At 43.8% G+C, this 69,000-nt stretch overlaps 1 protein-coding gene and 2 non-coding genes across 3 annotated transcripts; 2 read left to right on the top strand and 1 right to left on the bottom strand.

Moving 5' to 3' along the window:
- The first annotated feature begins 11,808 nt into the window (after window positions 1–11,808).
- Window positions 11,809–11,881, top strand: trnav-cac (transfer RNA valine (anticodon CAC)). Its single transcript has one exon. It is a non-coding gene; the product is annotated as a tRNA-Val (tRNA).
- A 972-nt stretch (window positions 11,882–12,853) lies between these two features.
- Window positions 12,854–12,926, top strand: trnav-cac (transfer RNA valine (anticodon CAC)). The gene has a single exon. It is a non-coding gene; the product is annotated as a tRNA-Val (tRNA).
- Window positions 12,927–20,651: 7,725 nt separating this feature from the next.
- On the bottom strand, window positions 20,652–48,330 carry LOC133458839 (protein mono-ADP-ribosyltransferase PARP14-like). The gene is made up of 12 exons (XM_061739038.1): window positions 48,125–48,330; window positions 47,901–48,001; window positions 47,176–47,203; window positions 44,232–44,516; window positions 33,502–33,726; window positions 32,141–33,370; window positions 29,197–29,427; window positions 25,247–25,471; window positions 23,082–25,115; window positions 22,795–22,931; window positions 22,482–22,656; window positions 20,652–21,755 (listed from the first exon to the last, which is right to left on the bottom strand). Exons 1-12 carry the CDS (start codon window positions 48,297–48,299, stop codon window positions 21,472–21,474), a joined length of 5,130 nt encoding a protein of 1,709 aa, XP_061595022.1. The 5' UTR covers window positions 48,300–48,330; the 3' UTR covers window positions 20,652–21,471.
- Between the last annotated feature and the right edge of the window lie 20,670 nt (window positions 48,331–69,000).

Raw genomic sequence — 69,000 nt, 5'->3', positions numbered from 1 at the left:
TCGTGCCATCGTTCTGAAAATCCACAGGACTGTAGTTAAATTCAGGGCCTACAACTTTCTAAATCGGTTCATAATTTTTCGAGTAACGGTGTGCGAGTGGTGAGGCCCCAAAGTTCACGCAATGCGTTCCGGATGGGGCAAAAAGCGCACGTTTGTGCACGTTGCGCAAAAACGTGCACGCCAATCGCTAATAAAAGTCATACCCATCGATTCCCGATTAAGGCGCACGTTTCTACGTTTTTACTTTTCGCGTTTTCTCAAAGCTGCGGGACTAGTTACGCGCCGAAGTTTTTACGGAAGAATATGGAATAAATAAATAATAAGCCTGAGCAATAGTATGAGTGCCTCGTGCTGCGCACGAGGCACTCCTCCTCCATTGAGCTTGCGCATCTCAATGGAGGAGGAGTGCCACGTGGCGCAGCCGTGGCACTAATAAACCCGCAGAATAACAATAGTGCCTCTGGCCTCCGGCCAGAGGCCTACTCCTCCTTGCTATTGCATAGCTTTGGAGGAGTCGTGCCTCTGGCCGGGGGCCGTGGCACTAATAAATAAATAAGCCTGAGCAATAGTATGAGTGCCTCGTGCTGCGCACGAGGCACTCCTCCTCCATTGAGCTTGCGCATCTCAATGGAGGAGGAGTGCCACGTGGCGCAGCCGTGGCACTAATAATAATAAGCCTGAGCAATAGTATGAGTGCCTCGTGCTGCGCACGAGGCACTCCTCCTCCATTGAGCTTGCGCAACTCAATGGAGGAGGAGTGCCACGTGGCGCAGCCGTGGCACTAATAATAACTAGAAAATTTCTGGAAATTTTGATATGGGCATGCCCTACCGCCCATTCGCCCCCTCTCGCTGCTTTGGTTTGGGGCTGTAGTGGTTGTGTTCGGGGTGGTTCTATGTCAGCTTGAGGTGTTTTTACGCTTGTATTTCATTCATTCCTGTGCTCCCAATAGTTATTAATGGGGCGCGCTTTTTGGCATCTAGCATTGCCATGGTAACGCTTTTGACTGAGAATAGTAATGCCCATCGAGGCAAGATGGAGACGCATGTAACGATGTATGCCATGCATGAGTGCACGTTCTGGTTCAGGCTACGTTAACGGATAGGTTTTTTTTTTCACCATGGTACAAAACCCCATCCGAATGAATGGGGCCATTTGGCCTGGATTTTGACATAAAATTTCCTTAAATACCAGCTTCATGAGATTTGAGTATGTTGAAGTCCACAGCGTGCCGAGTCAGGGGACATTTGTACGATGTCTCTACGATAATCTGTTGCCTAGCAACAAGCGTCCAAAGTCAAATGGAAATAAAAAAGAAAAATTAAAGGTCAATATCGCAAAAATTTTAATAATTGGCACAATGAGCTTGTAGGGTCCGTTAGTGCCAATCGGGCCGAGTGTTTGAAAGTTTGAACGATGTCTCTACGATAAAGTTCGACCGAGCAATAAGCGTCTGAATTTTCGCCTTTTTTTTTTTCTTTTTGGCGTCTAGCGTTGCCACGGTAACACTTTTGACTGAGAAAAGTAATGCTCATCGAGGCACGATGGAGACGCATCCAACGATGTATGCCATGCATGGGTGCACGTTCCGGTTCGGACAGCATTAACAGATTGTTTATTCACATGGTCCCCCATACAAATGCATTGGTTTTTTTTGCCATAGTAACAAGCCCCATAGGATAGAATGGGACAATTTGGCTTCAATATCTCAAAAGCTGTAAACGACAGCGTAATGAGACCTCAGTATGTTGTAGTCCACATCAAGCTGAGTATTTTAACGTTGAATCAAAGTCTCTACATTATCGCGTTGCCGCGCAACAAGCGTCCAAAATTCCGTTAGCGTCAAAATGAGCAACGTGGAATATCTCAAAAACTGTAATAGCTAGCTTGACGAGACTAAAATATGTTGCAGTACAAAGCGTCCCGGGTTTGTCAATGTTGTAATGATGTCTGTACGATAAACCGTTGCCTAGCAACAAACGTCCAAAATAAAAGAGATTTTTTTTTTAAATTGAAAGTTAAATATCGCAAAAACCGTAATAACTAGAATGATGTAGTTGTATGGTCCTTTAAAGACTATCGGGCCGAGTGTTTCAAAGTTTTAACGATGTCTCTACGATAAAGTTCGGCCGAGCAATAAGCGCGGGAATTTTCGCCTTTTTTTTTGCTTTTTGGCAACTAGCGTTGCCACGGTAACCCCTATTACTGAGAAAAGTAATACCCATCGAATCACGATGGACACGCATCCAACGATGTATGCCATGCATGGGTGCACGTTGCGGTTCGGGCCGTATTAACGGACGAAAAAAAGTGCGGAATAATAAGAATAATAAGAAAAGGGAAACTTTTCTGTATACCAATATATCGCCTTCATTTTCATGTTTTTCCTCATTTTTTCGGACGTGTTTTAGTTTTTGGGGATTTTTTTTTTCCACATCAGTGCGGGGTCATGCTGTACACCCGCTGGTGTGACGTGGGACTTTTGCGACTTTAGCTTGTTAGCAAAATGCTAGCAACATTGCCCTTTGGGCCATTCTGGACGATTGCAATATGGTCATGCCATTACTTGGCATGCCCATAATAATAATAATAATAATAATAATAATAATAATAATAATAATACGGACCAAAAAAGTTATCCCACAATGTTAGCCAAAGTTACCTACCATTCAAATCGGTCCACAGATCCACCATCTTTTTCTTCAGCTTCATTTTGTGATGGCACCGGTTGCACTTGACTTTCCATCTCAGTATTTTTTTCTTTTGGAGCCATTCAATTAGTTTGAGGTGTTTGTGTTTTTTTTTTTGCCTTCTGTCAGCTCACTCAACTTGTTTGCTAACTTTAACCCACGCATGCCGTGTGCTCCTAAAATGAAACGTGCAGCTTGGTAAATGGCTATCCTGTTAAAATTACTGTCCGTCCTGCCAGAAAATTCTACTCCTCCTACAAGGCAGTTCCACCCAGGTTACACCGCGATAACTCCTGCGTTCTGGTGCGCGCTAATGCTGCGTTCATGACACCTCAGAACTCTGGGTTTCCCCATTGAAAACTCCCATTTCTGTCTTCAAAGCGTTCCAGACATTGACATTAGACATTGTTGTGTGATGTCAGAAAACTGATTCTCCAAGAATACTCTGAATTTCCCGATTAGGAGCACCAATATTAGGCCTTAGTTAAAAGCCTTAGTTCCGAATTGGCCTGAACGCCGCACGCCGCACTTTTTTCTTTGCGCGCACTGACCGCGGCCCCATCTACAGAAGCGTCTCAGGATGGATGAGCTCGGAGTCTCACCTCACAGGACCAGGATAACCACGCACAAGGAAAGAGCGGAAAACGGAAATTCATCTGGAAAACATGGTAAGATTAATCTAACTACGTTAAACTGTTAGCTCTTAATGTTAACTTTATGACACTTTTTTTTGAAAAGTTCACAATTCGAGTTGTCATAACAAATACATAATTCTGACAAAATGTAAACTTTTCAAAAAGATGCTGCATATTTGACTCAGTAACACTTGAATAATGGAGAAGAAGAAGTTTACGTCGGTAAATTTGAAAGACTGACTTCTCAGTCATGTAACTGAAAGGGTGTGTGTAGAAGCTAATACACCTCGTGAAGGCTGACACTTTTTTAAACGAAAGACCCCAACTAAACACGGGAGCGGGATGGATGAGACGTCACTGAAACTTGATGTGATGAAGCTCTGCTGCCCCTGCTAGTTTTGGGGGGGTCACCAGACATAAAACCTGTTTTCTCTGTATTTTGAAGGTAGAGGCTTAGATTTATTAGGAATTCGTCTGAAAAAAATTATAATAGGTAAGAATTACAGTACATAAAAAATATGTGGTTATAATGGGAGTCAATGGGGCAAATTTGGACATGAAGGTAAAGAGTGTAAGTTTTTTTAAATGAACTCTCATTGTTCCAAAAATAATAATGCATCAAAATAAATTTTATCAATTATTGACATAGTCAATGCTGTAATATATTTCACTTTGAACCTAATTTTTGAAAATATTGCATATTTTGTGATTTTTCTATTGAAAAAATCAGGAGTTGTAAAAATAATGTTTAAAGATTATAATTAACTTTATATCTATGGCTAGGTCTGAAGTTGTTGAAAAGATTTTATGTGGTGAAAGTGAAAATAAATATGTATTACATTTTTACTGCACTTTTATGAGATGGTAGTCAATGAGGCAAATTTGGACTATGGGTAAAAAGTGTATATTAATTTTAAGGGATGCTCGAGGGTTAAAGAATGATGGGTGTGTACGCTGTGGGTGCGAAAGTTGTGTCATAGCTGTGTTTGTTGTTGTAGGTGTTTGTATACAATAAGCAATCAAACTGGTGTAATCAACTATCAATCCTTGCATCCATAGCTTTGACATGTCTCAAGGAGGCTCAACAGTCCAGAAGAGAAGACAGTGATGATGAAGCGATGAGGGGATCTGAGATGCAGCATGACAGTGAAGACGACAGTGAGGATGACTCTGAATCCAGCTCTGAATCCAGCTCTGAATCCAGCTCTGACAGGATAAGGAGAAAAAGGCGAAGAAAAGCAAACATCGCTCTCGCCTGCGGGGTATGTGAAACTTATTTCTTGGCTGGCTTGAGCTGTATGTGTCTGTTGTCCCTACAAGTAGATCAATTTCTCATGACAAGCTGACAGGGCTTGAAATTAACTTTTTGACTTACTAGCCAAGTGGCTAGTAGATGAAAAAAGTTATTAGCCAACCAGATTTTTTACTAGCCAAAACCAAAACGTTGCTTTACTTTTGTATTTGGACATCACTTGTATATAGCAGTCATCGTAGTACCATATTACATCAATCCTGTTTTTCTATACGCTACAATTATCATTCAGTAGTGTACTACTATACTATTGGTGGAAAATGAGATTGCATGATGTGTTCTTGTATAATTTAATTTCAGTAGTTGCCTACTTAATTGTAAATCTAACATTTATGGAGGAATATATAGCATTACACCTTCAAAGTAACACTTTGATCCTGTCCTGTCTGTATATTCTATAATGCAGCAGGTGTATTGTATAAATAATGTGTTTATTCTGGGCTGGATAAAAATGTCCAAATGAGAACGAACAAGTGAATTTAAAAACAAGCAGCCTTTTTATTATTAGCTCGAAAGTGTCTTATTAAGACTACAACAACCAACCTAGCCTGTCTTAAGACAACCACAAGACACCAGCTAAACCATTTAAGGAACTATACAGTGTGCTCCCTGCTGGTCAAGCAGAGACATTGCATTGGTCCATTTTCTCCAGTTGTTCTTCAGAGTGTTTACTATTCATTCTTCAGAGTCAGACTCAGACGGTTCACCCGGAGTTGACATCAAGAATAAAAAATAAAAAGGTGCAATGGTGCGCACAGTATTGGGAATCTCAATTTGATTTATAAATGGCACAAAAGTTGGGAATCTCGATTTTTCTAACTAGCCAAGTGGCAAGAAAATCTGTCTCGCCACTTGAGGAATTTGGGTCACAAATGGCAAGTGGCGAGTGCTAAATTCAAGCCCTGCACGCTGATAGAGGGATGTACCAGAAGGACCAGTACGGTCCAAATGAATGTTCATTTCCAAAAATGATTCACCCCAAATGTGTCCATTTTTATTTAGCATTTTCCCCTCTTTTTCTCCCAATTTAGCCTTGATAATTCCCTGTGTGTGTCATGGTGTTTCCATGTACCTTGGTGAAGTTGTGCCAGAAAATCCTTCTACACTGTGTTGAGGTGTCACATATGGGATTAGTGTGTCTCGTGGCACATTGAACATTAACAGTAAAATACAATGATTTGTTTTTTTCTTCTCATCAATCTCATGATTCAAATGATACATTCCTTCTTGTTGTTGTGTGTTTATATTAGTTGGAGGACCAGGTGATGTGGTGAAGCGGTACCAGGAAGTCCTTGCCATTTTCCAGACGGGGAAGAATATGGCCAAATCCTTCAAGAAGTATGGAGTAGACAGACTTACTATTGTGAGGACTGCAGCGATTGCCGAGCTCGCAATAGTGGCAGACTTTGCTAAAAGATGCAAGGAGGTTATAAAGGCCACTAGAGTCATTTCTGCTACAATACATAAAATGAAGGATGATGAAATTATGCCAGCCTATCATACTGTGTTATTGTATTATGTTACTAAATAACATGTTGTTCAAAGCTCTCCTCTGTGTGAATTGTTGTTACGTATCTGTTATCACATATGTGTATATATATATATATATATATATATATATATATATATATATATATATATATATATATATATATATATATATATATACATATATATATGTATATATATATATATATATATATATATATATATATATATATATATATATATATATATATATATATGTATATATATATATATATATATATATATATATATATATAATATGTATACATATAACAAATGTTATCTGTTATCTGTTTTATTTTGTTTTAAATAAAAAGTGTAAACTTCTTTATATGTGATTGCTTAATTTACTAATGGTTAACTATGGTCAAGTAATGCTTATGAGGCAGTTAAGCATTAATAATGTGTTACCTAAGGGATAAATGTGTTACACTTTACAATAAGGGTCCAGAAAAGTATTTACTAATGGTTAATTATGGTTAAGTAATGCTTATGAGGCAGCCATTTTCCAGACGGGGAAGAATATGGCCAAATCCTTCAAGAAGTATGGAGTAGACAGACTTACTATTGTGAGGACTGCAGCGATTGCCGAGCTCGCAATAGTGGCAGACTTTGCTAAAAGATGCAAGGAGGTTATAAAGGCCACTAGAGTCATTTCTGCTACAATACATAAAATGAAGGATGATGAAATTATGCCAGCCTATCATACTGTGTTATTGTATTATGTTACTAAATAACATGTTGTTCAAAGCTCTCCTCTGTGTGAATTGTTGTTACGTATCTGTTATCACATATGTGTATATATATATATATATATATATATATATATATATATATATATATATATATATATATATATATATATATATATATATATACATATATATATGTATATATATATATATATATATATATATATATATATATATATATATATATATATATATGTATATATATATATATATATATATATATATATATATATAATATGTATACATATAACAAATGTTATCTGTTATCTGTTTTATTTTGTTTTAAATAAAAAGTGTAAACTTCTTTATATGTGATTGCTTAATTTACTAATGGTTAACTATGGTCAAGTAATGCTTATGAGGCAGTTAAGCATTAATAATGTGTTACCTAAGGGATAAATGTGTTACACTTTACAATAAGGGTCCAGAAAAGTATTTACTAATGGTTAATTATGGTTAAGTAATGCTTATGAGGCAGTTAAGCATTAATAATGTGTTACCTAAGGGATAAATGTGTTACACTTTACAATAAGGGTCCAGAATAGTATTTACTAATGGTTAATTATGGTTAAGTAATGCTTATGAGGCAGTTAAGCATTAATAATGTGTTACCTAAGGGATAAATGTGTTACACTTTACAATAAGGGTCCAGCAAGCCTTTACTAATGGTTAAGTAATGGTTATGAGCCACTCCTATACATTTATTAAGGTTTATATCAGGTTACCGTTCATAAGGTCAGGTAAGCTACCTGATAACATACACAGCACCATTAGGAAATGATTACACTTAAGACTCTAAATAGTTGTTTAATAATGCCCATCCAGTAAACATGTACACCATTAGTGAATGATTAGTAGATGTATTAGGTAGCTGTTACTTAATGCATATTCACTCCAAATAAACACCATTAGTAAATGATTACTAGGGACATTATTAACGTTTTACTTATGTATTAACTAATGTATTACTTTATACTAAGTAATGCATACATAAGGATACATAATTACATCATTTAACGTTTATTAATGCTTACTAATGTATTAATTAACTCTGAGCAGTAGGCATTAATTAACTGTTTATTAATGCATTAACTAATATGCTAATTAATGTTAAGTAATACATAATAATGGTTATTTAACTATTATTAAACTGTTAATTAATGCTTAATAATGCATTAACTAACGTCAATTAAGGGACCCTTATTGTAAAGTGTTACCAATACGGTAGTAATGCATACATAAGGATAAATAATTACATCATGTAACGTTTATTAATGCTTACTAATGTATTCATTAACTCTGAGCAGTAGGCATTAATTAACTGTTTATTAATGCATTAACTAATATGCTAATTAATGTTAAGTAATACATAATAATGGCTATTTAACTATTATTACACTGTTAATTAATGCTTAATAATGCATTAACTAACTGTTTATTAATGCATTAACTAATATGCTAATTAATGTTAAGTAATACATAATAATGGTTATTTAACTATTATTAAACTGTTAATTAATGCTTAATAATGCATTAACTAACGTTAATTAAGGGACCCTTATTGTAAAGTGTTACCAAAGCTTGTTTTTAAGACATTCAAGGCCTGTTTAAAATAGGTATTAGATGCCATAATAGGTACCCTTTAAGTAAAAAGTTCACATGTACAAACAAACGAATCTCAAAACTTTGAAAATACGACACATTTAAATATTATTGTAAAACATTCAGCATATTTGTTCAGCGTTGAATAAGATACCAAAATGTAAAGGTTTATAAATCTATGATTCATTTTATCCAAGTTTGTATTCATGTTATAAATGTGCCGGAATCACTGGGATGAGATTTTATGTTTTACTTTCAAACTTTACTGTTTAAATAAATGTTGTAACCAGTTAAAAATATGACATAAAAATCCACCATGTTCCTAAATCTGGGAGCTATTTTTAATCGACCTGCTAATTTTATAACATTCGAAGAGTAAAAGTCAAATAAAATGGGTATTAAAGAACATATTTCTTTGTAAATGTAAGTGTTCAAAAGTCAGAGTTTATAAGTCACTCCTTAAATTTCAGTCCAAAGATCAGAGTTTTTAAACAAACTGCAACTAAAAGATACTAAAACATGAAAAACTGTTTAAACGTCTAAAAACACAGCTGGTTCTCATGTGAGCAAATTTCATAATTGCTGCTTCATATGTTTTTAAACCATTAAATGTATCATGTATGTTTATTTTATTATTCTTAACTGTGGTTCATAAAACCTTCATATGTGAAACATTGATTTTGTTTAAGTTTCTTTCAATCAAACATCTGTATTAACCTGGTAAACAAACATGATCATGATTTATTTTAATTATTTGATATCCTGATGGTGGTGGTGATGATGATGATGATGATGATGATGATGATGATGATGATGATGATGAAGGTGATGATGATGATGGTGATGATGATGATGATGATGAGTCGAACCGGCAGTAAAAGCTGTTAAGCTGGTTGGCGAGTTTGCGGTTGCCTGCAGGGCGTGAAGCTGGTCTTTTGAACCCCGTGATGTTCTGCAGGCCTCTCCACACAGAAGAGGGGTCAGGGTTGGCAGAGAGGCGATTCTGCAGCCGTTTGCCGAAGGATCGCTTCGCCTTCCTGATTTCTCTTGTCAGTGTGTTTTTGGCCTGCCTGAACAGGGCTCGGTCGCCGCTCCTGTAGGCATCCTCTTTGTCTTTGCGTAGTTTTCTGAGGGTCGGAGTGAACCAGACCTTGCTGTTACTATATGTGCAGAAGGTCTTGGTCTGCACACACATGTCCTCGCAAAAACTGATATATGATGTACCACTGTCAGTCAGTTCATGGAGATCTGAGGCCGCAGCTTCAAACACACTCCAGTCGGTGATCTGAAAACAGTCCTGGAGCTTGAGCTTTGACTCCTCAGTCCACTTCTTCACGGTATTCACTACAGGCTTCGAGGTCTTTAATTTCTGCCTGTAGGTAGGGATCAGATGGAGCAGACAATGGTCAGAGTGACCAAGACCTGCGCGGGGAACAGAGCGGTATGCATTCTTAATAATGGTGTAACAATGGTCCAGAGTCTGCGTGTCCCTGGTGGGACACGTGACGTGTTGTCTGAATTTCGGGAGTGTGTGAGTGAGGTTTGCTTTGGTAAAATCCCCCAAAACGATAAAGAGTGAGTTCGGGAGTTTTTTCTCCAGGTCTGTTATCTGGTCGGCGAGACACTGAGTGGCTTCAGCCACATACGCGTCCGGTGGGATGTAAACGCCGACCAAAAAGAAGGATGAAAACTCCTGCGGTGAATAAAAGGGTTTACAGTTCACAAAAAGTGTCTCTAAGTGAGGACTGCAAGAAACTTTTAGCACTGTGGCATCTGTACACCAACCTTCGTTTATATAGAGGCAAATCCCGCCGCCTTTTTGCTTCCCTGATGTTTCCTTGCAGCGATCCGCGCGGATGAGGCGAAACCCGGGCAGCCATACAGCGCTGTCCGGGATCAGATCACTGAGCCAGGTTTCAGTGAAGCAAACGGCGGCAGATCTGTTAAAATCCCGGTTCCTTGTGATGAGCATAAGAAGTTCATCTATTTTGTTTGTAAGGGATCGGACGTTTCCCAGGTGAATGGAGGGGAGCGCGGTTCGGAAACCTCTCTCTCTCAGCCGCACAAGGGCTCCGGCGCGTTTCCCCCGCTTGCGTGTCCTGTAAAGCCGGTAAACAGCGGCTGCTGCTCCGACCAGAATCTCTTTAAAGCTGTCCGGATCGGAGAAAATTTGGCAAGATGTGCCGGGAGAAGACTTCCTAATATGCAGTAGTTCTTCTCTGCTAAAGGTGACCCGTGAGGGGCAGCAGAAAACAGGAAAAATAAACAAAAAGCAGAAGAAAAACAGAGAGCGAAATACCGTGGCGGCCGTAGGCGGCGCCATCTTGCCATTCCTCTTCTTGGCCAGGTTACTGCAGTCCTTCTTGGTGCACAGGAAGGCCGACCATCTCTTTCTCGCATTGGGTCTCATGCAGAAATGAATTTTTGTTGCAGTTCCACAACTGACCAAGAGCCAGTCATTCTCCTTTCACGTAAAATGTCCAACTTTGCAGGAAAAAAAGAAACATTAACTGCCTGACACAGGCTGATGGCTGGTTTCTCAGCCCTGGAAGGAGCTGGAGAGGTGAAACAACCGTGGATGAGCGTATTTGGGGTCCCAGAGACCCCCCTGGAGGTCCTCTAAAATTCATGAGAACCGGGACGAGGACCGGGACTTCCAGCCGACCGAGTCCGAGAAAGGCGCACCGTTGTCGCACACTTTTTCGTCAATCCCCGGTCCTCGGCTGGAAGTCCCGACCCGAGCGATTTAGCGGTCAAAACTCGGGCTGAACCACGCCGTTCTACCCTCAAGAATATTCTAAACTCTCTCGTGGTGGTCTCGGACTCGTATTTCAAACCGTGAGCAAGTGCCACTTGGCACCTTCAGACATGGGAATTTGGCGGACCGCGACCAGAAGAAATTACTAATTACACGTCCGAAAAGGTTCTTCCAGAAAGTGGTTTAGAGCACGTTTCAGAGCATTTGGAACACAATGAAATAGGTTTGTAAGAAAATATAAAAAACATGTTATTGGCTATATCTGGTGAACCAGCCGAGAATTGCGCGGCTTCATCCCGTTGCGCTGAGGCGGCGGAGAGCCAGCGGAAAGGTGGTAAACTCCTGTTGCATCATTGGGTATCTCAAAGTTGCAGCACAATCCTTTGGATTGGTGCAATTACTTTGTCAGCTGTAATCATGAAGTTCTTTGGACTTTGACTTGACCTGCAGTATCCATCTTGCTGTCAAGAATTATAGCAGAGATTTTTTATAGTATTTTTTTCATTATGACCGCCAATATCAAAGCTTGTCAGTTTCCGTAGTGTAGTGGTTATCACTTTCGCCTCACACGCGAAAGGTCCCCTGTTCGAAACTGGGCGGAAACATGTATGACTTTACAATAACATTATTTCGACTTGGAAAACCACTGCAGTCCTTCTTGGTGCACAGGAAGGCCGACCATCTCTTTCTCGCATTGGGTCTCATGTAGAAATGAATTTTTGTTGCAGTTCCACAACTGACCAAGAGCCAGTCATTCTCCTTTCACGTAAAATGTCCAACTTTGCAGGAAAAAAAGAAACATATTAACTGCCTGACACAGGCTGATGGCTGGTTTCTCAGCCCTGGAAGGAGCTGGAAAGGTGAAACAACCGTGGATGAGCGTATTTGGGGTCCCAGAGACCCCCCTGGAGGACCTCTAAAATTCATGAGAACCAGGACGAGGACCGGGACTTCCAGCCGACAGAGTCCGAGAAAGGTGCACCGTTGTCGGACACTTTTTCGTCGATCACCGGTCCTCTGCTGGAAGTCCCGACCCGAGCGATTTAGCGGTCAAAACTCGGGCTGAACCACGCCGTTCTACCCTCCAGAATATTCTAAACTCTCTCGTGGTGGTCTCGGACTCGTATTTCAAACCGTGAGCGAGTGCCACATGGCACCTTCAGACATGGGAGTTTGGTGTGCTGCGACCCGGAAGAAATGACTAATTACACGTCCAAAAAGGTTCTTCCAGAAAGTGGTTTATAACACGTTTCAGAGCATTTGGAACACAATGAAATAGGTTTGTAGGAAAGTATAAAAAAGGTTTTATTGGCTATATCTGGTGAACCAGCCGAGAATCGCGCGGCTTCATCCTGTCGCGCTGAGGCAGCGGAAAGGTGGTAAACTCCTGTTGCAGCATTGGGTATCTCAAAGTTGCAGCACAGTCCTTTGGATTGGTGCAATTACTTTGTCAGCTGTAATCATTAAGTTCTTTGGACTTTGACTTGACCTGCAGTATCCATCTTGCTGTCAAGAATTATAGCAGAGATATTTTATAGTATTTTTTTCATTATGACCGCCAATTTCAAAGCATGTCAGTTTCCGTAGTGTAGTGGTTATCACTTTCGCCTCACACGCGAAAGGTCCCCAGTTCAAAACTGGTTGGAAACATGTTTGACTTTGCGATAACATTTAGACTTGAAAAACCACTGCAGTCCTTCTTGGTGCTCAGGAAGGCCGACCATCTCTTTCTCGCATTGGGTCTCATGTAGAAATGAATTTTTGTTGCAGTTCCACAACTGACCAAGAGCCAGTCATTCTCCTTTCACTTAAAATGTCCAACTTTGCAGGAAAAAAAGAAACATATTAACTGCCTGACACAGGCTGATGGCTTGTTTCTCAGCCCTGGAAGGAGCTGGAGAGGTGAAACAAACGTGGATTAGCGTATTTTGGGTCCCAGAGACCCCCCTGGAGGTCCTCTAAAATTCATGAGAACCGGGCCGAGGACCGGGACTTCCAGCCGACCGAGTCCGAGAAAGGCGCACCGTTGTCGCACACTTTTTCGTCAATCCCCGGTCCTCGGCTGGAAGTCCCGACCCGAGCGATTTAGCGGTCAAAACTCGGGCTGAACCACGCCGTTCTACCCTCCAGAATATTCTAAACTCTCTGGTGGTGGTCTCGGACTCGTATTTCAAACTGTGAGCGAGTGCCACATGGCACCTTCAGACATGGGAGTTTGGCGGGCCGCGACCGGAAGAAATTACTAATTACACGTCCGAAAAGGTTCTTCCAGAAAGTGGTTTATAGCACGTTTCAGACCATTTGGAACACAATGAAATAGGTCTGTAAGAAAGTATAACAAATGTGTTATTGGCTCTATCTGGTGAACCAGCCGAGAATTGCGCGGCTTCATCCCGTTGCGCTGAGGCGGCGGAAAGCCAGCGGAAAGGTGGTAAACTCCTGTTGCAGCATTGGGTATCTCAAAGTAGCAGCACAATCCTTTGGATTGGTGCAATTACTTTGTCAGCTGTAATCAGGAGATTTTTTTTATAATATTTTTTTGATCATGCCCCTAGTTCGAAACTGGGTGGAAACATGCAAAAATGTTATTTGGACTTGGAAAACCTCTTCTTGGTGCACAGGAAGGCCGACCATCTCTTTCTCGCATTGGGTCTCATGCAGAAAGGAATTTTTGTTGCAGTTCCACAACTGACCAAGAGCCAGTCATTCTCCTTTTACCTACACTTTAAAATGTCCAACTACTGCTCCCGTCGTTACGTCACGAACTACTGCTCCCGTCGTTACGTCACGACAGGAGCAGAATCTGAACGGCTCGTAGAAACCACATCACACTGGATCATCTGGGCGGCCAAGGGCGCAATTCAATCTACACTGGGGACAGGGGGGACACGTCCCCCCCATCTTTCAAAATCATGTTCTTGTCCCCCCCACTTTTTATAGTTTAAAAACTAACGGTAGGCTCAGCCTGTAATTGCCAATCATCAAGACACCGAGTGGGAGAGAGAGAACCAACACTATAATACCCCCTTATACACACACACACTGTCTCACACACACCACACACACACACACACACACACACACACACACACACACACACACACACACACACACACACACACACACACACACACACACAGACTGCCAGGAAAAGGCTGGTTATGTGTGTTGTACAGAGTATGGAAAGCACATTTTCTGTCGTGTCGGACTTACACCACAGGCTCAAACTCAGAGAGAGGCAGGGGAAAGCAGCTGCAGCAGCAGCAGCAGCAGCTCCAGCAGCAGCAGCAGCAGCTCCAGCAGCAGCAGCAGCAGCAGCAGCAGCAGCTCCAGCAGCAGCAGTAGCAGCAGCAGCAGCAGCAGCAGTAGCAGCAGCAGTAGCAGCAACAGCAGCAGCAGCAGCAGCAGCTCCAGCAGCAGCAGCAGCTCCAGCAGCAGCAGCAGTAGCAGCAGCAGCAGCTGCAGCAGCAGCTCCAGCAGCAGCAGCAGCAGCTCCAGCAGCAGCAGTAGCAGCAGCAGCAGCAGCAGCAGTAGCAGCAGCAGTAGCAGCAACAGCAGCAGCAGCAGCAGCAGCAGCAGTAGCAGCAGCAGTAGCAGCAACAGCAGCAGCAGCAGCAGCAGCTCCAGCAGCAGCAGTAGCAGCAGCAGCAGCAGCAGCAGTAGCAGCAGCAGCTCCAGCAGCAGCAGCAGCAGCAGCAGCAGCTCCAGCAGCAGCAGCAGCAGCAGCAGCTCCAGCAGCAGCAGCAGCAGCTCCAGCAGCAGCAGCAGCAGCAGCAGCAGCTCCAGCAGCAGCAGCAGCTCCAGCAGCAGCAGCAGTAGCAGCAGCAGTAGCAGCAGCAGCAGCAGCAGCAGCAGCTCCAGCAGCAGCAGCAGCTCCAGCAGCAGCAGCAGTAGCAGCAGCAGCTCCAGCAGCAGCAGCAGCAGCAGCAGCAGCAGCTCCAGCAGCAGCAGCAGCAGCAGCACCTCCAGCAGCAGCAGCAGCAGCTCCAGCAGCAGCAGCAGCAGCAGCAGCAGCAGCAGCTCCAGCAGCAGCAGCAGCTCCAGCAGCAGCAGCAGCTCCAGCAGCAGCAGCAGCAGCAGCAGCTGCTGCTGATATAATCTCAGTTCTGACCACAGATTTAGCTCTGTAACACTCCCAGTTAAACTCATACACCCAGGTCTCAAAACCTCACGCCTCCTCGGGTCTCCGGGTGCCGATCAGGGGTTCCTGCCGGGTCTTTGGTCGGAGTCCGATCCAAGAGTCCTCCCGCCTCTCCCGCTCCTCCTCCTGACTCTGGAATCACGAGAGGACGGGGGTACAGCTGAAGCAGCCGGCGCTCCCCCCCCGGTCCGGAGGCTATCACGTCGTCTCGGGTGCGCGTGGGGCCGGTCCACTTCTTCAGAGTGCGGGTGCCCGTCGGGCTGAGTGAGCGCGTGGCCCCGGGACGGGGCGGCGGGATGCGTCTCGGTTCTGCGCGGGGCAGGCTGTCCACGGGTCCTTTCAGAGAAACTCAGACGGAGAGAGAAGTTAGGAAAGAGGAAACGGGGTCTCACCCTGGGCCGGGGCCGAGCTTCGAAGCGGCTTCCCCCCCTTTCCAGCTCCCAGGGACCGGGGACACGTGAAGCAGGAGTCTGGGCTCCGGATGAAAAGTTGAGACCAAGAGTTGATGGGAGCGGCTCCGCGCACTGCGGCTTCAACGGGCTGCAGGTCCAACGGAGCGGCCCGATCCGATGGGGGGGGCCTTACACCTCCCCCCAGCCGGGGGGAGAAAGGAAGATGGGACCTTGGCCCGGAGCCAAACGTCCTGCTGTTCAGGAAGAGAGGCTGATCGGAAGAGAGAGGAAAAGGAGAGAGAGAGATGCAGCGCCGCTGTCTGCGCCGTGGGTCCTCGCTGATCCTCCGGCCGGACCACGCTGCAGACCTCTCCTCTTATCCCCCCCTTTGGGGGGGGGGAGGTCGTGGTCCCTTTGGCCCGGAGCCAGAAAGACGTGCTGACCCGCCAGTTGAATGAAGGAAAAAAAGAGCAGAATGAACGAGCAGCGCAGCGTTTTGATCCTACGCGCGCTGCAGTGACGTCATCGGTGCCTCGTTGCAATTGGATGCGCGCCGCTTGTAGGCGCCGCCCCCCCCACGCAAGGCATGCTGGGGGTTGTAGTTTATGGCAAGGCGGCCATTTTTGGAGGCACATTACAGCCGGTTTCAGGCTTGGGGGGTTGACCAGGGTTTCAAAGTTTTCTTCTGTTCAAAGGGGCAGCACCCCCCCCTCCGAGGCCTGGTTTACTGGGTTTTGCTGTCCTGCTTTGATCTGCCATGCAGCGGGGGTCGTAAGCGGACTATCTCGAGCCCTGCCGAGATAACCAGAAGTTAGCAGCAGGGGGTCATAAAACTGACTTCAGGAAGAAGGGCCGAGTCTGGCCTTACTGGACTTCATAATCACAAAATGTTTATACATTGTATTCATTTATTTTATTCATTTTATTTTATACAAGTTCAGAGTTCACATGGGCATATGGGCGACCCCAACACACTGCAGAATTTGCTTTCCTCCTTCTCTGAGTTTGCAGGCTGAGGGGAGACCACTTTATATATGTTAAAGCAAGAGAAAACCTGGTTTTCAGAATAGGTCCCCTTTAATAAGCTTCAGCTTGGAAAAACTCCTTTCTGCTTCCGCTACTGTCACTGGAAGGTCAAACCGATTCTGAGTGCAGTCCAGATGCAGATTGGGGTAGATTTCTGCAGCTCTTTTTCATGGATGAGAGTCAGCAGCTCAAGCAGAGTCATGGACGTGGATGGGAGGTCAGGGACGTTCTGTCCGTTTTCTTTTTTTTGTGTGTACATTTTTCACGTAACCCATCACACGTGGGTAGATATTGTAATAAACATTTTATCTAAGGATAAATATTAGGTAACACTGAGCAGGCTGAAAAGGCTGCTGCCACCACCTTCTATTAACCGGTCCTGACCTGAGAACACACACACCCTTAACCACGTTATAGACAAAATATAGACTTTATTTGGTAAAAACAGTTCATAAGACAACAGCAGTTTTATGGTGGGCCGAGGAGAGGACTGGCCGAACTAGAACGGACCCCCCTTAAACAAATCCGCCCCCCCAGGTAACCAGCTGTGTCACTGCACACAGAACCACTCCACCCCATCATAAGCACACTCTCATTTCATATGCAGATAAACACACCAGTGCCACTCAAAAGGACAGAGAAGCAAACACTCGGCACACTACAACAAAGGGCACACGGGATTTCATCCTAAAACCGCACGCCTGATTTCACACCATTAGGGGGACCGCTGGATAAACCCACATGGACAGATGTGTATTAACTTCCCACCTATCAGCTAGTATTTCCTCCCAGTCTCCCAGAGCTCCCACAAATATAGCTCTACTGTTGATGTTTAAAACCTATTAAAATGTAACTCCTACTTAAAAGTGAAGTGAGAGAATACGATGGTGTAGGAGTGAAGTGAGAGAATAGGATGGTGTAGGAGTGAAGTGAGAGAATAGGATGGTGTAGGAGTGAAGTGAGAGAATACGATGGTGTAGGAGTGAAGTGAGAGAATACGATGGTGTAGGAGTGAAGTGAGAGAATACGATGGTGTAGAGTGAAGTGAGAGAATACGATGGTGTAGGAGTGAAGTGAGAGAATACGATGGTGTAGGAGTGAAGTGAGAGAATACGATGGTGTAGGAGTGAAGTGAGAGAATACGATGGTGTAGAGTGAAGTGAGAGAATACGATGGTGTAGGAGTGAAGTGAGAGAATAGGATGGTGTAGAGTGAAGTGAGAGAATACGATGGTGTAGGAGTGAAGTGAGAGAATACGATGGTGTAGGAGTGAAGTGAGAGAATACGATGGTGTAGGAGTGAAGTGAGAGAATAGGATGGTGTAGAGTGAAGTGAGAGAATACGATGGTGTAGGAGTGAAGTGAGAGAATAGGATGGTGTAGAGTGAAGTGAGAGAATACGATGGTGTAGGAGTGAAGTGAGAGAATACGATGGTGTAGGAGTGAGAACAGCTGGAGTCAGGACTGAGAGTCAGCAATTGTTGGGTCCTACATGAAACCAGGTGAACTGTTCTCCTCTGGCCTCTAGAGGGCAGTGTTCTGTCAGATATGAAGCATCAGGGAGGAGATCAAGAGTCTTCACTCTGAACTTCTGCATCTACTTCCTGCAGCAGCCGTGAAGCTGCGGCCCAATCCCAATCTCCACCCTCGCAGACTCGTAGTTTTACGTGCGCGCTCCCGCACCTTGCGTAAGGGCTTAGGGCTGTCCCATTCCTCAAGTGGTCAAGTGCGCGAGGGCTCCCGGCAGCCATTTTGAGCCCTTACTGCCCCCTTCCCGCAAGTCAGCATCCCAGCACACTCTGGGAAAGGGAATTACCCACAGTTCATTGCGTTGTGACATGAAAGGAGGTTACCAGGGAGAATGTAAACAAAACAGGGGGCGGAGGAAAAGGAACCATGTGCGACTGCGAGAAGAAAGTTCACCTGTAAATATAAATACATAAATAAATACTGGTGATTTAAATTCAGAAACTGTTGTCCCGTGATGATTTTTCAACGGCCCTATTATTTCCTTTACAAACAAGGAGCGACCAATAAACATATTATTTAACTACTGTTCTTTGGTTTAAATATATATATATATATATATATATATATATATATATATATATATATATATATATATATATATATATACATTTCTCTTTTCTTTTTTTTTAGCATGTTCGAAATAAAGTTTTTCATTCACTCATTCATTCATTCAAACGGAGGGAAGAAAACCAAAAAAAAGGACAAATGACGTTTTGGACTTTCTTCAAGACTAAAGACAAAAAGAGAGGCTGAGGGAGCTGGATGAAAAGGAGGAGGAGAGGGAAAGGAAGAGGGATGACCAGTTATATAAGTTAATTGACATTTGTGGGAAGATGGAGGACAAAATGTAGTTTTCTTCATAATTTTTTCATTCATAATTTGAGGTTCAATTTCATTTGTTTTCATTTTATATTAGACCAGTGTTTTTCAATCCTGTTCCTCGTGGGCCCCAGTCCTGCATGTTTTAGATGCTACCCTGCTTCAGCACACCGTGATACAAGTACCTGTGTCATCAACAGAGCTATGCAGACCTTTGAAAATGTCAAACGATAGCGTCTCTGCCGAGCGGTAGCGGGTAAACAGAATGACGGCGTCCCGTCCTGTAGCAGCTGCATGTGGCAAAACTTCTAAAGTTTTGGAGCCTTTTAGCCTCGATACGGTAAATAAAAAGATTACTTGCAAGGTTTGCAAAGCCGACCTTGCTTATCACGGGAGCACGTTGGTAATGCACGAGCATTTGAAGAGAAAGCACGTCGGGTCTGAGTGACGGGTTTCAACAAATGATACACCAGTTCAACCCAGAGAACGTCCTGCCATCCAGAACCCATTTCACCCACTTGATAGAGAAAAAATATGAGACCTTTTATTTTATTTTTTATGTAACACATTTGCCTGTCCTTAAAAAATGAAAAATAATGGATAGATGTTTATTCATTCATGGATTTATGTCTGACTGATCACTGCCTGTCCTTGGTTTTAAATAGGACATTTTATTAACGTTTTGTATGAACAGCGGCAAAGTTGAATAAAATATCTACAGGACTGTCTCAGAAAATTAGAATATTGTGACAAAGTTCTTTATTTTCTGTAATGCAATTAAAACAACAAAAATGTCATCCATTCTGGATTCATTACAAATCAACTGAAATATTGCAAGCCTTTTATTATTTTAATATTGCTGATTATGGTTTACAGCTTTAGATTTCCAGAATATTCTAATTTTTTTAGATAGGATATTTAAGTTTTCTTAAGCTGTAAACCATGATCAGCAATATTAAAATAATAAAAGGCTTGCAATATTTCAGTGGATTTGTAATGAATCCAGAATGGATGACATTTTTGCATTACAGAAAATAAAGGACTTTATCACAATATTCAAATTTTCTGAGACAGTCCTGTATTTTTCATTGAAGTTCCATCTTTCTCGTGTTTATTATCATTTGCCACATAATTAAAGTGACATACTAAATTTAAGAAAAAATTACTAATTATCCGATTAGTCGACTAATCGTTTCAATAGTCGGTGACTAGTCGACTATTAAAATAGTCGTTAGTTGCAGCCCTATTATGACAAGCGTATGACATCATACATTAGTACATAAGGAAACTCTTTAAATGGTATTAGTTCTGAACATAATAAATCCTGGTGGGTTCTATCACATTCACAAGTAAATCACTGTGATAGATGTATTTAATCATAATATAATAACTAGTTTAGAAGATAGACCTAAATAAATGAAAAAAAAAACATGGCTACCCAGTGGAGACAAAAAAATGAACATGGGTATCAGAGTTAATATTCATGTTTTTATTGGATGTGTTCAGAGTAAACATCAAGAATCACAGATTGAGTTTTTATGAGATAATTTGGATATTGGTTACCAGTTTATTGATTCTAGTGTTTGTCAGAGAATCTTCTCATAACTCAAACTGGGCCATGCTTGAAGCCAAATGTACTGTCAGTAATAAGCTTTTACATGTTTGGCTGTTGTTTTCTTTACATTTATATATGATATATATTTTATGTTAATTAGTTTATTATATAACTTTTTCGGTACACAAAGGGTGAGTCACACAAAGACATTTGTGTGATTCAATTATAAGAAATAAGATAAAACAGATAAAAACATCCTTGAAAGAAGTGTAAAACAATGCTGCACTTGCACAAATTTCTATAAGGAAAAACAAAAACTAGCACTTGTGGTGGTTTTTCTTACTGAAGCAAGTTTGCTTTCTCATTTCACTTTCAAATGGAGATATGATTATTGATATAATCTAATGCAAAGATAAACCACTGTTACATGATTTCTTGGAACTGAACTACTTACCACTGGTGTCCCTACATGCATAAAAGTTAATGTTTGACACAAATACACAGTGCATGATCAAAAATATGTTGGTTTAAAAAAAAAACAAAAAACAAAAAAACATTGGTTACTGCTTGGATCAAATGGCAACGTGTTCATTGTAACCTTTTAAGGCACTACATGAGTCAGACTAATACTTTTACAAAGTGAAAGTTGAACAAAGACTCAAATGGATATATTACCCATATTGTCTCATGGTTAGCTCAAGTAACTTCATGAGACTTTGTCAAATAGGGCGTGTCACTGGAATGTAATCAGATATTCAGGATATGCCTGATTGTCATGGAAAATCACGAATATGTTAGGGTTAGCCTCATCGTCCACAACACTGTTGAATTTTTCAACAGAGGAGCTCCCCTTGGCCGGTGCCTCGATCATGCCTGCCTTTCCTTTGCAGAAATCTCCTGTCAACACCCGGCAGAGGTACATGATCTTTTCCTGATATCTATTGGGTTTGGAGTAGGTGTCACTGGCAGAGTAGCTGGCATTGACGGCGAAGTATGTGCCATTGCCATACATCACAGCTGAAAAAGGAACAACACAGAAAGTTGGTGGGAAGATCTGCAATATAGTTGCAAATATTTTCATGACTTTCTTTATTCTTCAAATACTTCAAGTAAGCACACAAACAACAAATGGTCAGATACGATCATACAAGAACCTGAACAACCTGATGCTTTAGCACATTTGTGATCATGTGAGCCTCATAAGTGCTTCATAAGTGCATGAATATTTAGTCCTTTTGGGGTCTCAAGTAATCTATAACTACTATACAACCAATTATTGTGGCAGACACTGTCTATACACTTAAAATACACACAGCATACTCACCACTTTATTGGGTATACCAGGCATACCTACTAAAGTAGTAAGTGAGTATAAGCAGCTGTGCTGCTTTCAAAACTAAATTGTTTTAAAAACAGATATAATAGTGATTCCACAACCTAAAATTCTAATCAAAAGGGTGAGAGGTTAGTAAGCAATGATAAAGTGAGAAATCAGTTAAAGCTAAGTTAAAATTTCTTATTATTCTGGGGATACCTGATGGCTCTACATGCTGACCCCCCTTATGACTACTGTATGTCCTCCAGTTTTCAGTTATTCTTCTTAGGATTTCCTTCCATCTATTTCATTTAAACTCTGTTTTAATCCTTTATACATTTTAAAGACTGTAATTTACTGTAATGAATCCTGGTTCCTTTCCCAATAACAAGATCAATACAAAACAAGCCCCAACCCTAACATCTTACCATTCATTCCTACATAACTCCTGTTGAAGCCACATTCATTGATTTTTATAGCTGTGTTTTCGCAGGTTCCATGGAAAAGGCGTTTCTCGTTGTTCTGATGCTTATTTCTTAGCTCCAGGTCCTGCTTCTTGGCCTGATAAGCCTTCCACAACGTAGGGTTCTGGATCCTCTGAATCTAAGGTCAAATGCATTTTTGCATATTTTGTTTTGGTCGCTCATTTAACACATTTGTTTCTTTAAAAATGCATTTAATGCTTCAAATAACATCTGTCAACATGAATGACAGCTTAAACATTAGAAGGGATCAAGCTACCTTGGTAACTGGTCGCTTGCATGAAGCCTGGAAAAGATTGAGGACATCAGTGTGCTCTGTTGTCCCAGGCTGGATTAGAAAAGGTAGGCAGGTGGCATCAGTTGGCATGGAGTCCCAAGAAACAGGAACTGCTTGACCTAGTTATAAGACATGCAAGTTATAATTTCATTGTTTGCATCAAAAATTTAGGGAACACTTTTGGGCTCATGAATTGCCACGAAGAGAAATAATGACTACAAACAATTTAGACTAATGTGAAAACAACTCTCCTTGTATATGTTAAATACCTTTCAGTTTGTCGTTTCGCCTTATCTTCCGGCAGTTTCCCTGGCTGTCGGTGGCTGGTCCATTTGGCAGGACCACAGTGTAGTCTTGTCCCTGGACTTTAATTGTTATACTTGGTTTTGACTCGTCGCATGCTTGCTCAAGTTGGAAGTTGGCCATTGCATCAAAACTTCTGAACTGTCCACCCTGCTCATACTGCCAGTCTACCACTCTGCCTGCAAGCACCATGTTCCTCTTCATTCCCTCTCTCACCTTCTTCAACATATCATAGACCATACACTTTACTTCAAACACATCATTTTGGATTCCTTCAATGTGGATTGAGGGTTGGCCGTTCATGATTTCAGACCTAATGACCACCCAAAATTTCTTCTGGATGTCAAAGAGTTGCTGGTTGTCTTCCCAAGACATGTGAGAGATGCTGCTGTCTGTGATGAGGGCACTGGTTTTCAGCTTGGATATCAGGTCAGTTATCCGTTTCTTGGCAGAGTCTACTTCAGCCTGTGTGCCACCGCAGATGTGTACTTTTACAGAAGCCCAATCATATACACTATCACCATCTTCATCAACCACTTGGACCAGACAACCGGTGCCCCTGCAGAGTGTGGATAATAACATGCTATCCTTGTACTTAAAGAGCTTCTTCACTCCAGGCTTGGAAATTCTTAAACTGTCAAAGGACACAGAAGCGACTAGATCTCCAAGCAAACTCTTTATTTGCTCCACAGAAGCTCTAGAACCACTTAAGAAGATGTCTTCTTTTCTGAAAGACACAGCTGCCTTGTCTACCCAGTCCTTCAGCCAGGACATGTCCAGACTTTTAATATAGTCAATGATGACATTTTCTTTAACATCAACAGTTGTTTCAACATGAGCATTCTGTGTTAAGAAGTTACTGAGTTCACTGCTAACTTGTTTGACACTATCTTTATGACCGGACACCACGACTTTCTGAGGAGTTTGAGTTATCCTGCATGCCTTATTGTTAGCATTCTCCAACTGACCAACCAACCCCTGCCACTCTGGCTTCTTCAGGACCTCAACGTCTTCAACATTGATGTACTGGGATATTAAAAACTTTCTCAGGTGGTCTTGGCCATCAAGTAGATCTTTGTCTGAGAGAGCAACCAGCTGTACCCTCTGAGCACTGATTTCTAATGCTGCATTTATACCAACAGATGTAAGGAGAGCACTTGTAAGCTCCTCTTGTTGTTCATCCTTCATTATGTCAAACACAAAAGTATCTACCTCTAAATTGTCTCGTTTTGATCCAAATAATCCATCATTTATAATTTTGCTGACTTCCAAAATCTCATTGAAAAGGCCAGTTACTTTTAAAACTGCACCCTCTTTGTCGTAGTGTGTTTTGAGCTCTGGTGACACTTGGAGAAGCTTATCCTGAAGACCATCTTGAGACAAGATGTGGAACATTGATGGTGACACTTTGATCTCTTGGGTTTTGACTGTTTTCTCCCTCTGCACTGCTTGATTAATCTTGTTTAGGACTTCAGACACCGTTCCCTCTTGTCTGTTGACGTCATTCACAAGGCCAACCACAGATAGGACACCACTGGATTTTTCAGACACTACCAGCACATCTTCATTCAGCAGTGACTGTCCAATCTTCTCCTCTGACTCTTCCCACACCTCTGACTCTACTGGGAACTTCAGGGATTTGAATTTTGACATAGTTTGTGCAAAGGCTGACTTCACAGTAGTCGTCCAGTCTTTCACTGTGGCTTTAGCGTCTTTCTGTGTCAGTAATAATGACAAGGGGCTCAACCGTACGTTAGACTGGTCAAGATTCACATCACAAAAATGTTTTGCCATGTCACTACGAACGCTCTGGGCCGCTGCTTGATTGTTAGTGAGGTATCTCCAGATATCACTGTCTATGGGCTCAGAGGTGGCAGCAGGAAGTTTAAGGGAAGGTTGATCCTTGCCATACAGGGCTACTCCCAAAGATTTGTAAAATGGATAGACTTTGATATCTTCATTTCTGATGTGATGTTTCTTCTTCAAGACTTTTTGAACAGCTATGGGAAAAAAAAATATAAGCTGTCACAACATATACAATTGTATGATGATAGTATACACTTATATAAATGCATATTATTGGAATAAATATTGAAAGTTTACACAATTAAATCTGGTGTGAATAAAGTACCTTGACAGTCTTCAAATGTAATGACAGCAGACTGTTCCGCTTCATTAAGGTTTAGATCATCCACATCCCCACCTTCATTTTCAAAGTATAGTTGGAGCATGTCTACGTTAGTATTCTGAATGTTCTCCACTAATACTTGCTTTGTGACTTCGAGTGGTCGGACTGAAAAGTTCAGCTTTGTGAACATCCTGTTTTGAGGGCATTGTGCAATAAAGTCAGCATTCACTGTGAAAGAGCAAATAGAAGATGTATTTTAGTGAAAACTCCACTCTGAGTGTTTTGAAAGGCAAACCTCAGTTTAAGTTAGAGATGCACCTGTTGAAAAACTGGTGACTTGAATGGACCGCTTTTTTAATTTGACTAGTTTTGGCTGATGGCTGGACAATCAGATACAGACTTCCTCATCTCGGCTGTGATTAAGTCGACACATGCTAAATATGGGTAATAAACACAGGAAATCCGGCAATATAAACGGGTTAGAGTCGTCCGTGCTTATTCACAAGAGGCTACATCAAGTCAGCTAGTCTGGACTAATCCAGGAAATACCGGCATTTCCTCAAATAACATTAAAAAAGGGAGTCAAACACCAATACCACCCATATAAAAATGTCAAAGCAGAAAGAATCATACTTACAGATTATACAAAAAACATCCCAGACCATTTCTGAACATCTTCAGGTTGACTAAGCAGACTACCGACCCATGGGTATGCGAGTGTGCTCTTCCACGATCCTGCTCGATTGGAGCAAGCTGCTACCCATTGCTCAATGGCCTATAGCCCCCTGGGCTTGGTTGACCTGCAAGTCTGCAAAGCATTGCATGTTTCGTTTGCTGTTTCAGTAGCAACATCGGAAATCAGGGTGAATGGACAGATTTGAAATGTAACTAGGAAATTTCCTCCCAGAAATTCCGAGAGTGCCACGGCGGCTGCTGCCCATTTGTGTACATTGCTGCATTTTTCAGCAATAAAAGTGAAGGAATCAAAACTAAGTCCGATGACACCACCCACGACTCTCTATGTCAAACCATTCAAAAGTTATCGGACTATCACATATCGACCAATCAGAAGAAGGGGCGGGGCTAATTTGCACCAATGAAGGTCAAGGACTCAAAACTAAGTCTGATGACACCACTCCCGACTCTCTATGTCAAACCATTCAAAACTTAAAGCATTATAAGTTATAGCTGGTGGGGTTTTTACTGGGGGTTATTTACTGGGGGGTATTTACTGTGTGAGGGGGGTATTTACTGTGTGAGGGGGGTATTTACTGTGTGAGGGGGGTATTTACTGGGGGGTATTTACTGGGGGGTATTTACTGTGTGAGGGGGGTATTTACTGTGTGAGGGGGGTATTTACTGTGTGAGGGGGGTATTTACTGGGGGGGGGTATTTACTGTGTGAGGGGGGTATTTACTGGGGGTTATTTACTGGGGGGTATTTACTGTGTGAGGGGGGTATTTACTGGGGGGTATTTACTGTGTGAGGGGGGGTATTTACTGGGGGGGGTATTTACTGTGTGAGGGGGGTATTTACTGGGGGTTATTTACTGGGGGGTATTTACTGTGTGAGGGGGGTATTTACTGGGGGGTATTTACTGTGTGAGGGGGGTATTTACTGTGTGAGGGGGGTATTTACTGGGGGGTATTTACTGTGTGAGGGGGGTATTTACTGTGTGAGGGGGGTATTTACTGTGTGAGGGGGGTATTTACTGGGGGGGGTATTTACTGTGTGAGGGGGGTATTTACTGGGGGTTATTTACTGGGGGGTATTTACTGTGTGAGGGGGGTATTTACTGGGGGGTATTTACTGTGTGAGGGGGGTATTTACTGTGTGAGGGGGGTATTTACTGTGTGAGGGGGGTATTTACTGGGGGTTATTTACTGGGGGGTATTTACTGTGTGAGGGGGGTATTTACTGGGGGGTATTTACTGTGTGAGGGGGGTATTTACTGGGGGGGGTATTTACTGTGTGAGGGGGGTATTTACTGGGGGTTATTTACTGGGGGGTATTTACTGTGTGAGGGGGGTATTTACTGGGGGGTATTTACTGTGTGAGGGGGGTATTTACTGTGTGAGGGGGGTATTTACTGTGTGAGGGGGGTATTTACTGGGGGTTATTTACTGGGGGGTATTTACTGTGTGAGGGGGGTATTTACTGGGGGGTATTTACTGTGTGAGGGGGGTATTTACTGTGTGAGGGGGGTATTTACTGTGTGAGGGGGGTATTTACTGTGTGAGGGGGGTATTTACTGGGGGGTATTTACTGTTCCCCCAGAACCCATCACGCAGCAGGACTGGGGGTCGGCTAAGGTCAAAGGTCAGGGGTCAGATTTCTCCCTTTTATAGGTTAAAGTATCTGAATGCTTTTAGTGACTGAGTCATGTGACCAGTTCTGGCTCAGGCAATCGCTGCGTCCAAAATCCCAGACTTCCACCCTAATGAGCAGCAAAATGAGTGTGCGAGATTTTGTAGTGTGTCCGAAACATTAGTACGTACTCAATAGTATGTACTATCCATACTGTGGTTTGCATGCACTGTGGTACTTCCGGTTTGGCTGTGAGAAAAACCCAGATTTTGCCTTGTGACAAGGTCTCAAATCACTCCAATTTGTGATCAAACCGTAGCTCGTAGCCAAAAAACAAAAACATCGTGAGACACACAGAACCCGGCAGATTCTCCCAAAATTGTATTCAGATATTCCTTAAAACCCCGTGATTCTGCAAAGGATAAAGCGGGTATAGATAATGGATGGATGGATATTCCTTAAAATGAGTGAGTAAGGTCAGTACGAAGACAGAGTGAGATTCTTTTGAAGAAAACTTTTGATTACATTATAGCCAATGGGGACGGACACAGGTATTCGCCCCACTTTATCCCCCCCCCCCCCCCCCCCCCCCCCCCCCCCCCCCCCCAGTTTAAATGTTGTGCATACCCCGCCTGTCAAAGTCACATTTTATGAATCCCAACACCTATGTTTACATTCTGACCAAAAATTATTAGTCTAGCTTTACGGTTTTGCCGTGAGCTCGAGTTACAAATAAAAATTCAGGTTATTTTTTTACTGTTTCTGCCACTCTAGAAACTGACACCCGCACTCTAGATTTGACAAAAAAGTGATTTCCAGTCCTCGCTTGAGTGCTCATATCTTGAAAAGTGTACATCTTAGGAAAACACTCTTTGGGATTTGGAGAGAAGAGAAGTTTTACTCCGTTTTGAAGTTTGAATGACATTTCCACGTGCAAGTATGAGAAAGTTAGGTGACTCAGAAAAAAGGTGAATTTGGGCTTTTTTTTTTTACTTTTTCCCATCCGCTTTGATTGTTTTTTTTTGGCTGTTTATTTTGGGAAAAACTTTGGGAAAAATGGGGAATTTCAACACCAAAAGTCCTAGAACACTATTCCTGATTGAGACACAGGTTTTGATATATGATGTGCCTGGGTCCTCCGAAATCTGTAGGAGGAGTAGCGAACCGAAATCTGGCCGGAAATTGAAAAAAAATAATAAACGCGCAGCCAGAGGCACTATTGTTATCCTGCACTCCTCCTCCATTGCTATGGCATAGCTATGGAGGAGGAGCCTCTTGGGGCAGCCGTGGCACTAATAAATATTACGTAATATTAGTTAGCATCAAAGGTTAGCTAAGCCATGCTAAAATAGCCAATTTCCTATTTTAGCAGGATTGAAGCAGGTATAAAATGGGTGTTAAAACGTGTTAGAAATAAAAACATTAATTGTGAAACATTTTTGGAGAAGGTTGGCTATACTGTAGTACTTTGAAAGGAAATGCCAACCAGCAGATCAGAACTTCTAAAGATTTGGAAATCCTAATCAGTCAAGGAACTCGAAACCAGTGCATCTCTAGTTAAGCTGAGGTTTTTGGAACTTTTTTTAAACTCACACACATACATGCCAGCCCACACATGTACGCACATACAGACAAAAAGTGGGTACCTTTTCCGCTCTGGAAAGTCACAACAGCAGATGAGATCTCAGGAATGATTTCCAAATTGAAGCCTTGAGAGGCAGAAGAATGGGCAAGGGCGTTTAAAATGTTATCCACAAGCATCTGCAACAACTCCTCACTTCCCCTTTCTGAAAGATTCTCTAGAACAGCCGAGGTGGAGCACAGCTCTTCATCTGCTGCATCAGCTTCTTTGCCCTTTTCCTCTGTCTGAACTTGATCTGCAGGTTCGGTTCATCAGCCTTACTCTCTTTGATAGTCACTGCAACGTCTGCTGTTAATGAGATGCAAACGTAAAATGAGGTGAATGTGCAGTTTTACATGAAAAACAATATGGCAGATATCAAACAAACGGAAATAAAATGTGTAATTTGCATAGGTTATGAAAAGATTATTGATGCTACATTACATTAATCCATGGCTATTTTGTCTCCATCAGTTGTAAACAGATGTGTGGCATGCCCAAAAAGTTATTACAATTTATTGTATGTTGTGTCCATTTTTTTTAAAGGTGGTAAAAGTTTTCACATATCTTAATAAAATGTATGTAACACGATTTGTTTAAAATACCACAGAGATATGGTACAAAAGCTCCATTTACGACAGGTTTCTACAGCTCTGGTCATAGCAGCCAGTTGTAGGGGGTGGAGTCAGACACTTGGCTTGACTCCACCTCTCCCCTCTGCTCGGTGTGCATCTTTGAAATTGGTCTTTGCTGCAGAACACAGAAAGAGGATGGGTTGCATGTGGGCGAGGTCAGACATCTAGCCCCACCCACTTGTGGTTTCATTAAATTGTCTTTATCCTTCCCTTCAGGTTTGTCTCTCATAAGAAACCCCCATGGCAGACACCGTACGACTTGGATCTGCTTAATCTTGGATAAGACATCAAGAACAGTGTGCACAGACTGTATGATAATGTTTTAGACTATGACCTGATGTGGCAGGATGTAGGTTCTGTCATGAGCATGCGGAGCAATAAATAAAAAGTGAAAATGAACCACTCGCTGATAGCTTTTGTGTGTGCTGAAAATGCTTTAAAAAAAACAATTGGAAAGGAAAATGTGTTCCTGGTCATGACTCAAATGTGCTTTTCAAAGAGACCACGTGGTCGACCATAATGTGACCCAGGCTGCAGATACAAACTTAAGGTGTGTTTTCATTGGCTGGGTAAATCTTTACAAGACACTGTAGAAGCCCCAAGTAAAACCGTCTATCAGAAAGTCAAGTTCTCTTTTTCAAAAACAACATGAATAGAAAAGTGGTGAACTTTTCTTTTTCTGTTAAATGCAGTGCTTAACAGCAAAGAGCTGAACAGTCACTGAAACTTTAAAGATCAAATTTGAAATCTGTTATTTCATGGTCAATCACAGTGATTATTTGACCTGTGCTTGCCAATATCTGCTACCATTTTATGCATCACTTTTTTACATGCACAATGCTTTTTTTATGGGGTAATAATCATGTGTTGTTTTTTTATGTACTGGAACATAACGTACCTTACTCTTTAGACATCAAAAATACTTTAAGATACATATTTCTTATTATTTAAACCCTGATGTTTTGCTTTTCAAAAAAAAAAAGAAAATAAAACAAATTCACATACAAAGATTCATGGATTTCTTTCACTCCATACTTACACTTGTTGCCTTTCTCAGATGGGGTTTCCTGAATAAAAGAAATAAATCATTTTAGACATCTTTGGATGAAACTGACAGTTTCTGTTTCCAATGCCCTGAATCTCAGCTGGTCTAAAAATCAATCAAGTCATACAAATGATAACATTTCCTTAAGAAAATACAAAGCAATAAAGGTATTCAGGTGTTTTTAACGTGGTTTATAGCTTATACCCCTGTAATTGTCACACAGAGGCAAATAAAGAAGAGTTGAAAATCTGGTAAACAGCACCACCCTGTGCAGCCACACACCCTTGTGGATGTTTGATAAGTCACGTGACTTCCAGGAAGACTGAGCATTACAGTAGTGCAGGAGATAACCAAAACAATCGTTCAGTTTGTGATACAAGCATGAAATTTGGTACACACATAGCCAAAGGCATTCCAAAAATAATTGGACGTGGAGCCGTCGTGAATTTTCAACATGGCGCCCATGGCAGCCATTTTTCAAAATCGACGCCAGAAACAACTCTTTTTATATGACTTGTGGACATAATATGATATTTTAGACATATTTACCACATATAGTACTTGGTAGATGTCTCTTGGATAATTGATAAGTTGTCATTTAATATTCAAGATGGCCGCCATTTTTTAAAGATGGCAGCCATCATTTGTGTTTGTGTCTGATATGGATGATCTTGGTGTCTAATCAGTCATTATTTATGGATGATCTTGGTGTCTAATCAGTCATTATTTATAATGCAGAAATCAAATTTGAAACATTGGAATTGGCCAGAAGCTTCTACCTCAAAACTGAACATGACAACTGTTTCTTTCATGATAACAGCCATATTAGCCAAAATAAAATATATACCATAATTTCATGAAAATAGATCTATTATACATAAAAACAAACTTTGAACTAATAAACCAAAAAAGATCCTCATATCTGCAAGAACTGAACCATCCAATGAATGGATAAGTAATAGAGTGGATGTTGAAGCTCAGCCAGGGCAAACTGGCAACTCATTTCAACTAATCACTCATTAGAATATGTGGTAAATATGTCTAAAATATCATATTATGTCCCCAAGTCATATAGAAAGAGTTGTTTCTGGCGTCCATTTTGAAAAATGGCTGCCATAGGCGCCATGTTGAAAATTCACGATGGCTCCACGTCCATATCTTTTGGGGAAACCTTTGGCTATTTGTGTGCCAAATTTCATGCTTGTATCACAAACTGAACGATTCCTATACATTTTATAGCTAAACAGCTGGACAAACAGCTGCCTTGTCTACCCAGTCCTTCAGTCAGGATGTGTCCAGACTTTTAATATAGTCAATGATGACATTTTCTTTAACATCAACAGTTGTTTCAACATGAGCATTCTGTGTTAAGAAGTTACTGAGTTCACTGCTAACTTGTTTGACACTATCTTTATGACCGGACACCACGACTTTCTGAGGAGTTTGAGTTATCCTGCATGCCTTATTGTTAGCATTCTCCAACTGACCAACCAACCCCTGCCACTCTGGCTTCTTCAGGACCTCAACGTCTTCAACATCGATGTACTGGGATATTAAACACTTTCTCAGGTGGTCTTGGCCATCAAGTAGATCTTTGTCTGAGAGAGCAACCAGCTGTACCCTCTGAGCACTGATTTCTAATGCTGCATTTATACCAACAGATGTAAGGAGAGCACTTGTAAGCTCCTCTTGTTGTTCATCCTTCATCATGTCAAACACAAAAGTATCTACCTCTGAATTGTCTCGTTTTGATCCAAAGAATCCATCATTTATAATTTTGCTGACTTCCAAAATCTCATTGAAAAGGCCAGTTACTTTTAAAACTGCACCCTCTTTGTCGTAGTGTGTTTTGAGCTCTGGTGACACTTGGAGAAGCTTATCCTGAAGACCATCTTGAGACAAGATGTGGAACATTGATGGTGACACTTTGATCTCTTGGGTTTTGACTGTTTTCTCCCTCTGCACTGCTTGATTAATCTTGTTTAGGACTTCAGACACCGTTCCCTCTTGTCTGTTGACGTCATTCACAAGGCCAACCACAGATAGGACACCACTGGATTTTTCAGACACTACCAGCACATCTTCATTCAGCAGTGACTGTCCAATCTTCTCCTCTGACTCTTCCCACACCTCTGACTCTACTGGGAACTTCAGGGATTTGAATTTTGACATAGTTTGTGCAAAGGCTGACTTCACAGTAGTCGTCCAGTCTTTCACTGTGGCTTTAGCGTCTTTCTGTGTCAGTAATAATGACAAGGGGCTCAACCGTACGTTAGACTGGTCAAGATTCGCATCACAAAAATGTTTTGCCATGTCACTACGAACGCTCTGGGCCGCTGCTTGATTGTTAGTGAGGTATCTCCAGATATCACTGTCTATGGGCTCAGAGGTGGCAGCAGGAAGTTTAAGGGAAGGTGGATCCTTGCCATACAGGGCTACTCCCAAAGATTTGTAAAATGGATAGACTTTGATATCTTCATTTCTGATGTGATGTTTCTTCTTCAAGACTTTTTGAACAGCTATGGAAAAAAAATATATAAGCTGTCACAACATATACAATTGTATGATGATAGTATACACTTATATAAATGCATATTATTGGAATAAATATTGAAAGTTTACACAATTAAATCTGGTGTGAATAAAGTACCTTGACAGTCTTCAAATGTAATGACAGCAGACTGTTCCGCTTCATTAAGGTTTAGATCATCCACATCCCCACCTTCATTTTCAAAGTATAGTTGGAGCATGTCTACGTTAGTATTCTGAATGTTCTCCACTAATACTTGCTTTGTGACTTCGAGTGGTCGGACTGAAAAGTTCAGCTTTGTGAACATCCTGTTTTGAGGGCATTGTGCAATAAAGTCAGCATTCACTGTGAAAGAGCAAATAGAAGAAGTATTTTAGTGAAAACTCCACTCTGAGTGTTTTGAAAGGCAAACCTCAGTTTAAGTTAGAGATGCACCTGTTGAAAAACTGGTGACTTGAATGGACCGCTTTTTTAATTTGACTAGTTTTGGCTGATGGCTGGACAATCAGATACAGACTTCCTCATCTCGGCTGTGATTAAGTCGACACATGCTAAATATGGGTAATAAACACAGGAAATCCGGCAATATAAACGGGTTAGAGTCGTCCGTGCTTATTCACAAGAGGCTACATCAAGTCAGCTAGTCTGACCTAATCCAGGAAATACCGGCATTTCCTCAAATAACATTAAAAAAGGGAGTCAAACACCAATACCACCCATATAAATATGTCAAAGCAGAAAGAATCATACTTACAGATTATACAAAAAACATCCCAGTATAACAAAACATTTTAGTGTCTATCGCCAGATTTCACATGCATGACAACTATGGGGCGTTGTTTTTTTTCTTAATGCACATCATTATATAAAACTATACAAAATTAAAGACACATTTCTGCATAAATAGGAGCATGGGTGTTTGAATGACAGTCTAGGCCGTAAGCGGCTTGATGTCATCACTTTAGCTACTTAGTTCTTAGGTTTTTCTGTGAATTGGACATCTGTGCTGTAAATTAAAAGCTAGGAAAACATGATCATTCTTTTTTTAAATAAATGGCTTGTTGTGCTGTCAAAAGACTGCTGCAACTGACTTTGAATTGGCATTGAAGGGTCTGGAGAGAAAGGCCACTTAATGACTCGTTTAAGTTTAAAGGAGCATGAGGCTCCTTTTAAGAAATGAGACTCTCTAGCGCCACCCTTCACCACGACGGCTGTTGGGGGTACTGCAGCCAACAGTGAAGCCGGCACGGGAGAACGCACATGCAGCGTCATGTGACGTCACATCCACAGCCCAGCGCGGGAAATTCGGGACCGAATTGCAGCACATTTTGCAGCAACAGCCTGTTCAAGGCAAAGAAGAGATACACTAGAGGAATCATTCTTTTGGGTTTGGAACGCTTCATCTGACATTATTACTAGAAAACGTAAAATGTATACGGATTTTTTTCATAAATCCTGCCACAATCCGGCCTCAAGCTCCTTTAAGTTTAATTCACCAGCCAGGTTGTCAGCTGCAAACTCTTACAGCAGCCAAAGCAGCAGGGCCCAACTGGGCCCAACCTTCCCCTCAGACCATTTCTGAACATCTTCAGGTTGACTAAGCAGACTACCGACCCATGGGTATGCGAGTGTGCTCTTCCACGATCCTGCTCGATTGGAGCAAGCTGCTACCCATTGCTCAATGGCCTATAGCCCCCTGGGCTTGGTTGACCTGCAAGTCTGCAAAGCATTGCATGTTTCGTTTGCTGTTTCAGTAGCAACATCGGAAATCAGGGTGAATGGACAGATTTGAAATGTAACTAGGAAATTTCCTCGCAGAAGTTTCGAGAGTGCCACGGCGGCTGCTGCCCATTTGTGTACATTGCTGCATTTTTCAGCAATAAAGATGACGGAATCAAAACTGAGTCCAATGACACCACCCACGACTCTCTATGTCAAACCGTTCAAAGTTGTCGGACTATCACAATCAGAAGAAGGGGCAGGGCTAATTTGCACCAATGAAGGTCAAGGACTCAAAACAAAGTCCGATGACACCACCCACGACTCTCTATGTCAAACCATTCAAAACTTAAAGCATTATAAGTTATAGCTGGTGGGGTTTTTACTGGGGGTTATTTACTGGGGGGTATTTACTGTGGGGGTATTTACTAGGGTGTATTTACTGGGGGGTATTTACTGTGTATTTACTGTGGGGGGTATTTACTGTGTAGTTACTGGGGGGTATTTACTGGGGGGGGTATTTACTGTGTATTTACTGAGGGGGGGGGTATTTACTGTGTATTTACTGGGGGGGGGTATTTACTGTGTATTTACTGTGGGGGGTATTTACTGTGTATTTACTGGGGGGGGGGTATTTACTGTGTATTTACTGGGGGGGGTATTTACTGGGGGGGGGTATTTACTGTGTATTTACTGGGGGGGGTATTTACTGTGTATTTACTGGGGGGGGTATTTACTGTGTATTTACTGTGGGGGTATTTACTGGGGGGGGTATTTACTGTGTATTTACTGAGGGGGGGGGTATTTACTGTGTATTTACTGGGGGGGGGTATTTACTGTGTATTTACTGAGGGGGGGGGTATTTACTGTGTATTTACTGAGGGGGGGGGGTATTTACTGGGGGTATTTACTGTGTATTTACTGTGTAGTTACTGAGGGGGGGGGGTATTTACTGGGGGGTATTTACTGTGTATTTACTGTGGGGGGTATTTACTGGGGGGTATTTACTGGGGGGGGGGGTATTTACTGTGTATTTACTGTGGGGGGTATTTACTGGGGGGTATTTACTGGGGGGGGGGGTATTTACTGTGTATTTACTGGGGGGGGTATTTACTGTGTATTTACTGTGGGGGGTATTTACTGGGGGGTATTTACTGGGGGGGGGGTATTTACTGTGTATTTACTGGGGGGGGTATTTACTGGGGGGGTATTTACTGGGGGGGTATTTACTGTGGTATTTACTGGGGGGTATTTACTGTGTATTTACTGGGGGGGTATTTACTGTGTATTTACTGGGGGGGTATTTACTGGGGGGGTATTTACTGGGGGGTATTTACTGTGTATTTACTGTGGGGGGTATTTACTGGGGGGGGTATTTACTGTGTATTTACTGTGGGGGGTATTTACTGGGGGTATTTACTGGGGGGGGGGGGGTATTTACTGTGTATTTACTGTGGTGGGTATTTACTGGGGGGTATTTACTGTGTATTTACTGGGGGGGGGGTATTTACTGTGTATTTACTGGGGGGGGGGTATTTACTGTGTATTTACTGGGGGGGGGGTATTTACTGTGTATTTACTGCGGGGGGTATTTACTGGTGGGGTATTTACTGGGGGGGGGGGGGTATTTACTGTGTATTTACTGTGGTGGGTATTTACTGGGGGGTATTTACTGTGTATTTACTGTGGTGGGTATTTACTGGGGGGTATTTACTGTGTATTTACTGCGGGGGGGTATTTACTGGGGCGGGGTATTTACTGTGGGGGGTATTTACTGTGTATTTACTGGGGGGGTATTTACTGTGGGGGGTATTTACTGTGTATTTACTGCGGGGGGGTATTTACTGGGGCGGGTATTTACTGTGGGGGGTATTTACTGTGTATTTACTGTGGGGGGTATTTACTGTGGGGGGTATTTACTGTGTATTTACTGGGGGGGGGGGTATTTACTGTGTATTTACTGCGGGGGGGGTATTTACTGGGGCGGGTATTTACTGTGGGGGGTATTTACTGTGTATTTACTGTGGGGGGTATTTACTGTGTATTTACTGGGGGGGGGGGTATTTACTGTGTATTTACTGCGGGGGGGTATTTACTGGGGCGGGTATTTACTGTGGGGGGTATTTACTGTGTATTTACTGTGGGGGGTATTTACTGGTGGGGTATTTACTGGGGGGGGGGGGGGGGGGTATTTACTGTGTATTTACTGGGGGGTATTTACATGGATGTATTATAGAAACTGGATTGGAGACTAAAAATGGCCGCCCATTCATTTCAATGCATTCTGCTCAGCCAGCGCATAAACCGAAAAAATCTCTGACTTCCGGGTTTACTTCCGCATACAGCGGCCCATAGAGCATGCTCAGTTGAGTCACCTCCCATGATGCTCTGGGGCCTCCCATCATGCCCCGGGGCAATGACGCGAGTATTAATATAATATGTATTAATATAATATCTTAATTAATGTATATTATTACATGTATAGCATTACATATATTATTAATGTATTAATATAATATAATTACATAATATATATTAATATAATATATTAATTAATGTATATTATTACATATATTATTAATGTATTAATATAATATAATTATATAATATATATTAATATAAAACATCCGTGGAATGCACGGACACGGCTGTGACGTCAGCCGTGACGTCACGCCCAGAAAGAGACTTTTCTTTGACTTTTCTGGCCGTTATAAAACATTTTTGACGGATATAAAGTCCATGACTTAAAAATATAGAATACAAAGATTAGTAATTGCCGGGGATTACAGCTGGAGGTTCCTGTGAACAGTTTTAGAGGCTTCTCTTTTACTATTGCGGCCTATGGGAAAAAAGCTTTCTGGGCCGCATGGGATTTTTGGTTGCAGTACCGCGGCTGGCCACTGGAAAAAATCGGCGCGCCTTCTGAGTGCCAGACCCGGGGGCTGGGTATTTACTGTGTATTTCCTGTTCCCCCAGAACCATCACAGAGCAGGACTGGGAGTCTAAGGTCAAAGGTCAGGGGACAGATTTCTCCATTTTATAGGTTAAAGTATCTGAATGCTTTTAGTGACCAGCTTTAGAGTCATGTGACCAGTTCTGGCTCAGGCAATCGCTGCGTCCAAAATCACAAACTTCCACCCTAATGAGCAGCAAAATTAGTGTGCAAGATTTTGTAGTGCGTCCGAAACATTAGTACGTACTCAATATTATGTACTATCCATACTCAGTAGTATGTACTATCCATACTCAATAGTATGTACTATCCATACTCAGTAGTATGTACTATCCATACTCAATAGTATGTACTATCCATACTCAATAGTATGTACTATCCATACTCAATAGTATGTACTATCCATACTCAATAGTATGTACTATCCATACTCATGGATTGATGGACACTAGCCGAGCAGAAACTTCCCACAATGCAATGCAGCAGCGTTTGGTTGCTAAGTGATACGTATATGTCATAAGTATCATATTAAGTATAATAATATTATTATATAATATTAATATTATAATATTCGTATTTAATAAAATTATATAATGTAATCTTGTTTGGGCCAGAATAAACGGGAAATAGCGGAGCGCTACTACCGCTGCTGTGACAGGTTACCATGGTAACAACCCCCCCCTCCCCTCTCCCTACGGCAGGAAGAAACATGTGCGCTCTTAATAGTACGTCCAAATTAATGCACACTACTGATATTTACTCAAAAGTGCGCCAAATTTAAAGGAGCTTGAGGCCGGATTGTGGCAGGATTTATGAAAAAAATCCGTATACATTTTAAGTTTTCTAGTAATAATGTCAGATGAAGCGTTCCAAACCCAAAAGAATGTTTCCTCTAGCGTATCTCTCCGTTGCCTTGAACAGGCTGTTGCTGCAAAATGTGCTGCAATTCGGTCCCGAATTTCCCGCGCTGTCCTGTGGATGTGACGTCACATGACGCTGCATGCACGTTCTCCCCGTTCTCCCGTGCCGGCTTCACTGTTGGCTGCAGTACCCCCGACGGCCGTCATGGTGAAGGGTGGCGCTAGAGAGTCTCATTTCTTAAAAGGAGCCTCAAGCTCCTTTAAGCATACTTTTTAGTATATACTGTTTAGTATGGCATTTCGGACGCACCCAATGAGTCAGCAGCTGACTTCTGGTTGCTAGGGGCAACAAGAACCTCTCTTCAGAACCTTCCGGTTTGGCTGTGAGAAAAACCCAGATTTTGCCTTGTGACAAGGTCTCAAATAACTCGATTTGGGATCCAATGAATGGATGAATAACCATTACGCTTCCGGTTGATGTGAGTGAACGCTGGCGCGTCTTGGCTGCCGCTGCTCACCAACCCGACTTTTTTCCTTTTACTTGTTTAACACCATTTGATGCCTGCTAACTGCCTCTGCCAGCGGTATCAGTGTTTTATATGAATTACCTGCTTGCATCACTACGATCATCTGTCAGCCACTGAGGAATCCCACTGCTGCAAACGGGACCTCTCTGAGTTTGGCGTCCTGACGTGCGGCTCCTTACCACCGCTTCCTGGTTCTTCCTGCTGCGGCTCTGCTACAATGCGGATACTCAAGCTCCTGCTCTGGATTGCCTTCTTCTCCACCATCGTAACTGCTCTGCCTCGACTGACATACTCAACTGATGCAATCCGCTGGCTCCGATCACGGAATAAGCTACCAGCCAGCCTACTCGTCCACCGGGATATCCTCCGACGTCCGAGATACATCCACCGCGGGTCCCGCAGGAAATTCTGCTTTGATGACAGCAGTTCCATCCGATCTTTCTGGTCGAGGGATTCACGCCGACATGACAAGGCTGGAAACGCCGGTAGGACTGCTAACCATCACATATTGGCTTCTCTTCCCAGGACGGCGGAGCCTTTTCCCTCTAACTGTTTTAAATTCTCCACCTTCAATGTACGCTCACTAACAAACAAAGCACTGCTTATATCCGAATCCATCACAGATTTAAAACTGGACTTTATATGTCTCACCGAAACTTGGCAACAGCCGAACGACTTCTCTCATCTGAACCAAGCATCCCCACCTGGCTTTGTTTACATCTGTAAATCTCGCTCTTCCGGGAGAGGGGGCGGTCTCGCGCTCATCTATCGCGAGAACCTAAAAATCACGCCTCTACCAGTGACAGAGCCCTCCTCCTTTGAAGTTCTGGCTGCTCAGCTGAATGGTCCCACACCTACCCTTATTGTCACCATTTATCGACCTCCTAAACCCTCTGCCATTTTTATTAGCGAGTTCACATCCCTTTTAGCTGATCTTTGTGCTATGTCTCCCAATGTTATTTTAACTGGTGATTTTAACATTCATCTCGATAAACCCACTGAAACATTTGCAAAAGATTTTATTTCTATCCTGAACAGTTTTGACCTGGTTCAATTTGTTAATTTCCCCACTCACATCAAAGGACATTTTCTCGACTTAGTTTGCTGCTCAGGAGTCACACCTTGTAACCTCAGTACTGTTGATTTTCCCATTTCTGACCATAAGCTTGTTACCTTTGATATACATCTTCAACTTTCAAAATCCACCCAGAACCGTTCCATATCTTTCAGAAACCTTAAAAATATCAATATCACTGAGCTTAACAGTCTAATTAGCACCTCCATCCATTCCAGCTCCCCTCACTTCCACACTGCTTCTGAACTGGTTGATCACTATAATACTAACCTCCAATATGCTTTAGACACACTTGCCCCCCTGAAAACTCGCACAGTTACATTCACTCGGTCCTCCCCCTGGTACACCCCGGAGCTTCGCCAGCTTAAAGCGCGGGGGTCGTCAGCTGGAGCGATTGCTGAGGAAAACCGGCCTAGTGGTACATCAGCAAATGTATCTTGACCATTTCACTTCCTACAAATCTGCCATCAACACAGCCAGGTCCACCTACTACTCCCATATCATCAACTCTGCTGACAGCAACACCCGGACTTTATTCTCAACTGTCAACAACTCCTGAAACCAGCTGAAACTCCCTCTCATCTCATCTCCCCCTCACAGTGTCAAGAGTTTCTGGACTTTTTCAATTCAAAAATTGTCAATATCCACCAACAGCTGACTCTTCCTGCACCAACGCAACCCACCTTCTCCCAGTGGAACACCCTGGACCCTCCACCCTCCAACACCCTGTCCACATTTCAACTCCCATCTGTTGACGGTATTAATAGACTCATCAAAGCATCCAAGAACTCTACCTGCCCTCTTGATCCTCTCCCCACTGCCTTAATTAAAGCCTGTCTGCCAACAGTCTCACCCGTAATAACTGCCATAGTTCACTCCTCTCTTTCCACTGCCACTGTTCCACCATCATTAAAGACTGCTTCCATCACTCCCATTCTCAAAAAACCTGGTTTAGATCCAATCGACCACAATAATTATCGCCCCATTTCCAACCTCCCATTCATCTCTAAGATTCTGGAAAAGACAGTAGCAACCCACCTCCAGAACCACCTGCACAACAATAGCCTCTTTGAACCATTTCAGTCTGGTTTCCACCCAAAACACAGTACAGAAACTGCATTAATCAAGATCACCAACGACCTCCTCCTGGCAGCAGATTCTGGCCTTCTCACCATCCTCATCCTCCTTGACCTCAGTGCCGCCTTTGACACCATCTCCCACTCCATACTCCTGGAACGCCTGGCTGGCACTGGGGTCTCTGGTACTGCAATAAAATGGTTCACCTCATATCTCTCTGACAGGAAACAGTTCGTTCAAGGCAAAAATGTACACTCACAACCATCACTCATCACACATGGCGTTCCACAGGGATCAGTACTTGGACCGCTTCTCTTCATTGTATACATCCTCCCCCTTGGTAACATCCTCCGCCACTTTGGAATCCAGTTTCACTGTTATGCCGACGACACACAACTCTACATCTCACTAAACCAAGCACCTCCCTCCCCCCCCCCACTCTTACTGACTGTCTCAACACCATCAATTTCTGGATGACAAACAACTTTCTCAAATTAAATGGAAATAAAAGTGAAGTCCTTCTCGTCGGCACAAGGTCCACACTCTCCAAGACCCACCCCTTCAATATCTCCATTGATGGTCACCCGGTCCACATCTCCTCCAAAGTCAAAAGCCTTGGCGTCATTCTGGACAGTGTTCTCTCTTTTTCCCCCCACATCAGTAACATTACCCGTACTGCTTTCATGCACCTACGGAACATCGCCAGAATCCGCCCATCTCTCACCCAGCACAACACCCATGTCTTGGTCCATGCACTTGTCACCTCACGCATTGATTACTGCAACTCCATCCTCACTGGCCTCCCCAACAAACTTCTCCACCGTCTCCAAATCATCCAGAACTCTGCTGCCAGAATCACCACCCGTACAAAACGCACTGACCACATCACCCCCATCCTCATCCAGCTCCACTGGCTACCTGTCCACCACCGCATCCAATATAAAGTTCTTCTCCTCACATTTAAAGCTCTCCATAACCTGGTCCCTCAATACCTGTCAGACCTTCTCCACCCGTACACCCCCACCCGTGCTCTACGCTCCTCCTCAGCCGCTCTCCTGTCTGTACCCAAATTTAAACTGGCCACTATGGGTGGCAGAGCCTTCAGTTGCTCTGCACCCAGACTCTGGAACTCTCTCCCCCCCTGCATCCGTCAGATTGACTCCATTGGACAATTCAAATCTCACCTCAAGACCCATCTGTTCAGACTTGCATATCCAGTCTAAATTTTTTGTATTCTATTTTATTTCCTGTTGTATTTTATTCGTATTTTCTATGTTTTTTGTAAGGTGTCCTTGGGTGCTCAGAAAGGTGCCAACAAATAAAATGTATTATTATTATTATTATTATTATTATTATTAAACAATAGCTCGTAGCCAAAAAACAAAAACATCGTGAGAGACACAGAACCCGGAAGATTCTCCCAAAATTGTATTCAGATATTCCTTAAAACCCCGTGATTCTGCAAAGGATAAAGCGGGTATAGATAATGGATGGATGGATATTCCTTAAAATGAGTGAGCAAGGTCAGTGCGAAGACAGAGTGAGATTCTTTTGAAGAAAACTTTTGATTACATTATAGCCAATGGGGACGGACACAGGTATTCGCGCCACTTTATCCCCCCCCCCCTCCCCCCCCCGTTTAAATGTTGTGCATACCCCGCCTGTCAAAGTCACATTTTATGAATCCCAACACCACATGTCTACATTCTGACCAAAAATCATTTATCCAGCTTTTACGGTTTGGCCGTGAGCTCGAGTTACAAATAAAAATTCAGGTTATTTTTTTACTATTTTTCGCACTCTAGAAACTGACACCCGCACTCTAGATTTGACAAAAAAGTGATTTCCAGTCCTCGCTTGATTGCTCATATCTTGAAAAGTGTACATCTTAGGAAAACACTGTTTGGGGTTCGGAGAGAAGAGAAGTTTTCGTCCGTTTTGAAGTTTGAATGACATTTCTACGTGCAAGTATGAGAAAGTTAGGTGACTCAGAAAAAAGTTGAATTTTGGCTTTTTTTTTAACTTTTTCCATCCGCTTTGAATGGGTTTTTTTGGCCGTTTATTTTGGGAATAACTTTGGGAAAAATGGGAATTTTAACACCAAAAGTCCTAGTACACTATTCCTGATTGAGACACAGGTTTTGATATATGATGTGCCTGGGTCCTCCGGAATCTGTAGGAGGAGTAGCGAACCGAAATCTGGCCGGAAATTGAAAAAAATAATAAACGCGCAGCCAGAGACACTATTGTTATCCTGGACTCCTGGACCCTCCTCCATAGCTATGGAGGAGGAGCCTCTTGGGGCAGCCGTGGCACTAATAAATATGAGGTAATATTAAAATAGCCAATTTCCTATTTTAGCAGGATTGAAGCAGGTATAAAATGGGTGTTAAAACGTGTTGAAATAAAAGCATTAATTGTGAAACATTTTTGGAGAAGGTTGGCTATACTGTAGTACTTTGAAAGGAAATGCCAACCAGCAGATCAGAACTTCTAAAGATTTGGAAATCCTAATCAGTCAAGGAACTCGAAACCAGTGCATCTCTAGTTTAAGCTGAGGTTTTTGGAACTTTTTTTTAAACTCACACACATACATGCCAGCCCACACATGTACGCACATACAGACAAAAAGTGGGTACCTTTTCCACTCTGGAAAGTCACAACAGCAGATGAGATCTCAGGAATGATTTCCAAATTGAAGCCTTGAGAGGCAGAAGAATGGGCAAGGGCGTTTAAAATGTTATCCACAAGCATCTGCAACAACTCCTCACTTCCCCTTTCTGAAAGATTCTCTAGAACAGCCGAGGTGGAGCACAGCTCTTCATCTGCTGCATCAGCTTCTTTGCCCTTTTCCTCTGTCTGGACTTGATCTGCAGGGTTCGGTTCATCAGCCTTACTCTCTTTGTTAGTCACTGCAACGTCTGCTGTTAATGAGATGCAAACGTAAAATGAGTGAATGTGCAGTTTTACATGAAAAACAATATGGCAGATAACAAACAAATGGAAATCAAATGTGTAATTTGCATAGGTTATGAAAAGATTATTGATGCTACATTACATTAATCCATGGCTATTTTTTGTCTCCATCAGTTGTAAACAGATGTGTGGCATGACCAAAAAGTTATTACAATTTATTGTATGTTGTGTCCATTTTTTTAAAGGTGGTAAAAGTTTTCACATATCTTAATAAAATGTCTGTAACACGATTTGTTTAAAATAGCACAGAGATATGGTACAAAAGCTCCATTTACGACAGGTCTCTACAGCTCTGGGGCCTCATCTATAAAGCTAGCTTGCGCAGAAAAAGCGGCTGAAAGTTGCGGAAGCCACCATCTACGCAAAGCCTCGGATCTAAAAAGAAAAAACTAACCGAAAAATCTGCTTATCTTTACGGCAACTAGGACCCTCCCGTAAGAATTTACTTAAGACACGGGGAACTGGCGACGCAGGCTGTGAGGTGGTGAAATGAAGTCAGATTCATGTCATACTCTTAATAATGTCATCACACATCACAACATATATCAGACTTATAATAAAATAGCGCTGATAACGGAGCAGGCGGCGGCGGGGGGGAATGCCGCTCCGAACCCACTACTCCACGCCGAAGAGGAAAAAAGAAAGTGTTCTGATTAAAATAAGGAAAGTTGGACTATATAACAATTGCGTTCATAAGGATAAAGTTTTTAAAAAAGTAAAAATTAAAGAAATAGTCCCTTCTCGCCGTGTGTGTCTGCCTGTCATGCACGGGTACGTGCGCTCATGTTGTTTACTTTTAAACTGGAATTATGGTTCTGCGTCACACCAACGCAGAGCCTACGCCGTAGGGTACAGCGTAGGTGTGCGTCGCCGCGTACCCTACGCCGTAGGCTCTGCGTTGGTGTGACGCGAAACCATAAAACAGCCTAGAGCAGCTCTGAGGGGAGACGGGAGGGAGGAGGGGGAGCGGGGGCTGCCGGGCCGCCGTCCCGAGTGTCTTGATGATTTGCTGAGCCTACCGTTAGTTTTTAAACTGTAAAAAGTGGGGGGGACAAATACATCATTTTGAAAAGTGGGGGGGACATGTCCCCCCTGCCCCCAGTGGAAATTGCGTCGTGCGATCGTGGCACTAACGGGCAGCAACGACGTGCTGCCACTCACTCGCTTTATTGTATACTATTTATATACTTTTCCTACTTTTACTGTGACCACCAAATAATCTCGTTTCACTGTCCTCTCTCCACATCATCCACAACATCTCGACCTCAGATCTCAGCGAAATTCAGTGGCACGGTGGCTCGACACGTTCATTCATTCTGACGCATTCATCCCTAACAGGCTGCAGGAAGCCACTGCGCATGCTCAGTAGGCTCATCCATATGGATTTATGGGCGTGTTGAGGGCGGGATATGGGGCGGATTCAGCTGCGCAGCTTTCCAGGTGGACCGTGATTCATAAAGGGAACATTGCGTGGAAGTCTGCGTGCACGCGGTTTTATAGATCCGGATTTTTTTTTGCGCCCGCCATTTTCGGCTTTTGGGCGTACGTGCACTTTTAGTATGAATCCTACGCACTCCATTTTAAATGAGGCCCCAGGTCATAGCAGCCAGTTGTAGGGGGTGGAGTCAGACACTTGGCTTGACTCCACCTCTCCCCTCTGCTCGGTGTGCATCTTTGAAATTGGTCTTTGCTGCAGAACACAGAAAGAGGATGGGTTGCATGTGGGCGAGGTCAGACATCTAGCCCCACCCACTTGTGGTTTCATTAAATTGTCTTTATCCTTCCCTTCAGGTTTGTCTCTCATAAGAAACCCCCATGGCAGACACCGTACGACTTGGATCTGCTTAATCTTGGATAAGACATCAAGAACAGTGTGCACAGACTGTATGATAATGTTTTAGACTATGACCTGATGTGGCAGGATGTAGGTTCTGTCATGAGCATGCGGAGCAATAAATAAAAAGTGAAAATGAACCACTCGCTGATAGCTTTTGTGTGTGCTGAAAATGCTTTAAAAAAAACAATTGGAAAGGAAAATGTGTTCCTGGTCATGACTCAAATGTGCTTTTCAAAGAGACCACGTGGTCGACCATAATGTGACCCAGGCTGCAGATACAAACTTAAGGTGTGTTTTCATTGGCTGGGTAAATCTTTACAAGACACTGTAGAAGCCCCAAGTAAAACCGTCTATCAGAAAGTCAAGTTCTCTTTTTCAACAACATGAATAGAAAAGTGGTGAACTTTTCTTTTTCTGTTAAATGCAGTGCTTAACAGCAAAGAGCTGAACAGTCACTGAAACTTTAAAGATCAAATTTGAAATCTGTTATTTCATGGTCAACCACAGTGATTATTTGACCTGTGCTTGCCAATATCTGCTACCATTTTATGCATCACTTTTTTACATGCACAATGCTTTTTTTATGGGGTAATAATCATGTGTTTTTTTATGTACTGGAACATAACGTACCTTACTCTTTAGACATCAAAAATACTTTAAGATACATATTTTTTTATTATTTAAACCCTGATGTTTTGCCTGTCATAAAAAAAGAAAATAAAACAAATTCACATACAAAAATTCATGGATTTCTTTCACTCCATACTTACACTTGTTGCCTTTCTCAGATGGGGTTTCCTGAATAAAAGAAATACATCATTTTAGACATCTTTGGATGAAACTGACAGTTTCTGTTTCCAATGCCCTGAATCTCAGCTGGTCTAAAAATCAATCAAGTCATACAAATGATAACATTTCCTTAAGAAAATACAAAGCAATAAAGGTATTCAGGTGTTTTTAACGTGGTTTATAGCTTATACCCCTGTAATTGTCACACAGAGGCAAATAAAGAAGAGTTGAAAATCTGGTAAACAGCACCACCCTGTGCAGCCACACACCCTTGTGGATGTTTGATAAGTCACGTGACTTCCAGGAAGACTGAGCATTACAGGGCCAGCAGTCTCTTAAGAGAAATAAGTTTGAACAGAGCGGTTCACACTTTCAAAACTAAAAAAAAGTGAGACAAGGCCTATGGGAAACTAATTTACTATTGCAATATCATGTGATAGGATAGAAAGGTTGTTTTTTTAAGCACTGATATCTTTGCAGTGATTCCCCTTTATGAGGCTTCACTAGTACAAAATCCTTCTTATATTTATTTAATAACTAGTTTATGATCAAGAGTTACTCCAATGAAATCCTAAATTTAGCCTGATAACTGCATGAATTTAACAGACTGGCTTAAAGTTGATATAAAACAGAGTTCACTCAGTAAATTGACAATATAATATGAATTCACAGGAACCAAATATAACTCACGAACATCCAACTTTACCTGCGTTTTTTCCTCCTCTGAAGGTAGATTAACTGTCATCTTTATGACGCCCTTATCCAAACTGATTTGATGCGCCGCTTTGGCCAGAACGTTTCTCTGGTCTTTGCAGGGTGAAATAACACCCAAAAACACAAGCAAGACACAAGGCAAAGTGATAACAACGTGGGTCCCATTTCTTTGTAAATGACAAGAGACACATTTGGATGATCGGGGGATAAACTCACCCTCCTCTCTGCGGAAGCGCAGCACGGCCGTCCTGCTGCCGGGCTCATACTCCACCTCGCAGTCCCCACCGTTGGATTTCTTACTTTGAAAGTATTTCACTAACTTATTCTTTAATTTAGGTATGTTTCCGTGTTCCAGCTCCACGAGCAGAGGGTAGGAGTAGGTGCCCGCCATCGCTGCAGCCGCTGTTTCTGCACAAGGGAGACGCGGCTCCGCTCAGCAGCAAGAGCTGCGAGATACTGGTGAAAACTGGACGTGTTTTCTGCATTTATATAAGATAAACAATAACCCAACCCACCAGGAGTCCGCACCCTGAGCGGTTTGCTCGAAGTGACTTTCCAGGCCGAAGTGGGTGAGTGTCTCTATTCTTTCAGCGTTTAGTCCAAAGTCTGCTTTTGTTATCGCCGAATTAAGTATCAGTGTTAAATTAATTCATAGCACGGTCTGTGTGAATACTGGATTCTGATTGGCTGGCAGGTGGAGGTTAAAAGTGATAACCTCCACCTAGGTGTAGGTTAGGTTAGTGCAGGACTACGACTGAACTGATTGGGACATGTTTAAAGCGTCTTTCACCTAAAACGAGGTTTGTGCCGCGCACACCGCGGGGTGGGAGCGGACTCGGCGCAGAGACGGCGCAAGGTGGGCGGCGAGTGGGCGCAAGTGGGTGCAGAGCAGGGCGCGCCAGTTTTCCCGGTCTGGCGCCGTTTTCCCACTCGTTTGGACGTACAGGAGCTACAGCTCCGTTTGCAACGTATCTGTCCTGGTTCAAAGAAAAGCCCTGGATTTAGTTCTTCTGAGGAGGAGGAGGAGGAGGAGGAGACGAGCAGCAGCAGCAGCAAGGAAGGTCCATGAGATCCTCATGAAGACAGGATTGGGGGGAATCCCGGCTCGTTGGAGCTCCAGCTCCAGGATGGCCAGGTCTACTTCAGGCTGAGCAGGGAGCAGTTTCAGCCTGAAGTAGACCTGGTCCTGGTCATCCTGGAGCTCCAGCTCCAGGATGAACTTCTACTTCAGGCTGAGAGCAGTTTCAGCCTGTTGGGGAGAGTTGGAGCCTCAGCAGGATCAACCAACTTCAGGATGAACGCCTGGCCTCCTTCCTCTCCTCATATCTGTCCCTCCAGTTCTTCCATTTTTTTCTTCAAGTCATCCACTGTAAATAGTTAAAAACATATTTGATTGAAAAACCTTTCTGAACTATGTTGATGTTTTTTAGCTCATGTGAGTATCTAGATGTTGATACTGAGTGGACATGTAGTGCTTCAGTTTGCAAAAGTATTGACACGTGGTCTTTTCATAACCATATATTGATAAATGATTCAATTGATCCTGATATGAGGCATGAAAATGCTATTATATTTTAAATTAACATTTTATTGTTAAAAGAGCAGAACAATATCACATTTCTACCACTTTTACACAGTGGTGTTACCAGAATGCCAGGTATGGGGGGGGGGGGAAGTTGCAATGCTCAACTAGCGCAAAATCCAGCGTAGGCCTACTGCACCTTAAAACATGTTTTGTTTTCTGCTCAAATCCATAACTGAACATATGAACATGCAGGCGATAACATTTTTTTTGTTTTGCTTCGTTTTTTTCTAAAGCTTGAGTTATGGTTCTGCGTCAAAACGACGCCGTCACTGACGTCACCTCCCAAAACTTGTAACTACGCGTGGAGGCGACGCAGACCAGACGCAGACGAGAGGGCTGTGATTGGTTCTTGGTAGCAACGTGGTTCCGGTTTCCGGTTTGAAGCAGTCCTGAACTTTCAGGGCTCTTTTCTTCGTTTATATGTGATTTTTTTTGGTTTGGTTTTTTGCACAATAGTTGTCCTTATCTCTTTGATTCACTGTGACTGGAAAAGTCGGATAAACCATTCAGGAAAAGATCGCTAACTAGCAGTCACGGGGGGAACTGCACCACGGAGAAATGGAGTGACGGAGAAGTCTGAAGGTTCACGACGGCGTCACGATGACGGCGTCACGGTGACGTCGTGTGCACTGCGTTGGTTTGACGCAGAACCATAATTCAGGCTCAAGGTGATAGAGGAGGTAACGACACACAGGTAGAACTTAGAACACAATGAGATGTGCAGGTAATAAAGCAACAGTTTAGGTTACAGGTATATCCTTATTATCTTCTCTTCTTCTCTGCAATCTTGCTATATAGTGCTTACGTGACAAGGTTTATGTAATTATAAACCAATGGGCTGGCCAACAGCAGGTAGCCGCTACCTAGCTGTGTATCTAACACGTAGCACAACACACAACGGAGGACACACAGATGACAGACATGGAAATAAACTGTTCCACACTGTTTTCAATAGAGATCACTGCTAACTGGGTCAAGAGATCATTGCTTATACCGTATTTTCACGACCATAAGGCGCACTGTGTGAAAAGGCGCACCCTCCGTTTTGTGTGTAATTTTTGGTTTTAAAACATACATACGGCGCACCGACCCAAAAGGCGCAGTCACAGACACGTAGACGCGGAGCTGCACACAGGCGCGCCGAAAACACACTCACGCTGCAGAACAGACCCACAAGCACACAGGTGTGCTTATTTAAAAATAGGACAGGAGCAAAACTTAGTTTGATTGTACTTTATTTCAGTTTTTACATTAATCAAACCCTTCAAAGTCCTCATCCTCTGTTTCTGCATTAAAGAGCTCCGCTAGTTCAGCTGCGCCAGTCCGAATTTCCAGACATGTCTCAGCCACTTGATCATCATCTCTTCATCCAGCTACCCCTTTTCATTCGCCCTTATAATGACTGCGGCTGGAAACGTCTTTCCTCGGTGTCAGTCACTTTCTGCACAACAGTAAATAAACTTTTCATACCCCGTTGTGCGGATCCTCCACCGCGCAGAGCCCGTCTCTCCCCGGCGCAGATCCAGTCTTTCCCCGGCGCAGACCCAGTCTTTCCCCCGGCGCAGACCCAGTGTTTCCCCGGCGCAGACCCAGTCTTTCCCCCGGCGCAGACCCAGTGTTTCCCCGGCGCAGATCCAGTCTTTCCCCGGCGCAGACCCAGTGTTTCCCCGGCGCAGATCCAGTCTTTCCCCCGGCGCAGACCCAGTGTTTCCCCGGCGCAGACCCAGTCTTTCCCCGGCGCAGACCCAGTCTTTCCCCGGCGCAGACCCAGTGTTTCCCCGGCGCAGACCCAGTGTTTCCCCCGGCGCAGACCCAGTGTTTCCCCGGCGCAGACCCAGTCTTTCCCCGGCGCAGACCCAGTGTTTCCCCGGCGCAGACCCAGTCTTTCCCCGGCGCAGACCCAGTCTTTCCCCGGCGCAGACCCAGTGTTTCCCCGGCGCAGACCCAGTGTTTCCCCGGCGCAGACCCAGTGTTTCCCCGGCGCAGACCCAGTGTTTCCCCGGCGCAGACCCAGTCTTTCCCCGGCGCAGACCCAGTGTTTCCCCGGCGCAGACCCAGTCTTTCCCCGGCGCAGACCCAGTGTTTCCCCGGCGCAGACCCAGTGTTTCCCCGGCGCAGACCCAGTGTTACCCCGGCGCAGACCCAGTGTTACCCCGGCGCAGACCCAGTCTTTCCCCGGCGCAGACCCAGTGTTTCCCCGGCGCAGACCCAGTCTTTCCCCGGCGCAGATCCAGTCTTTCCCCTGGCGCAGAGCCCGTCTCTCCCCGGCGCGGATCCCGTCCTCCCCGGCGCGGATCCCGTCTCCAGCCACCCCTTTTCATTCGCCGTTATAATGACTCCGGCTGGAAACGTCTTATGCAAAGTTTTTCTTTTAAAAATCACCAAGCGTTTCTGTCCATCAGCGCGGCAGGCAAGCACAACATAAACCAGTATGTGTGTGTTCGCGGCACGAAACACACCCGCGCATGTCGGGATCCGGTAACGGGGTTTGTAACCGACAGATTCCGCTAAAAATCTCGGAGGTTGAAGTTGATCTGACCTGAGACAGACCCCTGAAATCTCTGTTCCCAAAGCGGCCAGGAACCAGGTCAATCGGACCCCGCTTTGGGAACAAGGAAGTCGGGCTGTAAGCAGCGCGGCGCTGCTCCACTCATCACCGCGGCTTCAACTGGGGAATGTGACCGGTTCCGACCGACCGGGACCGGAGGAGCGCACCTTGACTGATAGCAGGGGCTCCCGGGGACCGACCGACCAGCGGGATTTCAGCCGGATCTGTCCCGGGGATGCGGCGATCGGACCCCGCAAACCCACGGCAGGTGCTTCCTCGGTTCTGACATGCAAAACACACGCGCTGCAGAACAAGTGTGCTTATTTAAATAGAGCGGGAGCAAAACTTAGTTTGATTGTATTTTATTTCACTTTACACATCAAGCAAATCCTTAAAAGTTTTCATCTTCTGTTTCGCATTAAACAGCTCAGTGGAGTCTCATTCACGTCGTAACTCACGGGGGCTTCACCCGCCCCCTTCTCCCTTTACCGTTCACATGGTGGCCGGCCTCACATTACCGTAATTCAGGTAATAGACACGGCGCACCGTTTCATAAGGCGCCCGGCACATTTTAGAAGAGGAAAAAAAAAAAAAAGTGCGCCTTATGGTCGCGAAAATACGGTACTCGAACCAAGGTATGTTTTGATCAGCTTCAGCTTACTGAAGGATCTCTGGGCAGATGCAACCGTCAGAGGTCAGGATGGTCAGGAATATTCTGACAGCTACTGTCAAATTTGGAAACAACAAATCAAGATTCCCCTGTATGAGGAAATTTAACTTCTCAAGAACCTTGTAACCCTTCAGTAGACGGCTTGCTGGGTTTATCTCTAGAATGCTATCTCTGGAAACGTCACAGGTAGTCAGGGCATATCTGCTAACTGATGTTACGTCCCAGGCTAGGGGAACAGAGGCGCAACATAAGAATGAGGCAGCGAGAGATGGTTCACAACAAAAAGGCTGTATTTATTGTTGCACAGCTCAAGGTTCAACATCCAAAGTTCAAATCAGTGCTAACCGGGTTAGCACAAAAGAAACAAAATGACTAAAATGAAAATGAAGCTTCTCTTCGGGGTAAACCGAGGCCAAAACAACAAACAAAAGAAACTATCTTCTCAACCAGACTACCTAAGCCCTGGGAGGAAACAAAAGATCAAACTAAATTAAAATCTCTGAGCCTAACTTCCTAAACTAGCAAAAACAGGAGAAAAAGGGGATCAAATTAAATGGCGGTTTACTCTTACTGCTTCGGTATAAAATACAGGCTACAGCCAGTTACAAAACTCTAGAGCAGGGGTCACCAACCCTGGTCCTCGAGGGCCGGTGTCCCTGCAGGTTTTAGATGTTTCCCTGCTTCAGCACACCGTGATAAAAGGAGCTGTGTCATCAACAGAACTATTCAGACCTTGATGACAAGCTAATGAGCACTGTTAATTAAAATCAGGTGTGTTAAAGCAGGGAAACATATAAAACCTGCAGGACACCGGCCCTCGAGGACCAGGGTTGGTGACCCCTGCTCTAGAGCATAAACTAAGGACTACAAGCAAAAAGCAGATTAAACACCGATACAAATCACACATGCACAGAACACAGCGAGGAGGATTGCCACACTGAACAGTAGCAGCCCTCTCATGCTGACTGAGCTGTGCTGCTTTTGAGCTGGACCAGCAGCTCGGTGTCAGCTCGTCAGTCTCATCTGCCACAGCTGCGGAGGACCAATGGCGCGGCAGGAGGCGGGACCTGTCAATCTGAACTGAACTGATCAGTGGGAAGAACAAGATGGATTAAAACAGGAGTCCTCACTCGCCCAAAAAAATACAGAAACAAAATATGAATACACTACACACCTAACACAGGCACTAACGGCTGGGAGCCGTAACACTCCAGCTCAGCTTTTGTTATGTGCTCCATTTTAGTGATGAATTTAAATTCCTCAGACACAAGCTGAAGATTGGAAAACCTGTCATACAACTCTTGCAGAACTGTGTCGAGAATGACATTAAAAACCATGCACCTAAAGTTCCTCTTGGGTTCCTTTTCATGATAAAGGACACAGGTTGGTCAGCAGAAATTCAAACCATACTGGGAATCTAGGTCTTTGTGCAACAAGCATTTTTAATAGCTTTGAATACATCACACATCTTGCTTATGCAATTTTTCCATATAAATCATATTTAGATATTAATCACTTAGTATCAAGTGGCTGTTCCTACACTTCCACCTAATATTAGACCAACCTGTTGGCTTCCCCTGTCTGTCCTGATTCTCTTTCTCTCTTCCTCTCTTCTTTCTGTCCATCCTCACACCTGAATGACATGAACTTTGTGTTAAGGAGGTTTCAAAATACAGCAGTCAAACCACATAAAAAACATTAAATTTAGATTTTAATTGATATCCCTGTAGGATATCAGTTACTGATTAGACACTGCATATTATCAACTCATCAGACAGGAACCAGGTCTAGTCCTGGTTCCTGGTTCCAGGACTAGACCTGTTCCAGGTCTAGTCCTGGAACAGGTCTAGTCCTGGAACAGGACTAGACCTGGAACAGGACTAGACCTGGAACAGGAACCAGATCCTCACACAGACTCACAGCCAGGATCATTATTTCTTCCATATTGATCGTCTCTGATCTACAAGCTGCAAGTTTTTTTTCTCCTCCAGCAGCTTCTCTCCTATTGGACACCGCCGAGATGACGTCACCGGGCGCACGGTGAAATTAAAAAATGTAAATGCAGCGGCAGCTTGCACCGCCTTTCGCCGTCTTGCGTGTGTGTGTGTGTGTGTGTGTGTGTGTGTGTGTGTGTGTGTGTGTGAGTGTGTGTGTGTGTGTGTGTGTGTGTGTGTGTGTGTGTGTGTGTGTGTGTGTGTGTGTCTCTTTTTCTCCTGGGTGTCTGACTGTAACTCTCAAGTGAGTTCAGACTATGAACCCACCCAGGTGTGTATTAACTTTTACAAGTGATATCCCTCCTTCGCACTCTGTTCCTTGGACGGTCTCACAGTTAAGATAACTGTGTGTTCATGATGTTTGACATATAATGTGTTATGTTTCCATAGGTGTGTTTTGCAACCATGGCCAGTTCCTCACACATCCCTCTTCCTGGATCTTCAGGTAATATTGTAAGGAAACGTCAGGCTGATCTGAGTGATGTCCTTCACACTAAACTTGGATGTGTGACCACCGTTGAGGGGGTGGATTGTGAGAGTGAGTCCAGGAGTGCACAGCACCACCTGCCAACGGTTGTCCCTGAAAACCGGTCCAGTGTTCAGCTGCGTGGCGGCCCTCAGGGGTCTGTGTGGAAAGCTGATCTTACCAGTTTTTCTGCTGATGCTGTCGTGAATGCGGCTAACACTTCTCTACAGAACCGTGGAGGCTCAAATCTGTCTGCTGTTGGAGGTCCTGACATCCAACCAGAGAGCTCTGATTATATCAACAAACATATTTCTGTCCTGTTATCACTCACTCTAGATAGATACGAAAGAAAGAAAGAAAGAAAGAAAGAAAGAAAGAAAGAAAGAAAGAAAGAAAGAAAGAAAGAAAGAAAGAAAGAAAGAAAGAAAGAAAGAAAGAAAGAAAGAAAGAAATGTCTTAGCCACAAGAATCTTCTCCACTTTTAAATAAACCATACTTAAATACTCTGGAAGCAGTACGGGGATACTTAGAATTGCCCACAGAACCTTGGAAATATGTATGTAAATATGTGTGTGTGTATATGTATATATATATATATATATATATATATATATATATATATATATATATATATATATATATATATATATATATATATATATATCATATGTATATATATATATATATATATATATATATATATATATATATATATATATATATATATATATATATATATCATATATATATATCATATGTATATATATATATATATATATATATATATATATATATATATATATATATCATATGTATATATATATATATATATATATACATATGATATATATATATATATATATATATATATATATCATATATATATATATACATCTGTTCAAAAATGATAAGTAAGTTTAGTGCTGATATCTGGTGTGGAACATGGACTAGGTAAGACATGAATAATCCAGCGTAAAGAGGTGAGGCCAACGTTCCTCCCTCCAAACATCTCTGAAGGTTCCACTGTTAGGTTTAACAGTGGTTTCGGCCTCACAGAAACCACTGTTAGGTTTCAGCGTTTAGATGTTCGGCCTCACAGAAACCACTGTTAGGTTTCAGCGTTTAGATGTTCGGCCTCACAGAAACCACTGTTAGGTTTCAGCATTTAGATGTTCGGCCTCACAGAAACCACTGTTAGGTTTCAGCATTTAGATGTTCGGCCTCACAGAAACCACTGTTAGGTTTCAGCATTTAGATGTTCGGCCTCACAGAAACCACTGTTAGGTTTCAGCATTTAGATGTTCGGCCTCACAGAAACCACTGTTAGGTTTCAGCATTTAGATGTTCGGCCTCACAGAAACCACTGTTAGGTTTCAGCATTTAGATGTTCGGCCTCACAGAAACCACTGTTAGGTTTCAGCATTTAGATGTTCGGCCTCACAGAAACCACTGTTAGGTTTCAGCATTTAGATGTTCGGCCTCACAGAAACCACTGTTAGGTTTCAGCATTTAGATGTTCGGCCTCACAGAAACCACTGTTAGGTTTCAGCATTTAGATGTTCGGCCTCACAGAAACCACTGTTAGGTTTCAGCATTTAGATGTTCGGCCTCACAGAAACCACTGTTAGGTTTCAGCGTTTAGATGTTCGGCCTCACAGAAACCACTGTTAGGTTTCAGCGTTTAGATGTTCGGCCTCACAGAAACCACTGTTAGGTTTCAGCGTTTAGATGTTCGGCCTCACAGAAACCGCAGCAAAGTCCATGAGTTAATGAAGTGTGTGTCAGATTTGATCTGCTAATCCCCCCAGTGTCGGGCTGCAGACGGACTTTTCTATCACTCCAGAATCAGATGTTTAGAGGAAGAGAGAGAGAGAGAGAGAGAGAGAGAGAGAGAGAGAGAGAGAGAGAGAGAGAGAGAGAGAGAGAGAGAGAGAGAGAGGGAGGGAGAGAGAGTGTGTGTGTGTGTTTATATATCTGTGTGTGCGTGCGTGTGCGTGCGTGTGCGTGCGTGTGTGAAAAGACTCCAACCAAGTCGTTTATCCAATTATCTCTCTATTTCCAGCCTATTGACTTAACACTCATTTTATACCAATTAAATGTGATCTAAACAAATAAAAGCAGTAATAATCCTGTCAGTTAAATCTTTACTGTGGTTTAACGGAGCGTTTGGTCTCATTATGGCAAATAGATGAAACTAAAACTGCCCGACTGAATGAACATTTAATGGATTTAAACGGCTGCTAGATGAACTAATGACATAATAACATTTACTACCCCTAACATTTATTATCCTGTTTGTAAGTTTATGTAAGACATTACTTCTGTTGTACCAAAGAGTTGAGCAGGAAAAACCAAACTATTTAGACACATAAGTGTATTGAACAAGGTACTGCTCACACAAATCATCTTTCTTTATCTTATTTATCATAAGTTGAATTAATCTGTAATCACATCATTCAGCAGTGTGGTTGCCATGGCAACTGTAACAGATTGATGTTTTCACCTAAAACGTTCAATGTATTTTAATCTTATTCTTCATCGTATTTTTGCACATGTAAATATTATCCGTTTTTTAGGTTTACTATTTTCTCTTGTACATTGCTCATTTTTCTACATTTTATATTGCTCTTTTTTTTTAATTATTTAGCTATTTATTGATTATTTTTATTTTAATTTTTTTTTAGGATATACGTTATACCTTGTCAGACTTTCATGTGTATTTGTATAAACCGTTGAGTGTGTGTGTGTGTGTTTGCTGCTGCACAGTTTAATTTCTCCTCTGGGAGATCAATAAAGTCTATTCTACTTTATTCTATTCTTATTCCCGACATTATTACAAATTTGAGCAGTCGGCATGATTTACGTCCACAACGGCTATCAAAGAGTCGCCACAATTATTACCAGGCCAGCACCAAAAGTTTAATAGTTTTTTACTGTCGATTACAAAAATAGATGAATTCGTGTTCAGGAGGAACCAGAGTCACCATGAAGGGCTTTGTAAAGACTGAGCAGCAGCAGGAACAACAGACTTTCTTCTTCTTTTCAGAAACAAACAAAAGACTAAATCACAAGATATTCAAAACAAGCCGAATGTCAGGGACCAGAAAAAAGAAGAGCTACACGGAAACCTGAACAGAGGAACAAACGAGCAGAAAAACAGACGGACTGGCAGGAAAGAGATCAGTTATAATATAATAATATTATATAATATATATGGTGGGGGTGAATGATCAGAACAGGTGAAACCGGGACATGAAGAGAAAAGAGGTGGAAGTCGAGCAAACATAGTGAGAGTCCAGCGTCGGTGGGAAACTTCAACCTGTAGAGAAAACTTCAACGTGTAGAAAACTTCAACCTGTAGAGAAAACTTCAACCTGTAGGAAACTTACACCTGTAGAGGAAACTTCCACCTGTAGAGGAAACTTCAACCTGTAGGAAACTTACACCTGTAGAGGAAACTTCAACCTGTAGAAAACTTCAACGTGTAGAGAAAAACTTCAACCTGTAGAAAACTTCAACCTGTAGGAAACTTCAACCTGTAGGAAACTTCAACCTGTAGGAAACTTCAACCTGTAGGAAACTTCAACCTGTAGAGAAAAACTTCAACGTGTAGAGAAAAACTTCAACCTGTAGAAACTTCAACCTGTAGAAACTTCAACCTGTAGGAAACTTCAACCTGTAGAGAAAAACTTCAACGTGTAGAGAAAAACTTCAACCTGTAGAAAACTTCAACCTGTAGGAAACTTCAACCTGTAGGAAACTTCAACCTGTAGGAAACTTCAACCTGTAGAGAAAAACTTCAACGTGTAGAGAAAACTTACACCTGTAGAAAACTTACACCTGTAGAAAACTTCAACCTGTAGAGAAAACTTACACCTGTAGAAAACTTACACCTGTAGAAAACTTCAACTGTAGAGAAACTTCAACCTGTAGAAACTTCAACCTGTAGAGAAAACTTCAACCTGTAGAAAACTTACACCTGTAGAAAACTTACACCTGTAGAAAACTTCAACCTGTAGAAAACTTACACCTGTAGAAAACTTACACCTGTAGAAAACTTCAACCTGTAGAAAAAACTTCAACCTGTAGAAAACTTACACCTGTAGAAAACTTCAACTGTAGAGAAACTTCAACCTGTAGAGAAAAACTTCAACCTGTAGAAAACTTCAACCTGTAGAGAAAACTTCAACCTGTAGAAAACTTCAACCTGTAGAGAAAAACTTCAACCTGTAGAAACTTCAACCTGTAGAGAAAACTTCAACCTGTAGAAAACTAACACCTGTAGAAAACTTCAACCTGTAGAGAAAACTTCAACCTGTAGAAAACTTCAACCTGTAGAGAAAAACTTCAACCTGTAGAAACTTCAACCTGTAGAAAACTTCAACCTGTAGAGAAAACTTCAACCTGTAGAAAACTTCAACCTGTAGAAAACTTCAACCTGTAGAAAACTTCAACCTGTAGAGAAAAACTTCAACCTGTAGAAAACTTACACCTGTAGAAAACTTCAACCTGTAGAGAAAACTTCAACCTGTAGAAAACTTCAACCTGTAGAAAACTTCAACCTGTAGAAAACTTCAACCTGTAGAGAAAACTTCAACCTGTAGAAAAACTTCAACCTGTAGAAAACTTCAACCTGTAGAAAAACTTCAACCTGTAGAAAACTTCAACCTGTAGAAAACTTCAACCTGTAGAGAAAACTTCAACCTGTAGAAAACTTCAACCTGTAGAAAAACTTCAACCTGTAGAAAACTAACACCTGTAGAGAAAACTCACACCTGTAGAAAACTCAGCGGGTCTTTAATAGACCGACTGTCAACGGGGGAATCAAGCGTAACACTTTAACTTTATTCTGAAACTTTATTCTGGCTCATCTACTGGATCAGACATCAGAATTCAAGTGTCAAGAATCGATTCAAGTGTCAAGAATCCATTCAAGTGTCAAGAATCGATTCAAATGTCAAGAATCGATTCAAGTGTCAAGAATCGATTCAAGTGTCAAGAATCCATTCAAGTGTCAAGAATCGATTCAAGTGTCAAGAATCGATTCAAATGTCAAGAATCGATTCAAGTGTCAAGAATCGATTCAAGTGTCAAGAATCGATTCAAATGTCAAGAATCGATTCAAATGTCAAGAATCGATTCAAGTGTCAAGAATCGATTCAAATGTCAAGAATCGATTCAAATGTCAAGAATCGATTCAAGTGTCAAGAATCGATTCAAATGTCAAGAATCGATTCAAATGTCAAGAATCGATTCAAACACATGGCTCTTGCAGGGGGGCCAAGCCGAAGCCAAAATGGGTGACTAAAAGCCGAATTTCAGAGGCAACTTTCACCCTTAACCCGAACCCGAGGCTCGGGTCCCTCACGTCCACCCCTATCCAAACGGCACGGCCCACAGTCAATGGGAAAAAGCGAGGAACACCCCCCTCCTCCCCCCCTCCCCCCTGCGAGCTCCAGCTGGGAAACAAATACAACATCCTGAGCCTTGAGGATTTCCCTCAACCTGTCCATCCTCCTCCAGCCAGCCCCGTCACAGCCTCGCTGCCAGCAGCCCGAGGGGGTCGTGGGTCTGCTTCGGGTCCTCCATCGTCCCGGTCTGTGACCACCTCCTCCTCCCGTCGCAAAATTGTGAAGGAAGCTGCTCTCAGGGCGCGACGCTCCAGTGATCTACCCCGCTGCAAAGTGGCCGCAGCTGCACCTACAACCTCGTCAAGGTCCCCTCCAACAGAGGACCAGTGCCTGCCGCCCCGCCCCCCTCCCCCCCTGTTTCCCCCAACCACCGCTATAGTGGGGGACTCCATAATCAGGAAAACGCGATTTTTCAACGCCTCCACGCACTGTTTTCCAGGGGCCACAGTCACAAAAATGATCGAAATACTTCCAGGTTTACTCCAAACACTTCCCCTCTCGATTAATCGTATCATCCTGCACCTTGGGACCAACGATGTGTTCCGGAGTAACCCCGACGTGCTGAAACAGGACTTCAACAGCCTGTTTGCCATGTTAAAAAACTGTGGAAAATCAGTCTTCATCAGCGGCCCTCTGCCCACCCTGGGCCGCGGTGAACAGAACTTCAGTCGCCTCCTTCACCTCCACTTCTGGCTCCAGGCTGTCTGCGGTGTCCATGGCTTTCATTCCATTGACAATTTCAATTTATTTTGGAACCGCCCTTCATTCTACCGGCACGATGGACTTCACCCGAGCAAGCTAGGCAGCCGCATGCTTACAAAAAACATACAGCGCACTGTACACACCATTGACTACATACAGGACACTCATGCATGACTATTTGCATGCCACGCCCACTCCCCCGTGCCACCAGTGCCTTCTTCTTCTCCCCCCTCCCTCGGTGAATCACTCCCCCTACAGGCCCCTGCTGTCACTACATCCATTGCCATCTCTGAATCGCTCCTCCTACAGGCCCCTGCTGTCACTACATCCATTGCCATCTGTGAATCGCTCCTCCTACAGGCCCCTGCTGTTATTACACCCCCTGCTGTCGGTCGCCCAATCGATACCATTATAACTGTCAGACCCCTCCGTTTCCATGTGACCTTCAAGGAGCCACGCCCCCCTCCCCGCACAGACCGCCATATCAATCCTGTCAATCACAGTGTACTCTCTCCCCTGCCCAAAGCAGCTGCATATATACCACTCACCTGTCTCAAACTCTGTCTTCTTAATATCAGATCACTAACCAATAAGGCCCTTCTCATCTCTGATCTCATCACCGACAAAACTCTGGACATTTTCTGCCTCACAGAGACGTGGCAACAGCCGAATGATTTCACTCAGTTAAATGCAACCACCCCACCTGGCTTTTCCTTTTTTAGTAAACCCCGCGCCACTGGAAGGGGGGGGGGGCTGGCTCTCATCTACCGTAAAAACATAAAAGTCACTGCTCTCACTGTCCCCCAACACTCCTCCTTTGAATGCCTAGCTGTAAAACTCTCTGGACCCAAACCCATCATCATCATTACCATCTACAGACCACCAAAACCCTCCGCTGTTTTCCTTACTGAATTCTCGTCACTGTTAACATCTGTATGCACAATGTCCCCTACTGTTATCCTCCATGGCGATTTCAACATTCATATTGACGACCCATCCTGCACCCTAGCAAACGACTTCACATCACTTCTAAACTGCCTTGGTATCACACAACACGTCAACCTCGCAACACATAGCAAAGGTCACATTCTCGATTTAATCTGCTGCACAGACATCACTCCCGCCAACCTCACTATCATGGACTTCCCCATCTCGGACCACAAAGCCATTCTTTATGACATCCACACCCATTTGCACAAAGTCAAAGAACAACGGATCATCTCCTTCAGAAACATCAAACACATCAACCCCACAGATCTCTCTACCCTTATCAGCTCCTTCCCCAATCCCCCCTCATCCTCCTCCCCTGCCGATCTGGTACAACACTACAATAACTGTCTCTCCTCCTCTCTCACTGCCCTGGCTCCACTTAAAACCCGCTCAGTTTCATTTACCCACTCTGCCCCCTGGTTCACCCCTGACCTCCACCAGCTCAAATCCACAGGCCGTCAACTGGAGCGACTCTGCAAAAGGACCGGACTCACTGTGCACATCCAAATGTACTCCGATCACCTTCAGCTCTACAAAAATGCACTTAATACCGCCAAATCATCATATTACTCCAACCTCATTAATTCTGCCACAGGAAACAATAGAGTCCTTTTTTCAACCGTCAACCGCTTACTTCAGCCTCCAAAAACCCTCCCTCCAGACATCTCCACTGACCAGTGCACCGCCTTCCTGGACTTCTTCAGCTCCAAAATCAACATAATTCACCATCAACTGGCCTCAACACGCTCTTCCACAAATGACCCACCATGGATAACCACCACCAACCAACCCCTCTCCAGTCCTCTCACCAATTTCACTCCGGTATCAGAACACACCATCTCAGAACTAATTCGTAAAGCCAAAACCACCACCTGTCAGCTCGATCCCCTCCCCACCCTGCTTGTCAAAGCATGTCTGCCATCCATTTCCCCCATGATTACCAAAATAATTAATTCTTCCCTCACCACTGGAACCGTTCCCCCAATCCTCAAACTAGCTGCCATCACACCCACCCTAAAAAAACCAGGTGCAGACCCATCTGACCTCAATCACTACAGGCCCATCTCCAACCTTCCCTTCATCTCCAAAACTCTGGAAAAGGTGGTAGCAGCACAATTACAGTCCCACCTAAATTCAAATAAACTCCACGAACCCTTCCAATCCGGTTTCCGCCCCAATCATAGCACTGAAACAGCCCTGGTTAAAATCACTAACGACCTCCTCCGTGCAGCTGACTCTGGCCTACTCACCATCCTCATCCTCCTGGACCTCAGCGCAGCCTTCGACACCATTTCTCACCCAATACTCCTGGACCGCCTGGCTGGCATTGGGATCACTGGTGTTGCACTCTCCTGGCTTTCATCTTACCTCACTGACCGTCAACAGTTTGTCCAACTACAGAACCATAAATCCGGATGCACGGGTGTCACAATGGGTGTCCCCCAGGGGTCAGTACTGGGTCCACTTCTCTTCACCATCTACCTCCTACCCCTAGGTTCAATTCTCCGTCACCATGGGGTCCATTTTCACACTTACGCCGATGACACTCAGATATATATCTCCTCCAACCCCACCGCTGCCATTCCTCCCGCTTCCCTCACCACCTGCCTACACGACATTAATACCTGGATGAGCAATAACTTCCTAAAACTCAACGGCAATAAAACTGAGGCTATTCTCATCGGCTCCAAATCCACCCTCACCAAGTCACAACCCTCTCCCGCCCCTCCCATCATCATCGACGGCTTCCCGGTACCCTTTTCCCCCCACGTCAAGAGCCTCGGCGTCATTCTGGACAATACACTCTCATTTGCACCTCACATCCACAACATCACCCGGACTGCATTCTTCCACCTCCGCAACATCTCCAGACTTCGTCCAGCACTGTCCCAATCCAGCACCGAAATTCTGATCCACTCATTCGTCACATCCCGTATCGATTACTGCAACGCCCTCCTCACTGGCCTCCCAACCAAACTCACCAACAAACTACAACTCATTCAGAACTCGGCCGCCCGGATCATCACCCGCATCAAGTCATCTGACCACATCACCCCCGTTCTTATCCAACTCCACTGGCTCCCAGTCCAATACCGTATCATTTATAAAAACCTCCTCCTCACCCACAAAGCCCTTCATAACCTAGCCCCCACCTACCTCTGTGACCTACTGAAAGAATACACCCCCTCCCGTACCCTCCGCTCAACCTCTGCTGGACTTCTTTTCACTCCCACCTCACACCTTAGCAGCATGGGTGCCCGAGCTTTCAGTTGTACGGCACCCAGACTCTGGAACTCCCTCCCCCCATACATAAGACAAATAGACTCCATCACCACATTCAAAACACAACTCAAGACTCACCTGTTTAAACTTGCCCATTCACTTTGACCGGTCACCACACACTACCTCCCACCATACTGTTATCTGTACTGTTGCTCCTTGATTGTCTATTTGTATGTATTGTGTATGTGTGTATGTATTATAATTTCTACTTTATTATTATTGTATTTCCTTTATTGTATTGTTTTGTTTTTATTCTGTAAGGTGACCTTGGGTGACATGAAAGGCGCCGTTAAATAAAATGAATTATTATTATTATTATTAAATGTAAAAAATTGATTCAAGTGTCAAGAATCGATTCAAGTGTCAAGAATCGATTCAAGTGTCAAGAATCGATTCAAGTGTCAAGAATCGATTCAAATTTCAAGAATCGATTCAAGTGTCAAGAATCGATTCAAATGTCAAGAATCGATTCAAGTGTCAAGAATCGATTCAAGTGTCAAGAATCGATTCAAGTGTCAAGAATCGATTCAAGTGTCAAGAATCAATTCAAATGTCAAGAAGCGATTCAAGTGTCAAGAATCGTTTCAACATCAAGAAGCGATTCAAGTGTCAAGAATCGATTCAAATGTCAAGAATCGATTCAAATGTCAAGAATCGATTCAAGTGTCAAGAATCGATTCAAATGTAAAAAATTGTTTCAAGTGTCAAGAATCGATTCAAGTGTCAAAAATCGATTCAAGTGTCAAGAATCGATTCAAGTGTCAAGAATCGATTCAAATGTCAAGAATCGATTCAAGTGTCAAGAATCAATTCAAATGTCAAGAAGCGATTCAAGTGTCAAGAATCGTTTCAACATCAAGAAGCGATTCAAATTTCAAGAATCGATTCAAGTGTCTGTGTCGGTCTGATCTGCAGATCACCCGTTGAGCGACAGCGCTAAAACGTCAGATTTTCAGATTATGAAGCTCAAGAATGAGATCAAGTTATATTTAGGCAGAAACAACTTTTCATTAACTGTATTTGGCCTTCAATCAATTTTTGGAAGTTAAAAAGACCCATTTTCAGGGGAGAAATCAGATTCTGGCAGGCAATCACTTTTTGGCACGACACCAGCAATGCATGGCTCCTCGCCCTGTTGCGCTCCAAGACCGGCCGCAGCTCCGCGCACAGTTCCAGGAGGATCGCCCTCGGGAACCTAAAGCGGCTGATGAGCCAGTCGTCATCGTTTGCCAGTAAATCCTCTCGCTCTCTAAATATTCTTTCTCTTCTTACTGCGCCATTTGCAATATCTTCTAACACTGCCAAAGCTGCCATTGTTGTTAACGGTATTTCTGCACCACTTTGCTTTTATATCCACTCTGTAATTGCAGACAGTTGAATGTGTTAATTGTTCATCAGTGTCTCTGATGTGCACATCACTCTGAGAGGTAATTGTTTTCACATTATTAACAGTTTCCCAGCATCACCACTAAGTGTCGCCAACGGACCAATAGCTGTGGAAACGTGCGTACGTGGATATTTCTTTAAGACACACCGGCTTGCCCGGCCACGCCCTTAGGTTTACCTATAAAGCACCTGTGCTGGCGTGTAATCAGTGATTGTTTGATCTCCACCTGAGTCAAGGTGCAAGTGTGTGATGATCCGTGTTAGAGAAGTGTGAGTGTGTGGGTGCAGCGTGAATCCACTTACCCAGAAAATCGTAGCTGTGGTTGGGCGTCTGTCTTCGGGCAGCCTCCCTGGATGCTGTTTCCCTTTTTATTTTTCTTCTCCAGAAAAACACACAGAGACGCGGCCGTGATCCCCGGCGTATTGCTCATGCTCCGTGAGCTTACGCGCTCGGCTAGATCCGTGCTGCCTTCCGGTCAGGGCGACCGTGATTCCACCAGGTGTATTGCCCATGTTCCGTGGGTTTACGTGCTCGGCTGGACCTGTACTGACCTCCGGTACCCTCCGGCGTATAGCTCATGGTCCCGTGGGTTTACGCGTCCGTTGGATCCGCGCTGGTCTTCCGGTCAGGGACCGTGATTTCTCCCGGCGTTGGCTCATGGTCTCGTGAGCTAACGCGTCCGGCTGGATCCGCGCTGGTTGAGGGCCAGTGTGCGGCACCCGTCTGCCTCCGGTACACGTGCGGAGACGCCGGTGTGGGAGTGTTAAGCGCCGGCTGAGTCCGGGTCAGCTGACGGTGGACGTCCCCTCCTCTCTTTTTTCTGCTATAAGTGCTGGAAAAAGAAAAAGTGAGGCGAAAAGAAGAAGTAGAAGAGCAAAGCCTCCCATATTGGCGCAGGCTTGTCGCGTACCTGAGCCGGTGTAAACAAGCAGTGACGCTCCAGGAAGCGCTGGCGGCCCCGCCCCCTGCGAAGGGTGGCGGCCCAGCAGGGACAAAGCTCTTGCGTGGCTGTGAGGTTTCCATGCCTCTGGAGGATGGTCACAATTAGTAAGCCAATTTGTGGCTCAGCGGTAGCATCGCCGTCTCTCATGCGAGAGATCGAGGGATCGAACTCCGCTCAATGCGACGATTATTAAACGGACGTGCATGAATCGTTTATTTTTCTGCACGTACCAGAGAGGCCCGTTGTAGATGTTTCCCCGGGAAGCGGGCAGGTTCCCCTCTTTCTGGGATGCCCAAACGGAAGTTGGGAAGTCGAGGCCTGAAGCCAAAAAGAGAAAAAGAGGGCAGGGGGAGAGTTCGAGACCCTGGCAGGGCACTCTGCCTCCCCCATATGCCTACAACAGTAGGCTGGCCTTGGGTTGACCCCCCCCCCCCCCCCCGCAAAGTGGGGTCGGGCGGAAGATGAAAGCTCTTCGACCGATTTCAATGAGGTTATTGGAGGGCAGCCAGGGCTCTGGGTGTGGCCCCCCCTGACGACCTCACGGCGAAAAGAAAAAGGCCCACCTCTCGGTTTGGGAAAAAAAAAAAAAAAAAAAAAACACAGAGGAAAAAGGCCTCTCCCTCAGAGGATCCAGTTCTCCTCTTCCGGCGTATTGCTCATGCTCTCGTGAGTTGACGCGCGCGGTGGGGCCCGTGTGGTGAAAGAAGAGTCTCCCTGCGACTCCGCTTTGGCTAAGCCCCGTGGTGAGTGCAGCGTGTTCGCTCACCTCTCCCACCGGTTCTTTTGTGGTGAAGGCAGCGTGGCGCTCCCCTCTCCCACAGGTGCATTCATGGTGACGGCAGTGTGTCCGTTCACCTCTCCTCCGACACGTTCGTGGGCCTGTCCCAGCAGGTTACTGACGGATTCGGGGGCTGTTCTGTCCCTCTACCTTCTTGGCCTGTCCAAAAAGGTGCAGGGGGGTCCTGGGGGTTCCAATATTGCAGTAAGCGTTGGTCTGCTTCCCCAGTCCTTCCATTTGATTATGTGATTACGAAGGAGCAGGTGGGTGGCTACAGGCTGAGCCTTAGCATCCTCTTGGGTTAGTAGACGCCACTTACGGCTGGCCCAGTCTCGGCTCCAGCAAGATGATCAAGTTTGGTTCTTATGCAGCTCAGTCGTTGCAGCGGGCATGGCCAGTAGCCGCACCGCTCAAGAGGCGTCGTGCTCTTCCAGGCGCCCCAGGGGCTTCTGGCGGCCAAGAACAGAGAAAAGAGAGAAAGAGGAAAGGCGTCCTCCCGCTAGAGCCGCCATCGGGGGAGGAGAGGGGGACCGGCTCAGGGGTCCTCCAAGCCCCCCTCCCTCCTGACCTTTCTCAGACCCCAGCCTGCCGGCAGCCCCTGTCGATGGGCCGTCACAGGGACGCGTGGTCGGCTTTGGGGGCGGTCCCATGGGTTGTTTCCTCCATGACCATGGCTACCGCTTACAGTTTCTCACGGACCCCCTCTGGCGAGGTTGGCCGCTTTCACTCCTGTGTTCGACTCTCAGCATGCAGAGGCTCTGCGGGAGGAGTTGTCCTCCCTCCTGGAAAAACTTGCCATGAGGGAGGCGGAGTACGGGGTTCGACAGGCAGGATATCCCTGGCTCCCCGTACATTTGCCCGATGTATGGATGCGGTCCCCGCACCCATGAGGCTGCAGGGGCTCCGCATCCGCATTTACCTCGATGGTTGGCTGATCTGTGCGGTCTCGGAGGAGCGTTGGCGCCACCATGTGGCCCTGCTTCTGGGGCACATTCAAACCCTGGGTCTGCGCTGGGCTCACGGGAAGAGCGAGCTCGCGGCCTTCTCGGGTGACGACCTTCTTGGGTACGGTTCGGGACTCCAGGAGGGCGGTTATCATGCTGACTCTGTGTCAGCATGACCAGCTTGGCCTGCCTCGGCCACTTGCAGCTGCCTCGGGTCGGCTGGGGGCTCTGCCTTCATCTCATGGGCCTGTTGGCAGCCACGGTGCAGGTTGTCCCTCTTGTCCTCCTGTATATGCGACTTGTCCAAACGGTCCCCGCTGAGCTTGGGCCTGTGTCCACAGATGTCCCGCCAGATTACAGTTGTGGTTTCTCGGAGGCTCCACGAGACCCT

The sequence above is a fragment of the Cololabis saira genome, chromosome 13, assembly GCF_033807715.1.
Source record: "Cololabis saira isolate AMF1-May2022 chromosome 13, fColSai1.1, whole genome shotgun sequence".
NCBI classification, from domain to species: Eukaryota; Metazoa; Chordata; class Actinopteri; order Beloniformes; family Belonidae; genus Cololabis; species Cololabis saira.
Note: the sequence above shows the minus strand (reverse complement) of the source record. Positions and strands in the feature narration are given on the sequence as shown.

Bases quoted from the DNA above. Each gene is read 5' to 3' on its own strand.
- LOC133458839 (XM_061739038.1), bottom strand. From the start codon at position 48,299: ATGGCGGGCACCTACTCCTACCCTCTGCTCGTGGAGCTGGAACACGGA. The intron at 29,428-32,140 runs CCTGACTGAAGG...CCGAACCTGCAG, and splicing joins TATTAAAAGTCTGGACACAT to ATCAAGTTCAGACAGAGGAA. The intron at 25,116-25,246 runs GTACTTTATTCA...TTTTTCCCATAG, and splicing joins TACATTTGAAGACTGTCAAG to CTGTTCAAAAAGTCTTGAAG.